General features: G+C 34.2%; 2 protein-coding genes across 2 annotated transcripts; both read right to left on the bottom strand.

Moving 5' to 3' along the window:
• Nucleotides 1-38,199: 38,199 nt before the first annotated feature.
• Nucleotides 38,200-58,163, bottom strand: LOC106799231 (calcium and calcium/calmodulin-dependent serine/threonine-protein kinase-like). Its single transcript, XM_014777408.1, has 5 exons — nucleotides 57,948-58,163; nucleotides 40,844-40,930; nucleotides 40,626-40,721; nucleotides 40,208-40,295; nucleotides 38,200-38,330 (listed from the first exon to the last, which is right to left on the bottom strand). The coding sequence occupies exons 1-5, from the start codon at nucleotides 58,161-58,163 to the stop codon at nucleotides 38,200-38,202; spliced, it is 618 nt and encodes a 205-aa protein (XP_014632894.1).
• LOC100780159 (squamosa promoter-binding-like protein 7) lies at nucleotides 57,854-61,950 on the bottom strand. The gene is made up of 3 exons (XM_003530122.5): nucleotides 61,063-61,950; nucleotides 60,293-60,411; nucleotides 57,854-58,940 (listed from the first exon to the last, which is right to left on the bottom strand). Exons 1-3 carry the CDS (start codon nucleotides 61,662-61,664, stop codon nucleotides 58,633-58,635), a joined length of 1,029 nt encoding a protein of 342 aa, XP_003530170.1. The 5' UTR covers nucleotides 61,665-61,950; the 3' UTR covers nucleotides 57,854-58,632.
• Nucleotides 61,951-72,089: the final 10,139 nt, after the last annotated feature.

Here is a 72,089-nt window from a genome sequence, read left to right as displayed (position 1 = left end):
AAGGTTAGTGTTTCCCTCAGCGCACAAGTGTCTCAACTAAAAGTGCTTTTAATCCAACAACTGAAAATAATATTCCCAACTTTGCACTTAATCTCAGTTAATGTAATCATACACACATATTGTGGATCACTAAGACTTTTTAGGCTTGTAACGTGGTCGGGCTAACAAGGAAATCATGGTTTTTCTTTGGATTCAAAGTTAGGTTCTAAGAGAGCACATACCCAAATTTTCCTGATAACCATTGGCTAATATTTCACAGCCCCAACGTCTATGCTTTCTACCATTAACAACACACAAAATTTTTTGGCCCTTAGTTGTTTTCATCTCTTTATTTGAAATACACTTTTTTTCTTTTTTTTTCTTTTGAACTAACAATGGCACTATAACAACTAATCACATGCTACAATTTACCTTTTGTTATGTGCTATTATTAATGTCTGTCGCAACCTACCCTTCGGTGGGAGGGCGACGCGAGACTCGCGGGATGCGTGTTCCACGAAAGGAATACGCGCGGAGTCGCCACCAACGTTTATTTGAGGAAAACGTCGAAAAAACCGGAAAAGACGCGATCTACGAACTTTTAAGTGAAAGGTTCGGGAGTTGTATTTACGCACGGGGAAGGTATTAGCACCCCACACGTCCGTCCCAAGGGACGGCAGCCTTTAATCGAATGTGCAAACATGACTTTGATTTTTATGTTCCCTTTTATGTTCTTATATCCTTTATACCCTTTTTATATTTTTCCTTTTTTGAGGTCGACAAGGGTGTTTCCCTTTGCTCCTACGTATTCCTCAATTTGGGATGAGAAAATCAGACCTACGTAGTTCTTTCGGAACAAAGTGTTTTGTTAAGTTGTTTTTGTCTTTTTTGCAAAATATGTTTTTATTGAACAAAAGGTCATTTAAGGTGTTGAACCATTAAACGGTCTTTTGATTTTGAAAGGGGAGAAACGTTAAGGCGTTGGACCATTAACGATCTCTTGTTTTTGAAAGGAGAGAAACGTTAAGGCATTTGGACCATTAACGATCTCTTGTTTTTTGAAAGAAGAGAAACGTTAAGGCATTGGACCATTAACGATCTCTTGGGGTGGTCGACAAAAGCGGGGCTTTTGCTCCTACGTATCCTTAATGAGGAACTCAGACCTACGTAGTTCTTTCTTATCAAGCGATTCTTTACTTAAGTGGTGATCATTTTAAGGCGTTGGACCTTAAAAATGATCCATTTTACTTAGTGAGAAATTGAAATGACAAACTTCAAAAGCCTATTTTTATGGACGAGCTTGACTAGGCGAATTGATTTTAGCCTTTAGTTTCACTTTAGTTATTAATTAATTCGATTAAGAATGAGAAATCCCAAAGAGAAAACGTCCGATTGATTTTCCGCTTTATTTTACTAAAAGATGTCTTTTTGATTATTATATTATTTTTTACCTTTTTTTGATTTCCAACGTGGTTACGGCACGACCGAACGGTCGGAATTTATTTTAACCGAAGTTAATGGATAATACAATTCAAACGTTCGGTGGAAATTTATTTTATTTTTAAGTTAAGCGAGAAATGACTTAAGTAAAATGGCTTAAGCACGTCAACAGGGGGTATAAAAAGTAAACAAAACGAGAATAAAAATGCACGAAACACAATGTGGACCACTACGGGTACATAGAATGAATCGAAAAGCTTGGTTCGAGGTACTTACCCGTTGAAGATCGAAGAACGATGAAGAACGAATGAAGAACGTCGAAGAACGGTTGAAAGCTTTGCGAGATTCCTCACGGAAAACGTTACGGAAACGTTTCGGAAGCGCCTCGGCTTAGATTTTCTTCACGGAAGCAATTTTTCCAAGCAAATTCGAAAGAGAGAGAAGTGCCTAAGGGGCTGGACCCCTTCCTTCTTCACTTCCTCCCCTATTTATAGCAAAATAGGGGAGGTGGTTGCCGCCCAGCTCGCCCAGGCGAGCTCAGCTCGCCCAGGCGAGCAGGGTTGCTTCCTCCAGAAGCAACCGCCTTCTGGAGGAATCTTCTGGAGGGCCCAAATGGGCCTGGGTGCTATTTGCACCCCCATTTTTACTAAGTACACCCCCCTCTGCTATTTTTTGGTGATTCTTTTTTCGTAAAGTTACGGAAACTTACGAATTTCGTAACGATACTTGTTTTCTTTCCGTAATGTTACGGAACCTTGCGGATTACATAATCATCCCCTTTTTGACTTACGGAATGTTACGGAACCTCACTTAATTATGCAACGATGCTTCCATTTGATTTCCGGTGTGTCACGGAAACTTACGGATTGTGCATCAATATTTTTTTGGTTTTTCGGCATGTCCTGGAATTTCACAAATTGCCTAATGATGGGTGCCAAGCACCTCACGAGGACCAAAGAATGGTCGCACGTCATCGAGCAAAGGTCCCCGGACGAAATTAGGGTATGACAGTTGCCCCTCTTTACTTGTCTTTTATTGGAGATAAAAGGAAAGTAAAGATAAGACACTAATTTCGTTCCTCTCGATTTGGCGAGAGTCGCGGGGGACCATAAAATCTCCACATGCAAATGACTTGTTGTTCCCAAAATTTCACAAATTGCCTAATGATGGGTGCCAAGCACCTCACAAGGACCAAAGAATGGTCGCATGTCATCAAGCAAAGGTCCCCGAAAATCAGTGTATGACACTAATTTCGCTCTTCTCGGTTGACGAAAGTCGCGGGTGACCATGACTTGTCGTCCCTAGAATTTCACAAATTGCCTAATGATGGATGCCAAGCATCTCACAAGGACCAAAGAATGGTCACATGTCATCAAGCAAAGGTCCCCGAAAATCAGTGTATGACACTAATTCCGCTCCTCTCGGCTGACGAGAGTCGCGGGTGACCATGAAATTTCCGCATGTAAATGACTTGTTGTTCCCGGAGGAACAAAAGGTGCAGAAGACTATGTCAGTCTCTGCATGCTATCAAGCGTTCTGTCTTACAGATAGCAAAAGAATGTTTATACGGATAACCACTCGGGTATTTCCGCGTATCATCGGGCCCGCCGCCTCTGGATGATACAAGGGTGCAGAATGACCAAACTTGGTCTCTGCTTGTCATCGGGCCCGCCGCCTCTGGATGACAAAAGGGTGCGAATAACCGTAAGGTATCTCCGCGTATCATCGGGCCCGCCGCCTCTGGATGATACAAGGGTGCGAATAACCGTAAGGTATCTCCGCGTATCATGGGTGCAGAATGACCAAACTTGGTCTCTGCTTGTCATCGGGCCCGCCGCCTCTGGATGACAAAAAGGTGCGGATAACCGTAAGGTATCTCCGCGTATCATGGGTGCAGAATGACCAAACTTGGTCTCTGCTTGTCATCGGGCCCGCCGCCTCTGGATGACAAAAAGGTGCGGATAACCGTAAGGTATCTCCGCGTATCATGGGTGCAGAATGACCAAACTTGGTCTCTGCTTGTCATCGGGCCCGCCGCCTCTGGATGACAAAAAGGGGCGGATAACCGTAAGGTATCTCCGCGTATCATGGGTGCAGAATGACCAAACTTGGTCTCTGCTTGTCATCGGGCCCGCCGCCTCTGGATGACAAAAGGGTGCGAATAACCATAAGGTATCTCCGCGTATCATGGGTGCAGAATGACCAAACTTGGTCTCTGCTTGTCATCGGGCCCGCCGCCTCTGGATGACAAAAAGGTGCGGATAACCGTAAGGTATCTCCGCGTGCTACCAGCTCTTGAGTCATGGCAACAAAAGGCGGTGTGGTCGACAAAAGCGAGGCTCTTGCTCCTACGTATCCTCCCATGAGGAATTCAGACCTACGTAGTTCTGGATAACTTGTGAGACTGGAAAAAGTCTCGGTGTTTTCTCCACTAAAATGCAAACATGCTTTAGCAAAGAGACAAATATTCCAACTGATTTAGAGCAGCATATGCTTTTTTGAGTGAAAAACAATGCGTCTACCGGGAAAGGAGAGTCTGCTGATGAAATCTCCTATAACCATAAATGAGATTTTGGATGTTAGCATTTCGTTTCTAAATGACCATTTAGAGGAAACACCGGGTTCGACAAAAATAGAAGAAATCCACTCAAAGTGTATCAATCTCGCACAGGTAAGTGTTTCATCCTAATTCCGAACCATAGATATGTCATGACTTGACTTTGCAAATTATTTCCTATCAAATCAAAAATTACATGCGTGATCATGGATCAATAGGGCTTCCCTTGGGAATGGGTTCTTTTGGTGGTTTCTTCTTTTGGCTTTTGTGTGTTTTTGGCTTTTGATTTTCCTGGCTTTTTCTTTTTCTGTTTTTTTTTTGTTTAGTGCGGGGCGAGAAAAAAAAAAAGGTCGCTAGCGCACGGGATTTTGGTTGGTAATTAAAGGGAGAAGACCATTTTAGGTCGTGGTTTCCTTTCCTTCCTTTTTTGTTCATTTGGTGACAATTCTGTATTGTTCAGATATTGTCCGGTCCAAAGACCTCTCTGCACATTTCTTCTATTTTCTTTCGATCCTTGATCAGGAGCTTTCTTTCCTTCTTTTTTTTTTTCTTTCTCCCATTCTTTGATTGGGAATTTTCTTTCTTTTCTTTTTGCTTTCTCCCATTCTTTGATTGGGAATTTCCTTTCTTTTCTTTTTTTGCTTTCTCTTTGATTGGAAATTTTCCTTCTCTTCCTTTTTGCTTCCGAGGGTAAGGATTATGGTGAGTCAGGATTTTGGCTCAAGGTTTGTAGAATGGCTAGACATGATACATGTCGGGGTTTGGTTTGGCTCAAGGATAAAAGGGATGCCTCACATTATTTCCATGACACAAATGCAAAAATGATGATTTGGAAACTTTATGCAAAACTGGTCATGCATGCACCTATGCGGACACTCAAGTGTCAAATTTTTATGGTCATGTGATGCTAGGGCTCAGGATTCATTTCCTCTATTTTAATCAACCCAATGTTTCCAAAATATGTTCTTTTATCAATTTGTGCATTCATCCGAGTCCATTTCGGGCGTCCGGGGAAAACTTCACAGCATTCACCCTTCAGGTGTATACCCATTTTTTCAAAAACTAGTTATGATCGGTGAATTTTTTTCAAAGAAAAGTTGGAAATCATCTCTTTTCAAAAGCATGTCGGTTTTTAGCTAGACAACTTATTTTTCTTTTTTTTCTCCTTCTTTTTTTTATCATTATCATTTGTTTATTTCTTTTTCTTGTTTGTTTGTTTTTTTTTTTTTTTTTTTTTTTTTCATGAGGTATTTTGCTACCTAAACATGTGCATATTTTTGTGAGGTATTTTTGCTATATACATGCATATCCAAGGTATCTTGCCACCTAAACATACATATATGTTTTGTGAGGTATTTTTTTGCTACATACACGCACATCTAAGGTATCTTTCTACCTAAACATACATATATATATTTTGTGAAGTATTTTTTTGTTTACATACACGCATATCTAAGGTATCTCTCTACCTAAACATACATATATATATTTTGTGAAGTATTTTTTGTTTACATACATGCATATCTAAGGTATCTCTCTACCTAAACATACATACATATATTTTGTGAAGTATTTTTTGTTTACATACATGCATATCTAAGGTATTTTCACTACCTAAACATACATATATATATTTTGTGAGGTATGACTACCTTCCGAGCTTGCGCTTGTTTTATTTAAATCCCCAGGATCATGAGCAACTAGGTGCGTCCTACTATAAAAAGTGATCAAATAACAAGCATAGATTCAAAAGGTACTAGGTTGCCTCCTAGTAGCGCTTCTTTAACGTCTTTAGCTGGACGCCTTATGACTTGTTGGTCACGGACCTAGTACTTCGCTTACCTTTGGCTTTGGACTTGGTCGCCTACTGGTCGGCCATGTGTCGTAGGCAACACTCTAACCTTTTTATGGACGAGCTGAGGTGAACTTTAGAGGTGGTGGCGGTGTGTCTATTGCCCGCTACCGGCCATCCCAATGCTGCTGTGGTGTTTCGCCCTGCGCCTGCCTGGGGACGCAGTACTTCTTGATGAAAGCTCGATCAGTAGGGGGCATGATGCCCTTGCTGGAGGTGACAGGTACTCCGTAGAACTGACAGAGACCCGTAATTAGAGCTTGACAACTCCAAGACCCTGTTGGACTTCTTCGGGTCCACTGGGTGTCTTGCAGGCGCGATCCCTGCAAACAATAGATGAAATCAGAAATCAGTTGAGCGATGTGCATACTTACCTATGATGACGTGACCTTGCCGGGGGGGTACGGGCACCCTGTAGGACTGATAGAGGCCCGCAACCAGAGCTGGAAACCCCAGGACCCTGTTGGACTTCTTCAGGTCCACTGGGTGTCTTTGTGGGTGCGATCCCTGCAAACAATAGATGGCATCAGAAATCAGTTGAACCATACGCATACTTACCCATGTCGGGACGACACAGACCAACTGATACTTTTGCAGGGGGAGATTGGCATTGCGGTCGCTGGGCAGAATGTTGCTAAGTAGCAATGTCATCTATATCCGTGTAAGAGTGGTCATGTTGGTGCGCATGATCCACACTCGTCTCTTTGCAGTGGCCCGGGTGAAATCTTGCCCCGGTATGCATAATAGCTGTGTGATAGCCTCCCTCTCTGGTTGTGCTTGCACAGTTGGCCCTCCTCCAATATCAGGGGGTGGCCCAGGAACCGTTTAAAAGGAAACTACTGGTCCCTTAACCGGAAGTGCAAGTCTCGTTTAAGCATTTAAGGGCAGAGGACCTTAAATTCTTTTAAGGTGTGGATGTCGAGCACACTGAAAATGAGGACATGTAGTCCTCTAAAGGCGAGGGCGTGTAGCCCTCTGAAGTTCAGGACGTGTCGCCTTTCAAAGGCGAGGGAGTGTAGTCCTATGATGGTGAGGACGTGCAATCCTCTAAAGGTGAGGGCATGCCCCCCTTTGAAAATGGGGAACATGTAGTCCTCTGATTGCGAGGACGTGTAGTCCTCTAAAGGTGAGGACGTGTAGTCCTCTGAATGTGAGGGCGTGTAGCTCTACAAAGGTGAAAGTACATGACCCTTTGACGGCGAGGACGTGTAGTCCTCTGAAGTTGAAGGTACATGACCCTTTGAAGGCGAGGACGTGTAGTCCTCTGAAGGTGAAGGTAACTAGTACCCAAGGTGAGGGCGTGTAGCCCTCTCAAGGCGAGGACTTATAGTCCTCTGGAGGTGAGGGCGTGCAGCCCTCTGGTGGTGAGGATGTGTAGTCCTCTCAAGGCGAGGACGTGTAGTCCTCTGACGGTGAGGGTAACTAGTACCCAAGGTGAGGGCGTGTAGCCCTCTCAAGGCGAGGACATGTAGTCCTCTGGAGGTAAGGGCGTGCAGCCCTCTGATGGTGAGGACGTGTAGTCCTCTCAAGGCGAGGACGTGTAGTCCTCTGACGGTGAGGGTAACTAGTACCCAAGGTGAGGGCGTGTAGCCCTCTCAAGGCGAGGACTTATAGTCCTCTGGAGGTGAGGGCGTGCAGCCCTCTGCTGGCAAGGACGTGTAGTCCTTTCAAGGTGAGGGCGTGTAGTCCTCTCAACGGTGAGGGTAACTAGTACCCAAGGTGAGGGCGTGTAGCCCTCTCAAGGCGAGGACATGTAGTCCTCTGGAGGTGAGGGCGTGCAGCCCTCTGATGGTGAGGACGTGTAGTCCTCTCAAGGTGAGGGCGTGTAGCCCTCTCAAGGCGAGGACATGTAGTCCTCTAGAGGTGAGGGCGTGCAGCCCTCTGATGGTGAGGACGTGTAGTCCTCTCAAGGTGAGGGCGTGTAGCCCTCTCAAGGCGAGGACATGTAGTCCTCTAGAGGTGAGGGCGTGCAGCCCTCTGATGATGAGGACGTGTAGTCCTCTCAAGGTGAGGGCGTGCAGCCCTCCGACGGCGAGGACGTGTAGTCCTCTCACTGGTGAGGGTAACTGGTACCCAAGGTGAGGGCGTGCAGCCCTCTCAAGGCGAGGAGGTGTAGTCCTCTGGAGGTGAGGGCGTGCAGCCCTCTGCTGGCGAGGACGTGTAGTCCTTCCAAGGTGAGGGCGTGTAGCCCTCTGACGGTGAGGGTAACTAGTACCCAAGGTGAGGACGTGTAGCCCTCTCAAGGCGAGGACATGTAGTCCTCTAGAGGTGAGGGCGTGCAACCCTCTGATGGTGAGGACGTGTAGTCCTCTCAAGGCGAGGACGTGTAGTCCTCTCAACGGTGAGGGTAACTAGTACCCAAGGTGAGGGCGTGTAGCCCTCTCAAGGCGAGGACGTGTAGTCCTCTGGAGGTGAGGGCGTGCAGCCCTCTGCTGGCGAGGACGTGTAGTCCTTCCAAGGTGAGGGCGTGTAGCCCTCTGACGGTGAGGGTAACTAGTACCCAAGGTCCACCCTTATGAGAAAGCAAGAGATCGACTCATCGAGAGGGCCGGTCATCCCAAATCCACAAGATTTGGACATTAGATGTAGGAAATCTATGCAGTTTAACATGATTTTTAGGGATGCAGATGCATGCAACCTTTGTCGTGAAATTTGGTAAATGCGGACTTCATTTGAAACAATGCAATGTAATGGAAAGTTGTACAATGTTCATGACATTCTTTCCCTATTCTGTGATTTTGATTTTGATTTAATTTTTTTGGAAAACACAGATTGACTGTCCTTTTGAAAGAGGTGATAATTCATGCAACCTCATCCTATCTTTTTGCAAATCTCTCCGGGAACTCCCTCAGAGTGTATGTTCTGTTTGATTTAGTCACTTGACCATTTTGGAGTGACGGGAATGGAGTCGTTTGATAATTAATCAATCTATTGAAATCCTAGGGTTTGTCCCCCTTTTTTTTGTTAAAAACCTCGATGGGTGAGAACTTTTGATCGGCCCCTATGTTCACTTGAGGCTCATGCACGGTGCCCCTCATTGCCCCAGTGTAAGGCTTTGAGGTATCAATCGTTGCCTTTCGTCATGACCTTGTAGGAGGGAACCTATTGGGTGAGAACTTCTAATCTGCCCCTAGGTTCGCTTGAAGTTTTCGCATGGTGCCTTTCATTGCCCCAGTGTAGGGCTTAGAGGTACCAATTGTTGTCTTGTTTTCACGACCTCGTAGTGAGGAAGAATGAAAGAAGCAGTTGATTCTTGCAAAAAAGAATTTTCCAAGGACGAGAAATAGTTGAAGGATTTTTTTTTTTAGTTGATGGATTAAGTCAAATGACTCCTATGTAGAAGCAACATGTTTTGACGTTTTGATGATGCCAAAGGATCAAGTGCTTCCAAGTTTTATTCAAGACAAGAATCCAAGAAAATCAAGATATATGATCAAGTTGATCTCTAGAATCTTAGGAAGAAGTTTCCAAATTGAAGAAGCAAAAGGTTTGACCAAGGAATTCTATCCTTTCAAATTGAGATTTGCTCTCTGGTAATCGATTACTAGCAGTTTGAAAATGTTTTAATTCAAATTTTTAAAACCTGTAATCGATTACATAAGTCTTGTAATTGATTACCAGAGGGGATTTTCAGAAAATAATTTCCAAGAGGCCTATCTATTCAAATGTTTTATGAATGGCCATTCAAATGTTTTAAAGAGAGTTTTCATTGCCCAAACAGTTTTATCCTCTCGAAAGATCAAGAGTTTTTCTGAACTGAAATGTCTTATCCTCTCAAAAAGATTCCTTGGTCAACCACTTGATTATTCAATAAGGAATTTTTGATTGATCTTCTTTTTACAATCTACCTCTTTTACGAGAGACCTCTTCTTCTCTTCTTCTTATTTCTGAAAAGGGATTAAGAGACCGTGGGTCTCTTGTTGTAGAGGATTCCTGAACACAAGGGAAGGGTTATCCCTGTGTGCATTCGAAAAGAGAGAGTGAAAGTTTAATTGGGGAATAATCTTTGCATCTTAATTCAACCCCCCTTTTTCTTAAGGTAACTGAGGCCATTTGTCCAACATCCTATTCTTGATAACTCACTTCTCTCTAAAAAGACAAAATGAGGTCACATGAATGTCTATATTGAAAACACAGTCAATCAAATGCCTTTTTATTTTTTATTTTGAAACTTATTTTTTATTTTGAAACTTATTTGTTTTGAACTTTGCTCGTTGTTTCACAGCACCCCCACCAACGTGCAAGATGAGTAATCTCTGATTGAACGGTCTTGGAAGTCAACACTCAGGAGCGCAGGTTGCTTGAGCAAACAGACCAATGGCTTACACCCACATTCCGGTGAAAGTTGAATAAGCAAACATGCGTTTGTGAGAGGATGAGGGACAAAGATATCAACTTTATCCATTTCATTTAACATTGTAGCTGTGGTTTACAATAATGGCATAAACTTGGAAACCCTGATGAGTCATTAGGGACACCTAACAACAGCTTTCAAAATTGCCCCATGTGTGGCATTTCTTGTCAATGTCAGGATTTACACGCAATTCTCCTCAAATTTCAGCCAGCCCGTATCAATTAGACTTCACACTTTATGCTTCGGGGTCATACAATGCTCAATGGAATGCCGTAGGGCTCCTCCACGATAAGCACACGTTGCGTTCGAGTCGTATCCTCAGAAAAGTGGAGGTTGATGAACCTTGGCTAGGGGTTATGGCTACCATTGAATTATTGAGTGGATATGGGATCAAGTTTAGCATATGACAACGGAATTTGGGGTGAACCCTACAGGCTTTTTGCTGCAAAATTCCTTTTTGTTGGTGTTTTTTTGGTTTGTGCTAAAGGTGGTCTTCGTCATTGGAAGTGCGGTAGACAGGCTTTGTGGTTGATTTAAGGATGGCCTTTGTGGATAACTGGGTGGTGGGTAAGGAGAAAGTTTGTTATTGGCTGAGTAAAGATATTGTTGGGTTGGTGGGAAACTTGGCCGTACAGGAATGGCAGTCACAGCATGGGTTTCTCCCTCATCCTCACCCACTTTATTTGCCCCAGTTTTCTCAGTCGTCCTAGTAGGATGATCAAATTTGCCTTTTTTCAGACCCACATCGATCCTTTCACTGGCAAAGACCAAATCCTCAAAGCTTTGAAGGTGTGTAGCCCACCTTTTTCCATAGTAGAATACTGGTAATGTGTCTACTATCATTGTCATCGTTTTTTCGTCATTTAAGGTGCCACTTTGAGCTGCCAGGTTCTCCACCTTTGGGTGTATTCTTTGAAAGATTTGTGCCCCCCCTTTTGCACATGTTCTGTAGTTGCATCCTATCCGAAGACATTATACTGACACTGCCTAACGAAGGCCACCACTAGGTCCTTCCAAGAATGGACTCGGGAAGGTTCCAAGTTAGTGTACCAAGTAACAGCTACCCAGTAAGACTTTCTTGGAATGAATGTATCAGTAATTCCTTATCTTTTGCGCATGCCCCCATCTTCCGATAATACATCTTTAGATGGTTCTTGGGGCAAGTAGTCCCCTTGTACTTGTCAAAGTCCAGCACCTTGAACTTGGGAGGGGTGATGATATTGGGTTCTAGGAACAACTCTTTTGGGTTAGCAAAGGCATAATCTTCACCTCCTTCAATGGCCCTGAGCCTTTCCTCTAAATGATCCAACTTTCCCTTTTCGGCCATAGCAGGAGGGGCTCTTCCCACCGCAAAATGCAATGGTTGTAGTTGCGGGCGAAACTGAGGGCCCTCCAAAGTGTTTTCAAAGGGTATACCACCAACTGCTTCCCCTTCAGTGGCATATCCGAGCCAAGGCTCGAAGTCAGCTAGATTGTGGTGGGGAATTTCATGTGTCTCCCCCATGGTTTGAGAGATATGTGCCTGATCAGATTGAGGTTATTGGTTCTCAATGAGTATCGGAGTGGAGTTATTGAGATTTTCATTGAGAGTGTACGCCACGTTGGGTGGTGTATAGTTGAGAGGCAAGCCATATGACGGGAAGGCGTGCTTGTTTTGAATTTGCACATCATGGGGGCCGCCCGTACTTCCTAAATCTTTGCCTACCATATTTGAGGTTGGATGATTCATTTGCTTGAGGCCGGATGGGGACATCGGGTTCACCTTAGCGACAGCGCTAATAGCGGCAACTATAACCGCATTGGCTTCCATTATCTTCTTCATGCTCATCATGGCCTTCATCATTGTGGCCATTTGCTCTTTTATGGCCTCCATTTTCGGCCTTCATCTTCTCTTGCACCTCCTCTGCTTCACCCATTACTCTAGCTCTAGCACGAGTTCGGTAAGGGCGCCGTAAAGCGTGTCCTTTTCTTTTTGATAAGTTCATTTTATTTTATTTTATTTTTCAAGGAAAGAATGCAATGAGCAATGCAACCAATGAAAAACATGGATGTATGCGAATGATGTACAGTCGAAGTATTGGGAATTTTTACGCAGGATATGGGGTTGAATCAATTTAGATTTTCAACATGGTCCATGACATCTTTGTCAAGGTGAAACTGGAAGTAACAAGGACATCTACAATCCTAAATATGTTTGGCAGTAGACGAAGCAGTGATGTGACTCAATTCATCTTTTGCCCCAATTTTGCAGGACGGTTACTTCCATATTTCAACTTGACTTGATGAACCTTTTTGTAAAAGCATGAGCTTGGTTCAACCCTATAATCCAAGGAATGGCAATTCTGATTGCCAATACTTCGACAACATCTCATAGGGATGAATGACTCGGGCATACTTTAAGCTTATGCACGGAAAATGTAATTATGAAATTGAGATGCCCGAAGAAACACCATTTCCTAGTTAACCATGCATTAGGTACCATGTTCAATTATTTTTTAAAGTGAAACGGGTTTATGATCCCAACATGGTTGGCTCGTGGTGCCTAACACATGAAACTAAGAATGTAGTGTGAAGTTTCACGCTTCCCCCTTTTTTGTTTTTGTTTTGTAGAGGAAAACGCAAGGATGAGCAAACATGAAAACAAATGGTATGCAATTTTGCAGATCAAAAAGTTTGTTGAACGCATACGCATGATGATGCCATGACTCATGCAAAATGTGAGGCTGGAATATGATAACGGACAAATGCAGGATATGTCCATTATGATGTTATGAAGAGATGCTTATGCGATGCATGATATGAATGCATTTTACGGACACGAGAACCCGGAAAATTATCTCTTCTTACTTGCGCATTTGGGGGCGCAGTGCCCCATGTGTACAATTAAGAAGGTGATATGGACCTTCCGGCTTCCCGTGACAAAGGACGAGACCAACATACAATGCATGCTAGAGATAAAATGTAGGAGTGATTTGATTTGCACAAGCTTTTTGGAGTAGAAACATGGGACCAACTCATTTTATTTCAAAAAAGAAGTCGTATCCAGTCAAGGTCTGAGAGACCATACAAGTTTCCTAACGATTTCTAATTATGTGGGCCATTAAGTCTATCATATGCTGGCAATAGCCGAGAAGCCCATGAATCTCTTCGGGGGTGGAGTAGGTGTCTGCCATCGCCTTGGCCTTGGCTAACAAGCGGGGAAGTTCTTGACTCCCGTTCAAGGTAAGAGCAAACCGGTCCATCCATATGGTTGCCTCTTGGTGTAAAGAGTCGATCACCCTTCCTCTAGCCTCTTTTTCCGCATATACTTGAGCATACTCATCCGCGATTCTATGCTCGTGGGCCGTGGCTAGACCTAACTCTTCTTGGTACTTGGCGATGATAGCTAACATGTTGGTCTCCGTCTCGCATAAACGCTGAGACAAGCTTCTTTTGGACCTTGAACAAGCAATTAACTCCTCTTTCAGAACCATGCTATGTGCCCGCGACTGGTCTCTTTCTTCCCTTCGCAACTTGAGTTCACTATTGCTACCCCATAGAGCTCCGCGAAATTTGTTCCGGCCATACTCTTCCTTGCGAGCCCTCTTGGTTTCTTGTTCAAGGGCTCTTGCGGTAATTGCATTCTCTTCCCGTAACCCGGCACACTCCTTCCGAACGTGTGTAGCGGCCAACTTGAACTTCTCCTTGGCAAGTTTTGCCTTTCCTAACTCGCTTTTGAGAGTTTGGACTTCTTCGTCCTCTTCCGGTGCTTCAAAACTCTCTTCGCTGACGACTTTTAACTTGGCGAGCCAATCTAAACCTCGTATATGAGCTTTCAGCCATTCGTGGTACCCACCAATGATGCCATTACGAATACCTCTAAGCTCTTGATCTTTCCTTAACGGGGTTTCCCATGCCTTATGGATTCTTTGTATAGTCTTGGAATTTTGTGCGCCGAGATCCCTCACAAGGAAAGGAGACATGCTTTCTTCCGTCGGTGCTCCCCTCATGGGGTACCCTAGTTGTCTTATAGCGAGCGCGGGATTGTAGTTAATACAACCCCTCGTTCCTACCAGCGGAATGTTTGGGTATCTTCCACATGAGAAAAGGACTCCTTCTTTTCCTTCCTTCCATCGGGGGAACCAACTGATCGTTCTACCTCCTATCCTGGCCAAGAGCTGGTCCCAATCTATTCTCCTCTTTTCAGTACACGAGCGATGGCTCAGGAGCGGACATGGATGTCTTGCGTCTTGTTGGAACAAGTGCGAAACCAACCAAACACAGAGGGCGGGTAAGCAACAGATGATCCGTGCGCTACTCTTTTCGCACCTTCGGTCAAATGTGTCAAATAGATCTGCCAAGACAGCTACCACCGGACTTTCCTTGCTATGGTGGTAGGCAAGGAAAGCGTCGATTGCTGCTAGGTCTACCAAACCATCCACGTTTGGAAAGAGGACGACCCCAAAAATTAGCAAAGATAACACATCCATAAACGGGACCCAGTCTCCTTGATTGGCCATACCCCTCGCCTTGTCTTCTAGGTACTTCTGTGGTAGGCCCGCTATGCCGTTCCGAGTCTGTTTTATGCGGTCCAAACCTCTTGCTGAATCCTTGACCACAGTTGCAATTCTTCTCAAAGAGGGGAGACACCCGGAGGAAAGATATGGTTTTCTTCCCCTGAGAGGACATCCTAGAATTTCCTCAAATTCTTCAATGGTTGGTACTAATTGGAAGTCCCCGAATGTGAAGCATCTCAAAGGCTGGTCGTAGTATTGGGTAAGTGATGCAATGGCTTCTATGGACACCTCTGCTATGGTCAACTCTAAGATCTTTCCGTAAGTCTTGCGGAAGGCTTGCATTTGGAGGGGTTCCATCAACCGCCCTAATTCCTTGATGCTGGTGGTATCTAGGCTTTTGACCTTGACTTGGTAGAACCTCTTGCCGGTTTGATTTGTTCCCATGCTTACTAAAGTGAGACAAAAGCTGGTGCAAATCAAAACTCCGATATCTCATGGGTGGGATGGATGAATGCATGATGGAATGCATATGACACAGATGCAATCTAGGAATGCGGGGGTCCGGGGAATTTGTCCCCTTCTTAGATACGACGTCTAGGGGTAGCAAAATGCCCCAACGCACGTTTTTAAGAAGGCGACACGGACCCTCCGTTGGTTTGTTTACAGTAGGGATCAAGAAGAACCCATATGCAATGCCTATGCAAAAGACACAATGCGGGAATGTACACAGTATGACAATATTTACCGAACATAAGCAAAAGGGTATATGATACTCATGCATGGCAGTGTGAAAAATGGCACGCAGCGTGTTTGCTCCGTGCCCCTATTTAAGGGACCTATAAGGGAGAGAACTAACTAGGCTTTTAGCAATAAACCCCAAGGTAGTTATATCTCTCTTGATGGTTTCTAGAGGTATCATCCCCTTTGAAGAACATATTGCAGCAGTAGGGACTACTAGCAACAATAAGTTTTCAAAGAGAAAAGCTCTAGATGAGGGTTCACTGTAATCAAGCAAGTCGGAGACCTAGCATGATCACAGATTCACCTCCACTCCTTATGTTCCCATGAACCCGGGTATAGGGCCCTTTTTCACTCACAGTGTGTGCAAATAGTGTTAGTGTTTGTGTGCATCAAATGAATAAATATTTACCTCATGCATACATTCTAAAACACACTAAAAGCAACAAATAGTTTATATACACAAGAACATAATGAAAGGAAACCAACAAAGGGGTAAGTCACGGTAAAACATTGCACAAAATTAAATGGCCTAACTCTCAAAAAACAGTCCCCAGTGGAGTCGCCAACTGTCGCAACCTACCCTTCGGTGGGAGGGCGACGCGAGACTCGCGGGATGCGTGTTCCACGAAAGGAATACGCGCGGAGTCGCCACCAACGTTTATTTGAGGAAAACGTCGGAAAAACCGGAAAAGACGCGATCTACGAACTTTTAAGTGAAAGGTTCGGGAGTTGTATTTACGCACGGGGAAGGTATTAGCACCCCACACGTCCGTCCCAAGGGACGGCAGCCTTTAATCGAATGTGCAAACATGACTTTGATTTTTATGTTCCCTTTTATGTTCTTATATCCTTTATACCCTTTTTATATTTTTCCTTTTTTGAGGTCGACAAGGGTGTTTCCCTTTGCTCCTACGTATTCCTCAATTTGGGATGAGAAAATCAGACCTACGTAGTTCTTTCGGAACAAAGTGTTTTGTTAAGTTGTTTTTGTCTTTTTTGCAAAATATGTTTTTATTGAACAAAAGGTCATTTAAGGTGTTGAACCATTAAACGGTCTTTTGATTTTGAAAGGGGAGAAACGTTAAGGCGTTGGACCATTAACGATCTCTTGTTTTTGAAAGGAGAGAAACGTTAAGGCATTTGGACCATTAACGATCTCTTGTTTTTTGAAAGAAGAGAAACGTTAAGGCATTGGACCATTAACGATCTCTTGGGGTGGTCGACAAAAGCGGGGCTTTTGCTCCTACGTATCCTTAATGAGGAACTCAGACCTACGTAGTTCTTTCTTATCAAGCGATTCTTTACTTAAGTGGTGATCATTTTAAGGCGTTGGACCTTAAAAATGATCCATTTTACTTAGTGAGAAATTGAAATGACAAACTTCAAAAGCCTATTTTTATGGACGAGCTTGACTAGGCGAATTGATTTTAGCCTTTAGTTTCACTTTAGTTATTAATTAATTCGATTAAGAATGAGAAATCCCAAAGAGAAAACGTCCGATTGATTTTCCGTTTTATTTTACTAAAAGATGTCTTTTTGATTATTATATTATTTTTTACCTTTTTTTGATTTCCAACGTGGTTACGGCACGACCGAACGGTCGGAATTTATTTTAACCGAAGTTAATGGATAATACAATTCAAACGTTCGGTGGAAATTTATTTTATTTTTAAGTTAAGCGAGAAATGACTTAAGTAAAATGGCTTAAGCACGTCAACAGGGGGTATAAAAAGTAAACAAAACGAGAATAAAAATGCACGAAACACAATGTGGACCACTACGGGTACATAGAATGAATCGAAAAGCTTGGTTCGAGGTACTTACCCGTTGAAGATCGAAGAACGATGAAGAACGAATGAAGAACGTCGAAGAACGGTTGAAAGCTTTGCGAGATTCCTCACGGAAAACGTTACGGAAACGTTTCGGAAGCGCCTCGGCTTAGATTTTCTTCACGGAAACAATTTTTCCAAGCAAATTCGAAAGAGAGAGAAGTGCCTAAGGGGCTGGACCCTTTCCTTCTTGCTTTCCTCCCCTATGTGGTTGCCGCCCAGCTCGCCCAGGCGAGCTCAGCTCGCCCAGGCGAGCAGGGTTGCTTCCTCCAGAAGCAACCGCCTTCTGGAGGAATCTTCTGGAGGGCCCAAATGGGCCTGGGTGCTATTTGCACCCCCATTTTTACTAAGTACACCCCCCTCTGCTATTTTTTGGTGATTCTTTTTTCGTAAAGTTACGGAAACTTACGAATTTCGTAACGATACTTGTTTTCTTTCCGTAATGTTACGGAACCTTGCGGATTACATAATCATCCCCTTTTTGACTTACGGAATGTTACGGAACCTCACTTAATTATGCAACGATGCTTCCATTTGATTTCCGGTGTGTCACGGAAACTTACGGATTGTGCATCAATATTTTTTTGGTTTTTCGGCATGTCCTGGAATTTCACAAATTGCCTAATGATGGGTGCCAAGCACCTCACGAGGACCAAAGAATGGTCGCACGTCATCGAGCAAAGGTCCCCGGACGAAATTAGGGTATGACAATGTCCATGCAACAAAAATCACCCAAGAATCCTCCCCCAAATTAGGGGCAAATTTTTCTTAACCCATAAGTGTTCTCCTACAACCTAAGATAGGGTAGTTATTCAATATCACTTTCATTCGGCTTGGGTTTCAATGGCAATTTATTCACATTAGGCTCAACAGGGTGCAATGGATGTATTAATTCATGATAGGGTGGCTATCTGGCTAAGTGGCTGAAACAATTTAATACAAACAAGGCCTTGATCATTTCCACATTCTGTATATACTCAAATAATCTAAGAATCATGCAAAATCAGAAAGTTTAAAGACAGTCGTTCTTTCACAATCAAAGGTTCGCACAACTCACCAGACATTTATGAAGTACTTAGCTTACCATACCATGATTTCCATTCAGACATGCTAACATCTTCACTCTTGTGCTTTCGATTCATACTTCATCACTCACAATAACGCCTGCTCACACAAGAATCAGAATTTTCTCAATCAGTACACAGTATATCTCATTCATCAATTCATCTAGAACAAGTCCTGGCCAATTAATGATTTCCTAAGTCTCTATCATGCAATTTTTTATTCAATTAATGAAATTAAACTACTGAAATTAACTGCTAAAATTAAAATAAAGAAAAAGAAAAATTAAAGAAAAGAAATATAAAGAAAAAATCCTGGTCATAATGGCCTCAATCTTGTGTGAGACCTAGATCCTAAGCTCTATGAGCATCACTGATATTCGCAACATAATCATCATCAGTATTGACATCTACGACGTCATCATTAGCAACACCAGAGGTGTCACTCCCCTAACAGAAGGAAGTTGGACTCCTAGCCAAGCATCCTGGGCTAGGAATACCTCTAGTGTCATCACCGGCTGCTGGAGAGAGAGATGGTGGAGGCTCTGCATCTATAGGTACTGGCCATGGTAAAGGTTATGCAACATAGGAAGGAGTTTCTCTGGCAGAGAAAAAGGCATAAAGGTCTAGCTGGTAGGTGGAGGAGAGACGTCTAGAGGAGGGACCGCTAGTGGAGGAGCTGCTGGAATGTCTGGAGTGGCTCGGGTCTTGCCTGTTTTGGCCCTAAGAAGACACTAGAAGAGTCTGCAAGATTCACAACTAGCTTGGTTTCATCTTCTTATAGAAACATAGAATTTAGGTGCCCCCAACAAGATTATTTTTTTGCTCAATTTCCTCCACCTTAAAACAAGTCTTGCTATTACTAGGGTGCTTTATCGCCTCAAACAAGTTGAAGGTGGCTTTCTAGTCCTCCACATTCATCTCCAAGTTTCCATTACCCATGTCTGCAACACACTTTGTAGTCAGCATGAATGGATGACCTACAATCAAGGGGATCTCAACATCTTCTTCAATTTCCATGATTACAAAGTCCACCGGAAAAGTGAGTTGGTGGATTTTGACCAAGACATCTTCAACTATCCTGAATGGTCTTGTGATGGAACGATCTGCTAGCTGGAGTGTCATCCTCGTAGGAGCTATCTTCAAATTTCTAATTCGTTAGCACATGAACAGGGGCATCAAGTTGATGCTTGCTCCTAGGTCAATGAGAGCCTTCCCTATGGACACATCCCCAATAGAGCATGGGATGGTCACATTTCCTGGATCTTTGAGCTTATGTGGTAGCTTCCTCTGGATCACTGCACTGCAATTGCCCTTTACCACTATGATCTTATTGTTGATATATTTCCCTTTCTTTGTGCAAAAGTTCTTCAGGAATTTGGTATATGAAGGCGTCTACTATAAAGTATCGCTCATTGTCATTCTTGGATGGCACCAAGGGATATGGAACATTCTTCACTAGGACTGAGGGTCTCTCCTTTCCAGCCTTCCGAACTAACTGGCTATTGGTCTTGGTCTTAGTGGTTGAGACCTCATCAGCACTCTCCTTACTCTTATCCTTTTCTCCTTCTTCTCTCTTTTTCTTTTCTCCTTCCTCATTACTCAGATCCTACTCAATTCTCTTTTCTTTCTTAGCACTTTCCCTCCTAGTGAAAATTACCTTGCATTCCTCTTTGGGATTCATCTCAATATTGATCCCAAAGGTTCCAAATGGGTCTTTCAGTCATTTGCTTAGCTAATTGGCCCATTTGTACCTCAAGATTCCTGATTGTTGAATCAATACTCTTTTGGTGTCACAAGGTAGTTTGCATGAACTACGCCATCACTTCTTCCAACCTAGTGGTTTTCTCATATAGGCTAGGATATTGGCTGGGAGGCTAATGAGATGAACCTCCTTGGTTGAAATTATTCCCAGGATGGAATCTCTAACCTTGGCCCTGAGAGAAATTTCCTCTCTGATTGAATCTTGGTGGTCCTCCTTGATGGAATCCTGGTGGACCTCCTTGATGGAATCCTTAATGATTCTGACTGCCCATGTAGTTAACTTTGTTAGCTGCGTCATCTTGGACCATGCATGAGCCTAACTCGTGAGTACCACCACAGATGTTGCATCTCCCAATATGAATGACTGAAGATGGAGAAGGTTGCACTACATGCAACTGTTGAGGGAGATTACTCAGAGTTGCTGTGAGGGTCTCTAAGGTCTTGGCCAAGAGCTTATTTTGAGCTAGTATAGCATCTTAAGAAGTGAGCTCAAGAAGGATTTTCTTTGTAGGTGTGTAGGCTCAATCATGAAGAATGGCGTGATCGCTGGCTGCCATATTCTTTATCAACTCCATGGCTTCTTCTGGAGTCTTCAGCTTGATCTTCCCACCAACGGAGGCATCTAGGAGCTGCTTGGAATAGTGTCATAAGCCATCAATGAAGATGTTGAACTGGACTAGCTCGTTGAACCCATGTGTAAGAGTCTTTTAGAGCAACCCATGGAAGTGATCTAGTGCTTCACTCAGTGATTCGTCAGGGTGTTGGTGGAAGGATGAGATTTCCACCTTCCCCTCAGCTGTTTTGGACTCCGGGAAGTACTTTTTTAGGAACTTCTCCACCACCTTTTCCCATGTCCATAGGCTATTCCCTTTAAATGAGTGAAGCCCTCTTTTTGGTTCACCGACCAAGGAGAAAGAGAATAGGTTGAGGCAGATGACATCTTCTGGAACTCTTGAAATCTTCACCGTGTTATAGATCTCGATGTATGTGGCAAGGTGTGCATACGATCTTCACTCAGTAGGCCATGGAATAGATTCCCCTGGATCAACTGGATGAAGGAATGTGGATATATGATGTTGGCCACTTGAACATCCAGTCTAGCTATGCTGGTGAAGTACTGAGGTGTAGCAAAGCTAGAGAAATCCCCCAACGTCATCCTCTTTGGACGATCTTTCGCCATGATGCATTCTTCAGAGAAAGGATGTGGGTTGGTCACATGAGAGAGAGATGATGATTCAAATGAAGGTCATCTCTCTCCTTGATTACCTTATAACTTTTGTTGCTCTCTCCTTCTTCTTGTAGCGTTATTCCTTTTGGTTGTTGTTCGATCTCTAGTTTCAAGGGAACAAGATTTTCCCCTGTAGATATACCTCACATACAAGAAGAAGAAAAAACTACCGTGCAGGTTATCACATAATTAATTTTTTTTTATTAATTTAAAAAAGAATAAAAGACGAGAACAAAGAAAAAATGAAAATAGTTTTTTTTTGAAAAATTAAATAAAAAATTAAAAGATAAAAATTAAAGAATAAAGAATGATTTCTCTCAAATTGGGATTTGTAAGAACCAAATATGAAAACCAAAGTCCCCGACAACGTCATCAAAAACTTGTTAACTTATTGGCAAGTGTACCAATTTACCACAAGTAGTAAAGACTAAAATGGAAGTTCAAGTATCAAATCCACAGGGACTTTGGTTGTACTTAAGTGATACAAGCCCAATTATTAAGTAATGAGAAGAAGTAGAAGAAGAAAAGATAAGGAATTAGGAGTGTGAAATTTGGAATAAGGCAAAGAAAAAGATAACATGAAAAAATAAATAATAATTTAAATGCAAAAGGATGAAATCAGAATGTGATAATGTTGGGGCCTAGCATGTCAAAACTACATATAATGCAATGTAAAAGATTTTCTCTATCTAATGAAATTCATGTTTGCACCCACATCTACTGAATTACTCTATCTTTGGTTTCCCGCACGAAGAGCCTAGTTTATCTATCTTTTTCCCCCAAATTTCTTTGTAGAGATATATATAACAAATCACATTAAGATAAGAGATGCAAAAATTCTTGGGCAAAACAAATGTCAATCTATTTATAGCAATGAATTTATTTAGATACCCTTCCCAAGTTCTTTAGAAAATAACTATTTTTCAATGCATTATCCTCTAAACATTATATGGATGATCATGCCATAACAACAGAAAAGCACAGAGAAGAGTAATAGAAACAGAATTGCATTAAATAGATAATGGGAAAGAATTACATTACAAAATTTTGGTCTCTAGGCTCCCAACAAAAGGGGTTTAGCCTCTCATAGTCATGCGAGGCTTTACACTTCAGGGGCTAATATGGATGGAAGAAGAGGCTGGATGACTAGAAGAAAGAAAGAGGGGAATGGCTAAAGAAGAGGGGTTTCCCTTAAGGGATAGGCTTAGACTCTCTGAGACTTGGTGTGTTTTTCCCTTATGCTTCCTCTTCTTTACATGGGCTCCACGTAGCTTACTTTTCATGCTCACTTTATGCTTAACGGCGGCTTTCGCACCAAGCGGGCTTTTGGGCTTTGTTGTGGGCTTTCTTCGAGCTAAGCGAGCTATTCAATTCTTCCAACTTTTCTTTAAGGCTTTTTCTTCAGTTTTTGCATCAATTTTTCCTCTAAAGCACTTGAAATCTTCTTCTTTTGACGTCTTCTAATAAAAAATTGCAAAGATGTTGATTTCTTCATTATTTCATTCAAAACAATAGTAAAGTGAAGAAATTACAATCATTATTAGCCAAAATTGATTATCAAATGAACTCAGATTTCGAAGTTGTCACCTTTGTTGGACAAGTGACCTCAATAACTTTAGAGAGGGGTGAATTAAGTTTCAAAAGTTTTCCACTAACGAATTTTAACCCCCTTTTAAATGATATATGATAGGCTCAGAATGAAGAAGAAGAAGAAGCAATTAATTTAATAATGTTCTTTTAACTATATAAGACAAAGTAAACTGCAATGAAATAACTGAGATAAGGGAAGAGAGAAATGTAAACTGAATTTATATTGGTTCGACCACTTTCTATGCCTACATCTAGTCCTTAAGCAACCCACTTGAGATTTTCCACTATCTCTGTAAATCCTTTACAGTCTTTGAACACGCCTTGGCATCGCTTACCCTTGTGTTCAATATTCTCACAATCCAAGAGACAAACAATTTCTTGATTACAACTGAGATTATGAGATGAATAGAAAGATTTCTCTCCTTTAGAGTAGATGATACAAATTGAAGATCTTAGAAGAATTCTCAATAAATTTGCAAGTGTTTGGCCAATAGTTGTTTAGAGAGTATTTGACAATTAAGTTCTCTTTGAACATCTCTTTTTTTTTCTTTTCGAAGTCAGACACACATATATATAGGCCCATTGTGCCTTTTCAAAATGGTTTAAAGAGATATGTCTTTTCAAAAAGCTTTTCTGAAATTTTCTCACTAGTAATCGATTACAGGATTCTGGTAATCGATTACACAGTTATATTTATGAAGAGTCATGACTTTTCAAAGGTTTTTCTGAAATCTCTTCACTGGTACTCAATTATAGGATTCTGGTAATCGATTACACAGATCAAAATTCAAACAGTTTTGTGCCGTCAGTCAAAAATATCTTCACAAACTCTCTGGTAATTGATTGCACAGTCTGGTAATCGATTACCAGTTCAAAAATATCATTTTGAACTGATTTAGCATTTGATAAAAGAGTGTTTGATACTAAAGATGTTGAGGCCAAACTAAAGCAATCAAATTGAGATTCTTTAAACAAACTTATTGAGTTCTTATCTTAGATTTACTTGATCTTGTTCACTTTGCCTTGAATTAATCTTGAAGCAATCTCTGTTTGCTTAGCCTTGAATGTTTCTTGAAGCAATCTTGTTTGATTATACTTTGGCATCATCAAAACCTTGTATTTATAAATTTACATTCTCCCCCTTTTTGATGATGACAACCATTATCAAATAAATTCTTTTTGGCATCATCAAAACCTGGATGATTCACATTCTCCCCATTTTTTATGATGACAACCATTATCAAGTAAATTCTTTTTGGCATCATCAAAACCTGCATGATTCACAACCTTTCTTCGTGAGGAGGTCCTTCAAAAACTTAGTATACATAAGCATCTATTGTAAGGCCTCTCCAAAAGGAATGGTGATCTCCAACTTCTTGAATATGTCAAGAAAATGAGCAAAATATCGCTCATTCTCTTTCTTTGATGGCACTAAGGGATACGAGGCTTCTTTCACTAGGACTGATAGTGCCTCCTTTCTGACCTCCCTAGCTAACTGACTCTTGGTCACAGAGATTAAGACCTCATCACCACTCTTCTTACACTCATTTGTTTCTTTTTCATTTTTCTCATTTTTTTCATTTTTTCCATTCTCATATTTTTTTCTCTTTATTTTCAGCCTCTTCTTTTCTTTTTTTTTTTTATCATCTCCTTCCTTATCACTTACATCCTCCACTTCTCCCTCAGCTCTCTTTTCTTTTTCAATGCCCTCTTTCCTCTTGTTCCTTGTGAGGACCGCCTTACAATCCTCTTTGGGGTTCTTCTCAGTATTGGCCACAAAGTTCCCTGTGGATTTTTCAGCCAATTGCTTGGCTAATGGGCCCACCAGTACCTCCAGATTCTTGATGGCCGACTCTATGCTCTTATGATTTAACATTAAGACTAACATAAACTGAGTAAAGGTGTCTTCCAGCTTGGTGGTTCTCTCATACAAATTAGGTCCCTTATTAGGAGGCCAATTAGACGAACCTTTTTCATCCTTGTTGAAGTTATTTCTGGGGTGGGATCTCCAACCATGACCTTGATTTTGAGAGAAATTTCCTCCCTGATGGTACCCTGAATTCCTCCCTTGGTGAAACCCTTGGCGATTTGGATTAGCCATATAATTGACCTCTTTAGATGCATCTTCTTGAGCCATGCACATGCCTAACTCATGGGTTCCACCACACATGTTGCATCCCCCAACTTGCATCATAGAAGATGAAGCAGGTTGCATAACATGCAACTATTGAGGGAGCTTGTTCAAGTCTCTGTGAGGGTTTCAATCTTTTTGGCTAAGAGCTTGCTTTGAGCTAACAATGCATCTTGAGACATAAGCTCAAGAAGACTCTTCTTCGTAGGTGTGTAAGCTCTATCAGGAAGAATGACATGGTCACTTGCTGCCATATTCTCTATTAGCTCCATAGCTTCATCAGGGGGATTCAATTTAATCTTACCACCGGTGGAAGCATCAAGAAGCTGCTTGGAATGGGGTCGTAAGCCATCAATGAATATGTTCAACTGGATAGGCTCACTGAACCCATGAGTAGGAGTTCTTCTAAGTAGACCACGAAAGTGGTCTAGAGCTTCACTTAATTATTCATCAAGGAATTGGTGAAATGATGAAATTTCAGCCTTCCACTCAGCTGTCTTGGACTCCGAAAAGTACTTCTTGAAGGAATTCTCAACCACCTCTTCCGAAGTTCACAAACTATTTCCCTTGAATGAGTGAAGCGATCTCTTTGCTTCACCAGCTAAGGAAAAAGAAAACAAATTGAGGCGGATGGCATCTCTCGAAACACCTGTTATCTTCACCGTATTGCATATCTCTATGTATGTAGCAAGATAAGAATACGAGTCCTCATTCAGTAGACCATGGAAAAGATTTCCTTGAATCAATTGAATGAGAGAGTGGGGATATGAAATATTGGCCGCTTGAACTTTCGATCGTGCTATGCTGGTGAAATATTGTGGTGTTAAGGAGCTAGAATAATCCTCCAGAGTCAACCTCGAAGGCCGATCTTATGCCATTATAGGTTCTTCAAAAATGTGTTACGGATTGGACACCATCGATTCCTCAAAGACCACAGGAAAGGTTGAGGATGAGGCTCTTCTATCCCCTTGATTTGCCCGCCCCTCTTATTGCTCTCTTCTTCTTGCAGCTTTGTTTCTCCTACAAGTGGCTTCAATCTCCAGATTCAATGGAACAAGGTCATCCTCTAAACTTTTACCTCACATACAAGAAGGAAAACAACTATAGAACAGGTTAACAAGGTTAAAGAATCAATTACAAAATAGAATTAAATTAAAGAATTAAAAAAAGAATAATTACTTTAAAATTGGAATATGCAAACTACCAAGTACAAAGGACAAAGTCCCCGGCAACGGTGCCAAAAACTTGTTAACTCATTGGAAAGTGTATCAATTCATCCAAGTAGTATCTTAAAACAGAAGTCCGAGTGTCAAGTCCACAGAGAGTTTTACTGTACTCCGAATTTATGTATATCCAATTTTCAAGCAATTAATGAATTGATTCAAGTATTTGTAACGGGTGACATTAAATGTAAATTTGACATAAAATTAAACTAATAAGCTAGCATGTGCAAGGTCAAGAAAAACAAACACTCAAAGCAGTGATGTGACGGTCGATGCAGAATTACAGGTATGTTAGGGGCTTAGCCTACCAAAACTACTCTTGATGAAACGTTAATGATTTTTTTCTATCCAATACTATTTCAATTATCACCTACATCTACTCATATATTTTAGTCATGATTCCTCACACGAAGTAGCCTAATCTACCTAATTTTTCCCCTAATCCCTTAAGAGATAAACTAGATAAATTGAATTATAAATATAGATGCATAAAATAGGCTAAATAACACCATTTTATCCCTAAAGATGAATTATTTAGATGTTCTTTCCAATTCTTAAGAGATAAATATTTCTCAATGCCTAAACCTTATAACATAACACGAGCATGGATGATCAAGGCACAAACATGAAAATAAGCACAGAAAAGAGACAATGAAATTGAAATAACATTAAATAGATAATAATAATCATTACATCAAGAGTGTTTGGTTGTTAAGCTCTCACCAGTGGTTTAGCATCTCATTGTCATGAGAGGCTTACAAATACAACAAAGGATGAAGATGGTGGTAGGAAATGGAAGAAAATGGAGAGGAAATGGGTGATCCTCCCTCTAATGGACGTGCCCTAGCTTCTTGTTCTGTGGGAAGGACTGAATGACTCCTTCCCTATCTTTTTCCCCTCTTAAAACGTAGCATAATCGTGTTTTTATTGTTAATTGATATATTATAAAAAATTTAAAAATTGGATAATCGGAAGTTTTAAAAATAGTTTATTGTTAATTGGTATATTTATAATTTTTGTAGCCCTTAGGTCAATCACTCAATTTTATAATAACCGTCAGATTGAATTTAATATTTCTAAATTATTGACATTAATGTAATTTATTATATAATTTTGATGATTAAATATTAATTTTTATTACTTTATGTTAGGTAGCAATATTTTATTTATGATACAATTTTATTTTACATTAATAATTAAGGATAAAAATTAAATGATAATTTATTATATATATAGATATTAATTTTTTTTTCAAAATCATAATAATATTTTAAATTTTATTAATATAATAATTAAAATTAAATTAATAATAATGCACTATTAGTTGTTTTCTTCCCATTAATTAATTCTCCAATGAAAATATATTTAATTTTTATTATGTGATTTTATTAAAATACTAAATATAATAATAAAATTGAATATTATATTAATAATTATTCTAAAATTTATTATTTTCTTAAAAAATAATTACTTCAAAATATATTTTATGAAAAATAATAACTGAAAGTACGAATTTTAAAAAGATGTAGGTAAATGTAAATAATTCATAAAATTTATCTAATAACTAAATAACTAAGGATATATATATATATATATATATATATATATATATATATATATATATATATATATATATATATATATATATATATATATATATATATATATATATATATTAAAATAAATTTTGTGAACAATTTAGATTTATTTATAGATATTTGGATTATTTTGAAGTGATATTTAAAATAAATTAATATAAAATTATATGTATATATATATATATATATATATATATATATATATATATATTCATTTTATCTTTATTTTTTATAGAAAATTGCATAAACTACATTAATAATAATAATTACATATTTTTATAACCATAAATTAATAACAAAAGCAATAATCAGAGTTATTTTAAATTATTATATAAAAATTCAATTTTAACATTATATGTTTTTAATTTTATAAATTCATAATTTAATAATAATAATAATAATAATACTTTTTTATTTTTATAAATTCAGAGCATGAAATATTAAATATTCATTACATTTAATAAATATAAAATAGTTGTAAAGTATGCAATGATAATATAATTACTATTATTAATAATATTTTCCTTCTGAATTTAATGGAAAAATGTTAAAAAATAAAAAACTAACATGTAATAATATAGAAAAAAGAGAATCTTTATTGACGTGCCTCAGTGTTCGAGTAGTCAAATGTGTCCCGTTAACAAAAGTTAATACCCTTTAATTATTAAATTAATTATAATGAAATCAATATAAAAAATAATAATAAATTTATTTGATTGTAATTACAATCATTTTAAATAATGGAAAAGACTACTAAAAAGAATATAAATGATACTCATATTATATCTTTAAAGTTAAAAAAATATTATTATCTACATAAGAAAGACTATAAAAAGAATAACATGTTTTATAAAAAATATAAAAGATAAACAACACATAAATATAATATTTTTATAGTCAAATTCCAAATAAAATACTACATGAAAATAATTACCTAATATTTTTTTCTATGGGTTAAACAACCCAACAACACAAGATATCGTCCAACAACACTGAAGAAGGCACAAACTAAGAATGAGAAAAGAAAATGGCAATTCTCAACCCAAGGTTCAAATTAAGATTGGCAAAAAAAATTATCTAATATACATACAAAAATTTACAATTAAAAAAATTTCAAGGGAACCACATGTACAAATAGAGAATTATAATACTAGTCTGATTAACATATTCATATCTAATTCATTTCCCATGTTTATGTGTTGTACAATGTTTCTTTAAGAGTGCTTTATGTGTTCAAGTTTAACTTTAATGTTATTAAGTTATTGAGATCTAATGTTACAATGTTAGTATGATTAATTTAGTCAGGTTGAAATATCATAAATTTCAGTTGAATTTTCTGTTGACAATCATATGTTTGTCGTGCTGACATAGTTACATGAACAAATTGTGTTTATTTTGGTGAAAAATTATACATAATTGGATCTGACAAACATAATGGTAAAAAACTTTTGTGTTTAAAAACATATAGTGTTGAATAAAAGGTTTATTGCCTATTGAGTCAGAGTGTTAAAGTAGTATTCTTTGCCGTGGAGTGCATATTACAAAATTATGAATGGTACAATTGTTTCCTTTGTTTTATTTGCAAGAATTTAAAGCATATTTTAATTGACTAGATCATTCTTGAAACTGACAAAATTGCCTTGCTTCCTCTTGATAAGATCCTACCCCTTCCTAGACATATGCAACATATGTAGTCCACCTATACAAGTTACAACCAATCAATCAATAAATGACTAAGGTTTAGAAGTTGCTAGCTTAATTCTAATTTCATGTATATCAAATATCTCATTCACAGATATTTTATATATGATGAACATATAACGCGAAGCATGCATTTGTAGAAAACCTATCAATTAAGGTCTTAAACATAATTGTCATATTTTCGTAGTTAACTGTGATTTATTATTTTTATCGTATCATGAATTGTGTCCTGCCTATAAATCATATATATGTGATTGCAATTAATAACATAATCAAATTTAAAGCATGGGATAAGCATGATATTGTCTAACATATTTGTTATAGCTAATTGATGGAAACATAAATCTAACAAGGCATATTGCACTATGCCTTGCCCAACCTTCTTTCTTGGCCTGCTCTTCATTTTATACTAATTTTACTAAGCCCTAAATTAAATAGTGAACTTTTCTTCTAGCATTTGTATTTATATATAATCCATCTTAATGTTAAATCTTTAGAAAACAAGGAAAATATATTTCTTTCGTTCTTTAGGTCTTTTATTTAATGTCAATGAGATAAGTCTCATAATGATAATAGATTCAACCTATGAAACTTCCACATGTATGTTATTGATATCAATTAGATGTTACCAAGTATTGGGGATGTAAAATGTGTTGTATGGTTTTGCAAAGTGTCAGTTGTAATGCATTCTATAGTTGTGTCCTCTCTACCTTCAAAATTTCCACAAACTTAATGTTTGTACAAGTGTTATGTTAAGATGTCCCACATTGTGTAGGAATATGGCTAAAGTAAATGGTCTTAAGGCTTGTTTAGTCCTCCCCTCTTGAGCTAAGTTATTGAAATTCACAAATTGTTTTGCAGGAGCTGCAAATAGAACAATGAAATTTTGGGATTTGGAAACCTTTGAAATGATTGGATATGATAAATGTGAGGTATCTAAACTTTGTGAATCTTTCTTATTCTTCTTGAAAGGAAATAATTATATTGATTTATGCCATAATTTGTGGTTGCATATGTATCAATTCTCCCTCTTTCATAAAATCTCTAGACATGTTTTATACTACTACTAAGTACTAACTTCCATGGTAACTCTTTGTCAACTTGTATGTTGAATCATCATTCCTGACACTTCTTTCCAATTTGTGATGACATTGTTGTTAGTTGTAGATAAGTTTTTGGTGAAAATTTATTAATGTAATTATGGACAAGAACATGTCTCCATTTTGTGCATTTGTCAGGGTTAAATTTTTATTTTTGTAACCTACAAATTGTAGTGTGTCTTGTCTTCATTATAAGCTTATATATTCTTAAAATGATCTGGTATTCTATATAGTACAATATACGTATCAAACTTGTTGCTTTTGAAGCATACCTAATTGTCCACAATGCCAAACACGAGCACAAGTATGGCACACACACATATTGTTTCATAAATAATAACTATGTTGCTTTTAATTTATATTACTTATAGTTCTTCATAGAATCTAAATCCACTTTTAGATCATCTAGTGGTGAAACATCGCTATTAGAATCAAGCTATCTCTAAACTTTATTATGCTCATATTCTGAGCATCCAATGTCTATGCGCAAATAAGTTGTTTCTCAAAGTCCTTTCTAAGATACTCTACTTTGATTCTTTGGTGTTGCACTTCATCTTGCATTTCCCATAACTCATGTAGTTCTAGAGCAAATTCGTGCGCGGACTCTAGCACCGCTATCTATGAAATTCTACTCATTATGTGATTCCAATCATCTTGCCATCAGTTGTGTCTTCAAGTTCATTAGGAAGGCACCTTATGAGCCACTCATAGAAATTATTGACATGAGATTTTCGAGTCTTAACCCAATTGTTGAATTGATTGCACCAATTGAAAAACTCCTTTTCAACTTGTACAATTGCCTTACGACCTTCTTCTCATTGCAGACCCATGTTAATCTTTAGAGACTAATTTTTACTCTCCATGATAACTCCAAATTGTTTCTAGTGGCATTTCAGCATGGATTTCCACATTCTTATGAATCCAATAATCAATGCTGCATGTTGAGGCTGCAATCGGTTATTCCTCAATTTATGTATTCTTCCTATTATAGTTTCAATAGTTATGATGAAAATATTGATTTTTTTTTTGCAACTTCCTTATTGATGCCCTAGTAGCATCAATTATACTTGATTTAGCTCCTAGATTATCTAATGTTTTCAGTCTCTTGAATTTTATCTCATAAATAGCTTGTAACTTGTCTTCATCTTCAATTATACAATTTTTTCTTCCATGCATAAAGTTTCTCCAATGTGGACAAACGGTTTTCTAGGTTTGTCTTGAAGTTTTTCCCATGTTCCCCACAATATGCTTGTTTCCATTGAATATTTAATCATGGTATACTTATATATTGTAAAATTTGCTTCAATGATATATTGAAAAATTTGAATTCTACTAATATAGTTATTGTTTAACTGATATTTATGTCTCTAATTTGAAAGGTAATTAGTTGTTCATTAAATCAATTAAAAGCAACAAGTGGCCATGAAACAAACAAAACAAATGCAGGGTGATAATGATGCTAACTCTAAAAAGGTATGTAATTAATGTTGTTAATGTGTTTCACTTAAGGATTTTATTATAATTTATTGTCATTTGATGATTGTAACAATGGTTTTTTTTAGATCCGCATAAGACATGTGGGTATACCAAAGAATTGGGTTCACACGAATAGCAATTTGACCCCTGCTCAAAGGAAATGAATAAAGAGACTAATGTGGAGCCAGGGGATGTTTCAAATAAGAAGGATGACATGTGCCCTACTAATGTGGAGCATGAACATGCTGAGCAAAGGGATGTTCCAAATGAAAAAGATGACATGGAGTGTACAACAAACTTGAATATCCATGCTAGTGATAATAATGTGAGACGATTGCCAATGATGATAAACAACAATTTTGCCAGTAAAGACAACCAAATGACAAAATTATGGGACTACTACACCAAATACAAACGATTTAATAAGGACCAGTAAGAGTATGCTTCTTATTTCCAAACCTCATTTCTTGAACAATACTTAGTCATTGCCGAGGATGCTTGCTAATGAGTCAACAAGTTTTTTGGTGCCATTGTCAAGGCCTTATTGGCAAGCATACCAAGTCGTTAAGTAGTATTTGATAAATAAGAGTTATCATTTCCACAAAGACTTGCACAATACTTAGCAAATATCACTAATTTTTACTACCTAAACAGACAAATAAACAATGATGATTTGAACACAGCATTCAACCATAAAGATGAACCAGAACAAAGCTATAAGTTACAATATTTTTGGGATTTTTGATAAACACACAATAAAATGATATAAAATTCAAATGATGAAGGTTGTCGGGATTAGATTTCACCGAATCAAACTCTCTTTACACTAAAACATGATACTCAACTTGTAATCCAATGATAATACCAATCTCAGTTCAAAGACAGTATTCTAATCCTAATTTCTTAGGTGAAAAGACCTAAGTTTCTCCATTAAATGTCAATCCCTTGCACATTTAACAAAGAGACTTGTTTTAAGTTTAGTGACAAAAATAACCATTAACCCTTATCTTATTCTTATCTCTGAGATTTAATGGGCATTTTACCATACTTTAAGATAAATAAGGTATTTTCCAATAACAATATCATCTAAAAAGCAAGCTACTGGTGGCCAATACATAATAAGCATGAAGCATAGAAGTAAAAAGTTAACATTGAAGAACAAAATAAATATATAGCACTATTTCAAAAGAAATACAAGAGAGCATAAGGTTCGAATACAATATAACCCTAACAATGGAGGGTTTAGCTACCCATATCCATGAATAGAAAGCAAGAAAGATGGAAGAACAACAAAAGAAAAAAGTTAGAGAAGAAGAACTTTAGTAAAGGAGCTATTCTTACAAAGTGACAAACGTTCCCTAAAAAATGATCGTGAAAATCTATTTATATAGTCTCAAAAACCTACACTTAAGTGAGGGTTTGTTTAAGCCAAAAATTTCAAGCTTAAACATATAGTACGTTTGTGTAGTTCTATCTGAATTTAGCTTAAGCCAAAAGCTATTTGGCTATAGTTGATTTTTCCTTGTAGTTTTTTTTTTCATCTTCTCCAAAAAGGAATTTCAATTTGGGCCCTCCAATACTAAATTATGCATATTTGAGCTGTAATTTCCACTTCAAGCTTTCACTGAACCTTGCTCCAATAATGCAATTCAATCCATTTCAAATTCCTACAAAATAATCCATCAATAAGCATATGAGATATAGCAAAATGACAAGTTAAAGAGAACAAACTACAAATTAAAAGTTTACATAAAAAGGGCATAAACAAAGTCCTAAATAAGAAAAAAGATGAGATAATTGCCTAAATCCACATGTCTCAATTAAGTATTTTTGGCAATAATCAACTCCCCCAAACTTGAACTTTTCTTGTCCTTAAGCAAAAGTAACAAACTCACACTTTGACATAGGTTGAGATCCATCCTATCCTAACATATCCAACTCATGCATTTTTCAAAACCAAGATCATAAAAAAGGAATGGGACAAGGACTTAATCACTCACAATGATGTCTTCCTTAGGAGACCACAACAAAAATCCACAAGCTTTGAATTCAAGGAGAACAACAAGTGAGTAAGTGACAAATTGAACCTGTGATCAATGGTGAAATATGTGTATTTAGATGTGTATATTGATTTGTGAGCTATGAACTGTGCAATCACACAACTGTAAGACCCTTTAAGGGCGATGAGTTTTTGTGCGATGAGTATTGTGATGGGATCCACTGTGGAGACCCGACGAGTTTAATCACAAGCATGACGAGATAAAATCATTGTGAGAACAATTGAGAAATCGTGTGTATTGCATAGTTCATAGGTAAAGTGTATATGATTCATGAGGTGTGATAACATGCTACTTTGAGATTATACCATTGTGATTGACATCAAATATATGTGATAAATTGAGTATGTATTGACTCGTAATATATATGTGCATTGAGATATTGTGACGAGTTAATGCTAAGTCTCTTTAAGGGCGACGAGTTAATACTAAGACCCTTTAAGGGCGGCGAGTTAATGCACGACAAGTATTGTGATGGGAACTACTGTGGGGACCCGACAAGTTTAATCACAAGCATGACGAGATAAAACTATTTTGATAACAATTGAGGAGACATGTGTTTTGTACAGTTCATAGATATAGTCTATGTGCTAAAATATTTTCTGGGTTGGACCTGAATCAGGAGGGAGAGGCCCTGATGGACTCTTCAGAGTGTAGGCCTTCGGGGTAAATACACCCGGTTTGAGTGCTCCTTTAAGTCTGTGTTGATCCAACATGGTTGGAGCATTCTCGCAAAATAGCATGACCCTGACTAGTCTGCGTATGATTTTACCTAGTGAGAGTGACCTAACTTACTAGTGTGTGGTTTGTCTTGTCATGTACTCCTAGGCGCCCGACGAGGTTTTTCACTGACATGGTACCACGTTGCATATAGGATTGAGTCTTAGTGTATATGTTGCATAATGCTTGTGTATTGATCGATATTTATTGACTTGGTGATATTGCATTTTGATTCGTGAGTACGTGAATGTTGTGAAAATGAATGAGATGTGTTGTGTTGTGATATGATGTTGGGCAACAAAGTGGTGAAATGACGTGAGCTATGTTTGAGTAAGTTTTATTTGTTTATATGATATTTATACCTACATGTTGTCTTGTTTCCCTCCATTAGTTAGGAATGTGTTAACTCACTCCCCGTATGCTATCTGTGTTTGGATTTTGTAATGATCTCGAACTTTGTGTTCGTGGGAGCAGATGATTAGGTGGATGACTATGAAGAACCTCATGCTAAAGGACATGACAACACAATACTCTGATAGGATGTGACATTGGGATATAAGTTTCTATATTAATTGCATGAAGTCTTGGACGGTCTTGTTTTGAGCCGAGATGATTTATTATCTTTGGACAAATTTTATTATGATGTTAGAAAAGTGAACGTGAGTCTTTTACCCTTTTGAAAGGCTTGTATTTAAATGAATTTTAAGAATTTTTAATTAATTCTGATTTTTTTATTCCTTTTATTATTAGTATATATATGTATGGGGTAGAGGGTGTCACAATTAAAATCAAGAACTAGTTATCAACACAAAATCAAAAAGCACATAAAACAGCAAAAGAGGCTAAAACTAAATAAACACAAAAAACACAAATCAAAAGGGAAGAGTGGACAATTGGGTTGCCTCCCAATTAGCCATTGTTTAACGTCACAAGTGTAACGTACCGAAGACCTCAAGGGTCATTGAGAAGCACAATGGTCGTAAGTTCTTCAACTTCACCACCCAAATATAGCTTGAGCCTTTTGCCATTAACCACCCAATTAGGTTCTTCAAGTTCCACAACTCCATAAGGTTTAGCATTTTGTATTGTGAAGTGTTTGGAAAATTTGGATTTGAGTTTCTTAGCAATTGAGTTGTAGAATCTGAAAGACTTATATACATGCAACCTCATTCTACTTAGATCCAAGAACTTCAATCTCCTTTTCTTCACTTTTGACAAAGAATTGCTCATGACAACTTGTTTTTGAACATCCTCTTTGAAGGAGACACACTTAAGACTAGGAGAAAGCATAGAAAGCTCATTCTTGACTTTCTCTATCTTGTTCTCCACCTTCATTTCTTTCATATTTACCTTATGTGGAGGAATCTCTTTCAAACCATCAAGACTTGACAGGCATTGTTCAATCTCATTTTCTTCTTCATTATTGAGATCTTCAAATGCGTCAATAAGAACCTTCTCAAGAGGAGAAGAGTTATGCAATTGCTTCTTAGTGTCCACAATAACTTCATCAAGCACATCCACCCGAGAACAAGGTTCTTCATCTTTTAGTTGATTCAAAGATTCAAACACATTGAATGTGATCTCTTCATCACACACCCCTAGCTTTATTTGGCCATCATGAACATTAACCAAAATCCTAGCTATATTCATGAAGGCTCTTCCCAAAATAAGTGGCACCTCTAAGTCTTCCTTCATGTCCATCACTACAAAATCGGCAGGGAAAATGAATTTATCCACTTTGACAAGAACACCATGTGGATGCTTAATGGAATAGTTCGCCAATTAGAGATTCATCTAGGTGGGCTTAACAACAAGATCACCATTCTTTGCCAAGTAAGAGCAAGGCATAACATTAATGCTAGCTCCAAGGTCAAGTAAATATCTCCCCGCCTTGAGATCTCCAATAGTTATTGGAATGGTGAAGCTGCCTGGATCTTAGAGTTTTGGTGGCAAATCCTTTAGGAAAAAGGCATCGGGCCAACAATTGAATTGTATCTTGCTCAATGAATATCTTCTTTGTGACAATCTCTTTTACAAATTTGGCAAAGGTGGGCATTTGCTTTAAAGCTTCCAAAAAAAGAACATTGACTTGCAATCTTTTGAAAATCTCTAGAAACATTGCCTATCGCCTTTCTTTGTCCATCATTGTAGGAGTATGTGGACATGGAAGATCCTTGACGGGAGGATTAGCTACAACCTTCTTATTTTCTCTAGCTAATCGATTCTTTGTTTTCACCTTTCCACCATCCTTCACTACCTCATTATCACTTTCTTTATTTTTCTTCTTTCTCACACTCAATTTTTTTACTATCCTCACTCTTTTAATCACTTTCTTCCTCAATCTCACCTTCCTCGTCATCTTTAACTTCCTCAACTATAACCTCTTGCTCATTTTTCTCTCTATTTAAGTCACCTACCAATGTACCCCTCCTTGTAGTGATGAAATTACAATGCTCCTTTGGGTTGGTTTGTGTATTGGCCGAAAATACTACATTTTTAAGTTCAACCACATCCTTAGCAACTTGTCCCAGTTGTATCTCTAGTTTCTTGATAGAAGCATCTATATTGTTTTGGCTAGTGATAAAGATTTGCACGAATTGATTGAGACTATCCTCCAACTTAGAATTACAATCTTGATGAAAAGGTTGGTATTATTGGCCTTGTTGAGCTTGATTACCATAAGGTGATAGTCTATTGGAGGAATCGACATCTTGCTTCCAACCATGGTTTTTGTTGTTCCTCCAACCTTGATTAAAAGCATTGTTGTAGGGAGGATTGCCATAATTTCCTTGTCAATTTTGACTTCCCATCTAATTCATTTTTTTCTTGGGAACCACCTAGCATGAAGCATTGATCACTTGGGTGACCACCTCTACAAAGAGCACAACTTAAAACCTATTGAGCACCGGATTGAGTAGCTTGCACATTTTGGAGTTAAGTAATTTTTGAAATTTGCTCGGTGAGTGCATCAAGTTGTTGAAAAGGTAGCTTGTTTTAGGCCAAGATGGCATCATGACAATTTAACTCAAGGACTCCTGTCTTTTTGTGCAGGAGTGGGAGTTCTATCATGATGAACCTCATAGTCTTTGAAGCATTAAGCATAAGCTTAGTTTGAAGTCTTAACCTCGCTAAGAAAGTGTTAATTTGACCATCATTAGGCTATGAGCTAGACATTGTCTTAATAGACTATTAAATCACTCCCAAGCTTTACAGAGTGGCTCATCAACTCCTTGAGTGAAAGTAGCAATAGCCATCTTCCTTTAATTGATCTTGGATTAAGGGAAAAATCTATAAAAGAATTTTTAACAAAGTTCATCCCATGTCAAAGGAATGTTGGGAGGAATAACTTGGTACCAATGCTCAACCTTGTCAGCAAGTGAAAATAGGAAAAGACTAATACGAATGAAATCATCATTCACTTGATGAATCTTCACTGCATTCAAATACGCACAAAGGTAGTTAGGTGAGCATAAGGATCTTCATTATCAAAGCCATGAAATTAGTTTTGTTGAACCAATTGAATGAGAGATGCCCTCATTTCCACATTTTGAGCCATCACATCCAACGTAGCAATGGTGTTAAAGTGTAGGGGCTAGTGTTGACCAAGTAGTCATGTAGAGTTCATCTTGGTGGTTGATGTCCTGGCTCTTCTTCCACCATGGTGTGTTCTTCCTCCTGAATAGATGGTAGAGGAAGATTTGGTGAAATAGGTGAATTAGGCTCTTGTCTAGCTAGCATCTCTAGTGTTTTGGTCTTCCTTGTCAAACTGTTGTTTCTCCTAGTTGTCCTCTCAACTTCCGAGTCAACACACAAAGGACCAGTTGAGCTCATAGTTTGCATAAACAAGAAAGAAAACACACTAGGTTATCACAAGGCCACACAAATAGAAAAATAAATCCATAGAATGAAAGAATGAAGCCTAAATAACTAGAAAAATGTGAAATTCCCTAGTATTGAGACACAACTCCCCATCAACGATGCCAAAAAATGTGTTGACTCATTGACAAGTGTACCAAGTCGTCAAGTAGTATTCTAAATATGAGTTATCGTTCCTACGAAGACTTGCACAATACTTAGTAAATATTAAAAAAATTTACTACATAAACTAACAAATAAACAATGATGATTTAAACATAGCATCCAACCATAAAGATGAAGCAAAACAAAGCTACAAGTTATAATATTTTTGGAATTTTTTATAAACACACAATAAAATGATATGCAATTCAAACGACGAAGGTTGTTGGTGTTAGATTTCACCTAACCAAACTTTCTTTACACTAAAACATGATTATCAACTTGTAATCCAATGTTAATACCATTCACAGTTCAAAGACGATATTCTAATCCATAACTCCTTAGGTGAAAAGACCTAAGTTCCTTCATTAAATGTCAATCCCTTGCACATTTAACAAAGAAGCTAACTTTAAGCTCAATGACCCAAAGATAACTGCTAACCCTCATCCTATTGCTAGCTCTGAGATTTAATGGGCATTTTACCATAATACAAGATAAATAAAATATTTTCCAATAGCAATCTCATCTAAAAATCAAGCTACAAGTAGCCAATTCATAACAAGCATGAAGCATAGAAGTAAAAAAAAAACTAACATTGAAGAACCAAATGAATATATAACACTATTTCAAAAGAAATACATGAGAGCATAAGGTTCATATACAATCTAACCCCAACAAGAAAGGGTTTAGCTACCCATATCCATGAATAGCATCCAAAATCAAGAATGATGGAAGAACAATGGAAGAAGAAAGTTGGAGAAGAAGAACTTTAGTAAAGGAGTTGCTTTTACAAAGTGACAAACATCCCCTAAAAAATGAGCGTGAAAATCTATTTATATAGTCCCAAAATTTTGCACTTAAGTGAGGGTCTGCTTAAGCCAAAAATTTCTAGCTTAAACAGATAGTACAATTATGCACTTCTGTCTAAATTCAGCTTAAGCCAAAAGCTATTTGGCTAAAGCTAATTTTTCTTTTGCAGCTTTTTTCATCTTCTCCAAAAAGAAACTTCAATTTGGGTCCTCCAATTCCAACTTAAGCACATTTAAGCTGTACTTTCCACTTCAAGTTTCCAGTAAACCTTGCTCTAATAATGCAATACAATCCATTTCAAATTCCTACAAAATAATCCATCAATAAGCATATGTGGTCTAGCAAAATGACAAGTTAAAGAGAACAAACTACAAATTAAAAATTTACATTAAAAAGTGCAATAACAAAGTCTTAAATAAGAGAAAAGATGAGATAATTGCCTAAATCCACATGTCTCAATTAAGTATTTTTGGCAATTATCACCTACATATGCTATTCCCAATCCCATAATTGCACCAATCTTGATTGTGGCATCTTCTTTATCTATGTAGTCCCTTAGGACTACCATTTCCTAAAACGTTATCAAATAAGGTCCAATACATAAACTAAAAAATACATGCTAATATGCCATGTTGAGCAAAGGGAAGAATAAATGAAACTAACTGGATAAGAGTCATTCTTGATACTACAATTAACAATTCCAACTCCCCATAATGCACCAGCAATAACGTGGTTATCATTACTATAGAAGTGCTTGTCAAGTTATGCTTGTCCAGAGTCAACATCCCAAAGTAAAATCATACGTTGTTATAATACATAAGATAATATATGTATTACAAATGAAATTTATATATATGGTCCATAAATAAGAGAAATCAAGATTTAGTGAGAAAATTCATACTAGACTTGTTGCAGCACTAGTCTTCCCATGTTCCATGTTTTTGAAAACCCAATTTCCTAAAGAATCACTAGATGATGTAATAGTCATTAACTTATCCTACACAACAATAATGGAAATGAAGGACAAACAGAAGAGATTAATAAGCCAAAATCACAACAAATAAAATATACACAATCTTGAAATGAGATACAGTGTACCTAACCAAAGCCATCATTTACAAAAGCGTTAACAAAAGAGGCATCAAGGTTTTGCCTAGTTGATTCAACCCTTGCACCAGCACTTATGCAACCATCAAGCAAGTGCGCCTAAGAAAAACCAAGCAAAGTAAAAACATAAGGTTCAAAGCAAATCAACAAAAGCTTATTCAAATTGCAGTCAATTAGGCTATATGATCTTTAGTTAAGGTCATCATTTCATCTGCCCTTCCACTTTAACTTCCACTTCTTGAGTTGACCCAGCCTAACTAAAGGTCATTCAAGACCTCAAGCCAAATCTCGTCTGCGAGGTTCGTGTGTCAAGCAAGTTTTCAAAGAGGACATTTTATTATTTATAACTAAAAAGTACAGTTTGGTTGGATCTATTTTGAAATAAACAACTCACACAAACTCCCTGTCCACAAAAAAAAAAAAAAAAAACCAATACACCTAACACTGCACTAGGATTTATTGGATTTGTTGCTAAAATATCGATATTAAACCTAAAACTTTGGGCCACACTTGAGATAGAAAAATTTCAGCCTACACATACTTCTCACAACAGGTTGCACAAAGATGTGTAATTAGTAATACATTTGCAAGTAATATAAAACAAAACATTACAAGAAGCATCCTCTTTGTAAACCCAGAAACATTGCAAGTTACCGTTGCTGCTTTAGAAAGGTTCCTTATCAAATAATTGGAGTCAAACCCTAACTAACCTAAATTTAAGTTCCAACATGGAAAAAACAACAACTATAGAACAACAAAAGTTGATTTCCAAAAAATAAAATAATGGTATTTTACATTAATTATGACCAGCACATACATATACTTTCTTTGAATTATAATATAAGGCTATGTTGTGGAGAGGCACCAAATTTGACCAAGCTAATCCAACATATCATAAAATTATTGTTCCATATGAATTACCAAAAGATGTTTTAATTTATGAAATATTATCCACAAATGTATGAGTCAATTTTGAAAAAAGTCAGCTAAAAAAATTGAAATAAAGAAATTTTGTAGTATAACATTAAAGGCTTGTTAGTTTTTGCTTTCTTTGAAAATGAAAAAATAGTTCATTTAGTTTAAGATATGATTAATCATGTAGCCTTTGAAACAAAACCTCAAAACGGTAGTATTAGCATTTTTCGTGGAAGTTAAAAATAATAGCTCCTGAAAAAAAATGTAGTACAAAATCTTTTTCAACTGAAATAAATAGACGATAAATTCAACAAATGAATAACAAATCTTAATCAATTCTTCCACAATCACATACAATAGTAACAATACCCATAAAATTTCTTATAAATGATAAGCCACTAACACAAATAGGGGATTCCATGATTGTTATTTAGGGCCTTCCATGACGGTTTTTAATCATCGTGAAATCCAAAGTCGTAGAAAATCGTCCGCTTTCCACAATGATTTAAAAATCATCACAAAAAATGCAATTGCAACATCGGTTTTCCTAAAAACTATCACATAAAATGTAATTTTAACATTGATTTCCCAAAAAATCATTATAGAAAGTCCCTATTCTACGACAGTTTTATAGAAAACTAATGTTAAAATTGCATTTTTTATTATGGTTTTTAGGAACCAATGTATATTTGAATTTTTTTTGTAAGATTCATTTTGTATATGTAATTAAATATAAAAAACAAGCCTAGACAATCCAAACCAAAACAAATATAAAAAATAGACCTATTCACTCCAAACCAAATCATAAATATTTATAAGTAATACCAATAAATATCTTGTAAATCACGTACAATACAAAACATTGTCAAATATTGGCCATGCATTATTTTTAAATTCCAAAAAGTATTTTGCCCATTACTTGCTAATTGTTGTAATCTTCTCCAATTCCAATTATATTTCATCACTAAACCACCACAACATATAATAAACACATAGTAACCACACTCATAGCCTCCGGTTTGATATGACTTTAAATTAAATATGAAATATAGTTAAATCTCATAATTACAAAGTTACAAAATGTCATCAATCAAATTAAAACATTGATTAAAAGACTTACCTTTACGTCAATCCGGTGAGTTGCAAGTAAAGGTTTACTCTGGGAGGGATTACCATGGAATCTCTTCAATTCCTTCATAACACTGGTTAAAAGAAACATGCATGTATATTACAAGATCAAAAGATTTATGTGTATTCATACTGAGAATAAAGTAAAAGTGTTACAAATTGAAACTTAACTTATTAATTGTGACTCTAATGTGAATTTCAGGCTTCTTACCCAAGGAACAAAACCATACAACAACATCATTCCTAGGATAGATAACAAGGAGTTGCCAATGACCCCTACATTAGAGAATAATAATTAGTGATAATTCAACAACATTAATTAAATGCTCTAGTTAACTTTTACTTACTGATTCAAGTAAGCTCCTAGGTAGATCTCACCTTGTGATTCCTTTAGCCATGTTTGAATGTAAAGTTGACATTCATCATGTCTACCCATATATTGCCTTCAAGTTGACCAAATCTAACACTGCTAACAACCGTGTGAAGTTTGTGCACCCCAGATACAAAGGTTTCTTCAAATCACTCTGTAACTTATGATACAAAGATGCATGTGTTTGTCGAAAAGACTTTTGTCCAAGATTGTGTATCATGTTCTCTATATGATCTTCAATGTCTACATCAACATGCTCAATGTGGGACACCGAAGACATGTCGTGCAATTCACCATGCCATATCCATTTGGTATAACTCAAAATGATCCCCTCTCAGATGAGATGTGACCTTATATTGTTCACTATGTGTCATCTCCTATTCCCACATGTAACACATGGACAAAAATATTTTCCACTCATAACCTCTTCATTTCATTCAGGAAATTCCAAGCATTGTTAAACCCCATTCTCATACTTGACACTGTGCTTGATGCTTTCATCCAATTTCGATCCATTTTTCCTCTGCTATCATACTCACAAGGTTGTCCCATATGCATGAAGATCTTATTTTTTTCTTAAAAGGTGTGCCTCTATCTCATCCAAGAAGACATTGTTTTACACTTGATTCATATATAAACATTAAGTCTCTTTGTTAAATTTGAAAAAATGTTGGCAGCACTTCACATTGATTTCCAACTACACGAAATGATAATGGTGACATGAATTCCACCACAAACAAATATGCACTCGGAGAACAATTGAAATTCCATCAAATTTAACAAAAGAGACTTAATCTTCATCTAAAAATCAAGTATAGAAGAATGACTCTTCCCAAACTGTCCAAATGGATAACTCAAGATTGAACACAATAATTAATCCAAGATATCTGTATCAATCCTTGTATTCAATCTCAAACAGAAAACTAAGATTCACTCATAATGTACATAACTTTAATATAAAACATTAGTCGTTAAACAAGTTATAAAGCATTACCAAGTTATAAAACAACACACCATATATATATATATATATATATATATGGACATAATAAAAAGAAAAAGAAGAAACTTAGCTCAATAAAAGATGAAAGAGCTGCAAGACTAGATGACAATGATGAGGGGACAAACATTGAGTAATGTAATTTAAAATGCAGGAAGACCCATATCCTCTTTAATGCATCATTTACTACAACAAAATGTCATGACAGAAATTTATATTCCCTTCCATAACTTATAAGTAGAGCACCAATAGAAAGCCACATAAAACTATATATCACTTACCACTCCAACCAAATATACTATATAACTGCAAAATCTGCATAGCATCACAATATTGCCCTCCTAATCTCTCCAAAATTGCTCCAAATTCAATGGAAACATTGCATTCGGAAACACCAAAAATTGTCATCCAAACAAAAGTGAGTGCATTATGATGCAAAGACAAATGTTAGAATTACAAATTTATTTATTCTCTTAAAGAAACCAGCTCATTAGCAACAAGCAGTTGAGCCATGATGTGATAAATAGTATTAAATATATAAAACAGGGACTTAATAGACTCTAGATGTGTGCAACGACAAATTTGGTCAATCTCTCAACTATAAATAAATACTTTTAAATTTCAACCTTAACTACTTCGTGATCGACAAACTTAATGTTCCATACTTCAAAGATGAAAAAAATTGAAATAATAAAGCTCTTTCATTTGAAAATCCCTAGATGAATTAAGTTAAGATGCTCCAGGAATCCAAGTTCACACTTTTGAAAACATAACCATTGGCCTGCCTCAAGGAAAGGTTAAAAGGTTTTAAATCACTTGCATGTTATGATAATTTGAAAACAATAGAAAAAATGAAAGAGAATAAACTTATAAGCCAAATAATAAAAGTCCAATAGAAATAATAAGTTGTTAATTTCAATAAGCTCTCCTAAATAATATATAAGCCAAATACATAATAACAACATCTAGGTATTGGACAAGTTTAAAAAGGGAGCTTTGTTCCTAGTCATTGCCGAATTTGGCTTGTCAAGTTGTTACGAGCCAAGTTGAGTATAAAGAGCGAGCTTGCATTGCACATTGCTGAAGAAATGTTCCTAGTCAGCTCATTATTTGAGACTAAAAGGTATTCAATTCCACTAGGAGATCTCCTTGCAACTTGTTGAAACTGAGGTCAATATAAAAGATGTTCTTCTAGGAGTGCAAGAGCTTCTCATGAAACCATTATGGAATGCTTCCACGAATGTTGTTATGAGAAAGATCTAGTATAATATTTGGAAGCAATATTTCATATCCATGAAATGTAAATCTACATAGAATAATTAAAGCTAAGAGTAATATTCCTCATGTTCAAAGCCAAAATACACTTTCAAATCCAATTTGTGCAAAGTAAACTCTTGTTAGAAGCACACGTCTAACCCACCATCTTCAGCATGAAGTTCTAGTAATCGCAATCTCTACATATTTGGTACAGTTGCATTCCATTGTTCTTGGTCAAGAGACAAACAGTAATCCACTCTAAATCATAAATGACCATTTAGCCATGAATTTGTAGCATGTACTAATATGGAAGACCTATGTTAGAAATTTGTGGCATGCCCAAGTAGTCACAAACCTCCCTGCAACCCACCAAACCTGAAATAAACACATATTCAACAATATATACTAGCAAGCAAATTGCTCCCTAGTTCCTACAACATCTTAATACAAAGCATTGGTTGTACTTGCCAATCAAAGAAAGAGAATGATGTTGCAGGAAATTTTTGCAGAAAAAAATACCATCAATGTGGAATTGTTCCATTTAACATGTTATTAGACAAATATAGAAACTGTAAAGTTCATTCATTTCGCTTGGAATTGGGCCAACTAATTTATTATCTGATAAATATAAAATAGAAAGTTGAGTTAGATTAAACAGTGATGACAGAATCAGCCTTTGAAAATTGCAACCTAGAAGAGCCAAGTTGTATTTGGAAGTTATATTTTGAAGATTGGGTAAACAAAGGATATTAGTTGGCAAATTCCCTTGTAGTTTGGTGTCTAAGAGCCTATGGGAGACCAAAGAGGAAGACAAATTGGTTAGCAACGACAAAGAGCTCTCTCTAATAGAAGGCATGTCCACACCACTTAAGCAAAGCAATTCACAGATATATTAACATCCATGTTGAAGATGTTGGTTGGGTTAAAGAATTCGGGTTTTAATTGGAAGGACCTCATCATTATGAAATAACAGAAGAATACAACATGAATTGATTGAATTCTAAGTGCATATGTGCTATAACAAAGGGAAATTAAGATGAAGGTTGAGGTATAAATAAATTGGATGGTTTTCGTATGATATCAGTCTATTAACTCATCAACTGAATTTTTTTATGGTGGCCTATGAGCTTTCCATAAATTGAAATGACATGTCAATTTGAAAAACATTGACCTCTCTTGGATTTGATCAATCAAACCTAATCATACACTCATACTACTTAACATTCAAAGGTGGATTTTATTTACAAATTTCTTTTTCATTTGTTTTTGCTTAAATTAAGGTATTTTTTCCTCTTCACTTAATTAAGTTTGATGGGAAATCTAATGAATTACCTACAATTGGTGCTTTAGACACCTGTAGAATTACAGATTTCTCAATGACTGATTGTCAAAATATATTTTATTTCATATCAATGTTATTGTTTTTAATAGTAGCATATTTACCTTTGTGTATCACACTTCAAGGCAATTTGAAGTCTATTGAATATTTGGGCAACATATATGTTATTTTCAGAATTTTAGAATCATACCTTTGTTTAGTGAAATTTAACTCATGTTTGATGGAGGAATTTATAGAACACCCAAATCTTAAAATTCTTGTCCAAAATTCGAGTGTAAAGGTTTTGAAGGTCAAATTCCCTAAATTAGTTATAACACAAATTCCTTTGGTGAAACAACTTTATCTAAACTCTACAAACAAGTCGAATTCTGAAGGTCAAAATAACGAAGTAAGGTCGTCAAGTGTTATGGAATTCAATCAAAGATCACACAAACAAAGCTATCTATCCTAGACTAACTACATTCATAGTACTAAATATGACAAGCATCCTCTTATCTCATTGTTCCTAGCATAAACATGAGCCAAACAAAATTTGAATGGTGATCAAGCATCCAAAATCCAAAAAAAAAAACATCCAAAAGCATTAAGAATAGCAATTGAAACTCAACCAAGGCAAATTGTTCATAGCATAACTCAATTAAATTAAGTTAAAATATCATCAGTGCCAAATTAAATAGCTTAGTAGACAGGTGTTTAACTAAAGATGAATAAAACCTTAAAAACAAAGAAAAGAGAAAGTAAGAGAAAAAATTCCATGAGATGGTGATAGTGCTATGGTGGAAACTGCCAGGTATTCAGAATGCTACTTCCTAATTGTGCATCTAGTGTTTTGTGATTTCAATGCATTATGCTATGTATCCAAAGAGTAATCCATACTTTGTGAAACCAGCCTCACGCAGTGCCCTCTAGTCTAAGACCCAAGAGACATAAGCCTTCGCTCAAGTCCCATGAATGAACTCTCAACTTGGTCAAGCCAACATTTTGCAAGCAACATCCCAACCCAACTAAGTCTCAGAGTTGTTCCATCAGCTTGATGCCCTCACTTGAGTTACAAGCTAGCATAACTCAGCTCAACATTCTATTAGCATTTTCAGAGGGTTATAAAGCATATTTTGAAAAGACATAAATCTAATCCTTTATGTAATTACCACTAGCTTTCAGACATTGTAATTGTAATTGTAATCTTAAACAAACAAATGCAAAGACATATCAATCTCATGAATTAAATGACAATATTGGCAATGCACTTGTTTTCCTGTCTAAGCTAAAGAGTTAAACCTACATTGTTGATACTGATAGAACTCATGCCAACCATGGATAGGAACAAAATTAAGATAACTTACAGAGAAAGATATTTTGAAAGAAAGGAATGGAAGAAGTTTTGATTAGCATAGATTGAATTAGCTTACATAAGTTTGTTATTACAATTGGTTATATAGTTAGTTACTAGAATAACTAACTTACAACTAACTAACATAACTCTAGTTACATTATGATCAAGTTGAATTAACCATGATCAAGTCTATATCTATGCTAAGAACCCCCCCCCCCCCTCAAGCTAGGAATAGATGTCGGACATTCCTAGCTTGGAATGTAAAAATTGAAAAGCACCCGGCATGAAAGCCTTGGTGTAGATATCTACAAGCTAGTTTGCAGAGGAAACAAGAAGTAATTTCACAATTCCATCAAGCATCTTCTCGTGAATTATGTGAAAATCAATCTCGATGTGTTTTGTTCTCATGAAAAACAGGATTGGAAGCTATATGAAGAGTATATTTGTTATCACAATACAAAATAACAGGGTGCTGAAAATTGATATTGAACTCTTCTAGCAAAAAGGTATGCCATTGTAGCTCATAGATGGCATTTGCTAATGCTCTATACTCAAAATTCTGAAGAACTTCTGGACACATTAGCTTGTTTCCTTTGACTTCCATGAGATAAATGAACTACCAAGATATATGGCATAACCAATGATAGACCTTCTAGTGTCAATGCAGCTAGCCCAATCTGAATCACTAAGACCTTTTAAGTGGATGCTACTATTAGAAAAAAGGAAATTCCCTACACTTGGAGACCCTTTGATGTATCTAGGGATTCTAGATGCAGCTTCTTGATGAGCTGAGGTAGGTTCAGCCACAAGCTGACTCAAATTTTGAACAACATATGTAATGTCTGGTCTTGTGTTAGTCAAATAAATTAATCTTCCAATTAATCTCTTGTAAGAAGACCTAAATGTTGGTGCAGCCTGGTGGTATAATTAGAAGGAGTAGACACTAGCTTAAAACTAAGCATGTCAGTGTCATTGGGAATGTCCAAAGCATAGTTTCTATGACACAGATTGATGCCAGTAGGTGTTCTAGCTACTTCAAAACCTATAAAGAACTTCAAATCACCTAAGTCCTTTATTTTGAAAGCATTGTCTAATAGATGTGTAATACTTTGAATCTCAGCCAAATCATTGCTTGACAATACAATTTCATCCATATAGACTAGTAAAGCAGTAATGGAATTGGATCTATGCTTGAGAAACAAAGAATAATCAGATGCACACTGTTTGTAGCCATGTGAAATAAAAAATGAAGACAATCAGGCATACCATTGCCTACTTGCTTGTTTCAGGCCATACAAAGACCTTTGAAGTTTACAAACTTGTCCTAGCTTGTCTGACTACATACCTTGAGGAAGAACCGTACATACTTCTTCATTCAAATCACCATGTAAGAAGGCATTATTCACATCCAACTACTTTAGATGCCATTGAATGATAGCAACTAAAGCTAGTAAAAGTCTGACTGTGGTTAACTTGGCCACTGGAGAAAAGGTATCTAAATAGTCCTAATCTTCTACTTGAATGTAACCACAGGCTACTAGCCTTGCCTTATATCTCTCTATGGATCCATCAGACCTGTGTTTGATCTTGTATACCCACTTACATCCAATGGCAGCCTTGTGTTATGAAAGATCAATAAGAATCTATTTGTTATTGCGCTCCAATGTCTTAATCTCAATATTCATGGCTTCAATCCAATTAGGATCTTTAGAGGCTTCACTATATGACTTAGGCTCAACTTGTTGTGTGACAAATAGGATAGCATTGTGATAAGAAGGAGGCAGTCTGCTATAGGAAAGTATAGAACTGAGAGGGTATAGGCTAGTATCTGTAGAGTGACTGGCAAAAATTGATGATGGATATGCGATGTGAAAGTCTTTATATTTTCTTGGCTTGTGTATCTATCTCATGGATCTTCTAGGTGTCTAAATGGATTTTTGAGAAGTAGAAGGATCGGGATTAGTGACATTGGGTTCAACAACAGTATGATTAGTTGGTGGTTCTGAAGGAGGATCATCAAGATGATAAATGGTATCATTTAAAAAGGAAGTTGGCACTAGCAAGACAGTGATAGAATCAAGTTTATCTTGAGCATTGAATGGGAAGCAATCTTTATAGAAAACAACATTTCTGGAAACAAAATAGCCCTGGTTTTAAGGTCAAGAGTGATATATCCTTTGGTGTTTGGCTTGAAACCCAGAAAAATAGAAGTATCAGCTCTTGGATCAAGTTTCTTTCCACTGGAAATTAGAGTACTGGAGAAGCATAAACAACCAAATACTCTTAAAGAAGCAATATCATAAGAAGTTCCATAAATTTTTTCATGGGGAGTTTTATTACCAAGAAAAAGGAGTTGGTATGCAATTTAAAAGAACAAAAAAGTGAATTAGAGCACATGACCAAAAAATAGAGGGCAAACTATATTGAAACAATAAGGATCGAGCAACATTTAATAAATATTGGTGTTTTCTCTCAACAATCCCATTTTTTTGGGGAGTTTCAACACATGAAGTAAGATGTATAATGCCATATTCATCATATAATTGTCTCATAATGAATTTTGAGTCATTATCTAATCTAATCATTTTCACTTTTGTATCAAATTGTCTCTCAACAGTAACAACAAAGTTCTTTAAATGAGATTGTGTTTCAGCTTTTGAATGCATAAGAAAAATCCTAACAAACCTTGAATGATCATCTACTATAGTAAGGAAATGTTCATGACCATGTAAAGAAGTCAAATTGCAAGAACCCCAAATATCAACATGTATGAGAGCAAAAGGGCAGGAACAATAAGAATCTTTGCCAAGAAATAACAACTTTTTTTGTTTTGAATGATGGCGAGTATCACATATAAATTGTTTATTAGCTGTAAGAAGAGGGTATGATTGCTTTAACAATAACAACCTTTCAAAAGATGGGTGGCCTAGTCTAAAATGCCACAAGTCTATAGGCACTTTATTACATGAAAGAGCTAAAATAGTAGAAAAAACAAAAGTTGTAATAGAACTGGAATTATAATCCTTGTGAGGCTTAAGAGGAAGCATCTTGAGCTTATAAAAACCTTCCACCATATCAATTGTACCAATCCTCTGCAGGTTTTGCATATACTGAATAAAATACTTATTATTCATGAAAGTTAGCTTGCAAGGTAAAGAAGATAACAACTTAGATATTGAAATCAAATTGAACTGAAAGCTAAGTATGTATAGAACATCCTCAAGGTATAGTGACTGAGAGAATCGAACCGTGTCTGCATGTGTTATTATGATTGAGTGACCAATAGGGAGTTTAACAATTACAGGATTTATTTTCTTGCAGAAAGAAAATAGATGAAAGGAAGTTGTGACATGATCTGTGGCACCCGAATCTAGGATCCATTCACTTGGACTTGTCTTGCTTATACTACAAGTAATTGATAAAACATTACCTATGTGTGCATTATTGGAACCAATGATAGTACCAATTTGATTCACGTGTGAAATGTTGTGAATTAAGCTTTGTTGTCACAGCAGTGCCATTAAAGCCTTGTATTGTTGAGAAGTCAACTTAATATTAATACCTTGTACATCCTGATTCTATTCTAGAGCAAAACTATCACCGTCTTCTTTCACATCATTTGCATTGTTGATGGTTGAACCTTGAGGCTTATGATACTTTTGTCCAGGAGGATATCCATGTTTTTTATAACACTCATCAGCAGTGTGGTTAGTTTAACCACAGTGTGTGCAAATATTGCTTCCTCTTCCACCAGAATTCCCTCTACCAAAGTAGAGTTTTAAGGGAAACCATTCTTCCTATAACATTTGTCAGTTGATTGATTGTCTTTGCCACAGTAAGTACATGAGTAACCTAAGTTTGATGAGGTTGTACTTGTTTCATTAACCAAGCTAGTGTTTCCTATCACATCATTATTGTTAATTTTCCTTTCTTGTTGAACTGCATATGAGAAAACCTTAGCTATGCTAGGTAATGGATCCATCATCAATACATTGGATCTAACATTTCTAAATTGATTATTTAAACCCCTAATAAATTGCATAACACAATCCTTTTTCTTCCTCTCCATAACACTAATAAGAGTATCACATGTACATTTTGGATCACATGTACAAATTGGATCAAGTCGATAGCTTTCCAATTCATCCCAAATTATGTATAATCTTGTAAAATAGTCAACTATAGTTTTGTCACCTTGTCTAATAGAGGCCATGTCTTGTTTCAATTCAAAGATTCTCAAAAGATCTCTTTGTGAGTATCTCAATTTTAGATTTTTCCATATATCACATGCATCATCCATCCAAAGTATGCTTCGTTTGACAGAAGGTGAAATTGAGTGGGCAAGCCAAGAAACCACCATGTTATTACACCTCTTCTAGGGTGTGAAGTGCATGATTTGATGCATATCCTTGAATTGAACCATCGACAAACTCAACTTTATTCTTCACACTCAATGCAGTAAGCATTGAACGACTCCACAAATTGTAATTCGATGAATCAAGCACTGGAGAAACAAGTGCAGTTGCAGGATTTTCTCCGAGATGAAGATAGTAGGGGCTATGTATGTTTAGTGATTGATCTTGTTGTGGTTGTTCACCACTCATGATAAGAATGTAATGAGAGGAAGAAATTGAACAAACGAAAGAGGAAACAAGAACAATGAGTCATGCAATAGAGCTCTTCACACCATAATAGAACTAATGCTAACAATAGATAGGAACAAACATAAGATAACTTGCAGAAAAAGATAGAGAGAAAAAAAGGAATGGAAGAAGCTTTGATTAGCATAGATTGAATTAGTTTACATGAGTTTGTTATTACAATTGGTTATATAGTTAGTTACAAGAATAACTAACTTACAACTAACTAAGCTAACTCTAGTTATAATGATCAAGTTGAATTAACCATGATCAAGCCTATATTTATGCTAAGAGATACATTCCTTGAATCCCCCAGCGATTATAACAGATAATGTCAACTTTGTTTGTAATTATAGTGATCTTAGTTAGATACAATGTAGCTTTTTAGATAAGAAGACAAATTAAACATATAGAATGTCCAAGATGCAACCAAAATAAATATGAATTACCTCACTCAAAATGAAACCCCATGAGCACCCCAAATGAACCTTGTGAGCACGAGTTCCAAAAACCCATAACTTACAGAAACAAACAAAAATCGCCATTAACAAAGGAAGATAGGAAGAACATGGAGTGAGGGAAAATGCACCCCAAATAGTGAAGCAAAGTGAAGCGACGGCGATGACAAGGGCGAGAACATGCGACAGTGACAACGAGAACACATGATGGCAAGGGCGAGGGTGAGGAAGAGCACAGTTCAAAGTAAGATGAACGCAAGAATGATGAAGATGAATGCATAATTGGTTGAAGAGAACTCTCCAACCTTTTTAAAAGAACCATCATTGAATGCACTGACATAGTTTTTAAAGAACCACATTTTCATTAACAATGATATTTTAGGAGATTTTTATGTCTTAAAATTTTTGTATCTAGGTTTTCAACGTTTACTACAAAAGGTAAGTCTATAAAGTGAAAGTGCTTGAAAGAGTATGAGTAACTTTAGCATTGAAGAGATGAAACAACATATTATTCTTCTCTATTTCTTTTCTCTTATTTATTTTTCTTTGGTGTTGTATTGTAGATTAACGTTTTCAGATTAAAAAAAATTATAAGGATTTGAACTACATGAAAATGAGAGGCTAGACCAAAGTACAGGGTAAAGGAAAAAAGGATTTTGTTAGAGGTAATAAAAGGTTGACATTCTTGTATTCTTCCCTCAACTTGCTTATAGATATTATTTCCTAAGAGACAAGTTGTCATACTAGAGAAATGAAAGTTGATATATATAATTCTTCGGCAACATTTATAAGTAAGAGAAAGAAAGAATGGATGCTGAATGTGGCACCGGAAAGAGAAAGAAAGAGTTCCTTCTGTTTTTTTTTCTTTTTTCATAAGTAATTTTTTTCATAATCACTCACATTTTGTTCTAAAATGTTGTACAGTTTTCTTCTCGTGTTTTTTTTTTTTATCTTTCTCTATTTTTCTTTCTCTTTTTTTGTTTGTTTTTTCCTATTGTTTTTCCTCTGGTCTTTGGTTACATGTGATGGGAATAAAAGGGTAATACAGCTCCGAAAAGAGAAATTTATAAAAGTATAATCTTGATGCATGATTTATTATAAAATTTTACATTATCTTACAAAAATGGCCAAGAAGCTTTTTGTTTAGGCACTTAAAAAAATATTAAAATTAAAATGCATTTTTTTGTTTATTTTCTTATGAGATTAAGCAGGGAAACCTATGAAAATATAGGCTAGATGCATGATTTATTATAAGATTTTATATTATATTAAAAATTTGGGCAAGAAGCTTTTTCATCAAGTATTTAAATTGTTTTGACATTAAAAAAAATTATTATTGCAATTACAATTTTATAAATTTATAAAAACATATGATTGATGCATGATTTATTATAATTTTAAGATAAACTAATTATTACAAGAAATATTATTTAAGTGCATATTATTTAAAAATTTAAATATATTTTAATTTTATGTATATATATATATATATGTATATATTCAAAAATTAAAATTTATTTATATTTTATTAAATTGTATACATAACAATGGTTAAAATAATGCCCGTGCATAACAGGTACATAAACTAGTTTATGACATATACTACATCATGTAGTCTGTTTAAAACATTATTATACATATATTGAAATTTAAAAAAGAGAGAAATATAATAAAATATATCTATTATTTAACATAAAATTTTAAAAAATTTCCCTTTATTACATGACATATATAGCATATATTACATCATATAACATTATCTGTTTAAAATAACCAAATAATTTAATTGTATTAATAGAAACCTGAAATTAAGTTAAGGATATATTAGAAAATTTGGATAGTAAAAAATTTATGTTTAATCAATTTTAAAATCATTATATTATTTGGTGAATTAAATATCACAAATATCTTATATATAAATACGATATTTTTCATATTTAATAATCATATTTGATTTGCATTAATTTTTTAATTAAATTAATTTCGAGATAATAATAATAATAATAATAATAATAATAATAATAATAATAATAATAATAATTATTATTATTATTATTATTATTATTATTATTATTATTATTAGTATTATTATGCTTGTAAAGATAATTTCGATTAAGAGTTTAGCAAATAATGTCATATTTATATATGAATTTGCATTTATATTTAAATGGATTGACTAAAAATTTTGTAGAGTTTCAAGTCAAAAAATAAGGTACATACATATTATGAATTAGATTTTTATCACTAAAGTTTAAGTGGTTTAAATGCAAAGTGTAATATTGCATTTATTATATGAAGATTATTTGAATAAATGTATTGGAAGTTATTTTTATTTCAACTTTCAAGATAACTTATTTATTATAGTTGATGGTAATTTCCACTATAAATAGATAACAGAATTAATGGAGAAACAATACACATGTAGAGAGAGTGTGTGAGAAGAGAGATTGTGAAATAAAGTCATTTTGTTGGGGGTGTTGATTACCCAATAATTTTTATTTGTGGGGGTGTTGATTACCCAATAAATTTGAATGAATAAAATCATTAAAATGTTTATTTCAAAGGGTGGAATTATTACTCCAACAATATTAATGTTATATATAAATTGTAATCAGAAAATCTGTATTAAATGGAGCCAAAATTAATTCGAAATTAAGTTTTTCAAATAAATTATATATATAATTTATTTTTTATACAAACAGTTGCATTTATTAACGATTCTGCAAATAGGAATTAAGTTAAAACATAAAATTCAAACATAATTTTAACGATCCCGTAAAATATTTTTTTATGTAATATAAAGAATTATAACCTTTCAAAATTAAATTTTAAAACATTGTCCGTTAATAATTTATTTATTATTATATTATGCATATATTAGTTATAAATTTATATAATAATTTTTCAGTAATTAATGTATAAAATTAGAGAAATATTAGTAGCACTCTTACACTATTCTTTAAGACTCTCCCTATGATTAAGCCGTAAAAAATGTGATTTTATAACAGCCTTTTTTTTTTTCATAAGTTGTTATTTTTTTAGCTTCTAAGATAAGCATGGGAACATCCGAGGTATTACTTTTTTGAGGGTGGGCATAAATAATTATTATAAGTTTTTTAAACACATTATTCAATTAAAAAATACTTTTTTCTTTCAAAAGAATACCTAAATCATGTAAACGGCAATCCTAAGAAAAAGCAGACTGCTCACTTTCATGTCCAATGCTAGGCCTCACATCAAAGTTCAAAAGTATAGACCATGCAGTGTTTGACATGCTCAAGCTTCTCATTCATCTCCCAAGATGGTCCATCGAAGAGTTTGTTAGATTGAAGACAAAGGAAGTATTGTCAATCTGTTTCTTAGATTGAAGAGTTTGTTATTGGCAAGTATTGACTTAACTAATGAAAAACATTATTTTCCTTCTGTGTTCTATAAATGACTGACAACATAATGAAAAAAATACAAGATTATTAGATTATATACTAGCCAAGATGCTTATGACTCATGCTTGTTATTTTAGAGCTACACTGTTATAAAAATCAACATATCCAAGCTAAGATAACACTGAACCACCCTAGCTTACACAAAATAGATTAGTTTCATAAAGGAAGCCACAAATCAAGCTCAAAAGCTTAACATGTCAGAATTGTAACCATAGCAGTGAAGATAAATACTATTTCTGCCAAATTACAAGAAGATAAATACTTCAATTTTTTACCCTCTTGCGCTCTACATTCATTTTATAGAAGATAAAAGAAAGAAAGAATAGGAAACATAATAAATATTTTTTTTCTTTCTTTTTTTCTTTTTTTACAAATATAATAAAAGGGAAGTAATAGTATTGTTATTTTCCTGAAATGAAAATATTTATTATGTTTAGTATCATGATTGGATTGAAAGTAATTTTCTTGAAAAGAGTATGTAACTTCTTGAATAAAACTTTCCTTCCTTCCTCAAGGCACCCTTTAGACTTCAACATCAAATTCCAATTTTTTTCCCAGTTTCAATACAGGGTTAAACTATTAAAGAATGCAGTAAGAAATGCTTTTCCCAGTTTCAATACAGGGTTAAACTATTAAAGAATGCAGTAAGAAATGCTTTTCCCAGTTTCAATACAGGGTTAAACTATTAAAGAATGCAGTAAGATTCTTTGAAAAAAAGGCATTGTAACCAGTGTGATCCAGGAGTTTGGCTCTTAATTGAGAAATGCTTTTCATAATGTAGAAATAGAGTGGTGTCAGCATTCGGTATAATGCAACGCTTTTGTTCTGGTGTTTCAAACTCCAGTTCTTACTATTTATATAGGCTGGAAACATTTTATTACTTAGGTAATATTGATACAGAAAACAAATCACTGCTAAGTGGACCACTTTTAATATCATGTATCTATTGCATGTTTGAAAAGTTCTGTATCGGGGGAAATAATTTCCAGATAAGCTGCCAAAAAATTTCTTCGCCTCAAAAATAAGCTTATACAAAAACAAAGTAAGATCAAACTTCATGGTGAAAGAAATTTCCCAGTTAAAATGCATCCATGGACATTGCTTTCAGAATTCATAAGAACATTTTCACACAGTTTAGATGTGATTTCTCAATCACCAAATGAGATTTTCATTAAATATTGTTTTTTTTAGAAATTTATTGATTTCCTCTTGGTATGAATTATTAGATCATACCAATAGGGAATCACCCATGGTGTGGCAATCGTGGATCACAGTCACGATCTGGCAATAAAGGTTGGCAGCGACACACTCGGAGTAGTAGCCCTTGACAATGATCCGGTCGAAGAACTCGCCAATGCCGCATAACTCCATGATGAGGTTGACGGAGTGGCAGTCCTCGTAAGTGCCCTTGAGCTCCATGATGTTACAGTGGCCGGTGAGGTGGTGCATGATCTACACCTCTCGTCGAGCATCCTCCAAGTTGTCATGGAGGACGAGTTTGCACGTGAGTCACAATAGAGCGCTACAGCCCAGTTCGCATCCTTCCAAGCAGAGAGAGTTGAGGGAGAGACATGTCATGCGCATCCTTAAAAATCTCACTCACTTCTAAGATGATTTTTGCAAAACCATCATAGAATGTCAATCTTTTAAATAAAACTATTTTAGTTAAAAATCTTATAAAATAGTCACCACCTTACAATATTAAGACGGTTTTTGAAAAGCATCGTGGGATGCACATTGTAAAAGATTATATTTTTAGGTGCATTATTTTTATTTTTTTAATTGGTAGAAATTAAAAATATTGTCAGAAGGTTTTTACAATAACTTACATACTAGTTAATCAATTTAGCTCGTGTAAAGTGCATCAAATATATTTGGGGTCACCTCCAATCAAGTTCAATTCGGAAGAGAACCATTATTATTGTGTCTGTGGAAACATATGTTGTGGAAAATAATTGGACTCAGGTTGTTGTTGTTGTTGTAAGTCCTCAAAGTCTTCTTCTTCCACTGCAGCATCCGCATCATGGTGGGGCGCCACAACAAGATGAGGCCAAACTCGATCATAAACAAGTTGTTGTTGTTGTCTAGTCATTAGGGCAGCACGATTTTCTGCTATCAATTCACGCAATGCTGCACTGCATCTTGTGGAGAAATCCGCATGATGAGATAGCCAATTATGATGATCCCTACTTCCACTCCCAGATGACAGAAGAGAGAGAGCACACCCTGCAGTGCTCATAGCCATAGGGAAGAAAAGAAATAATTCAATCAAATCAAACCTCTCCAACCATCACATTATGGACATTATTCATTTAGGAACATCGCGTGTTCAAGATGCATTAGTCAAGTTAGCCACATGTCAAATCAACAAAGCCAATTTTCATTTGTTGAGTGATGCTACTTTATTGTATATAGTTAGCAAAACCACTAAAGATTGCTTAGGGTCTTTTTGGAAAGCTTCTTTAAAAATATTTTTAGAAGAAAAAAATAAAATAAAATTCTTTATAAACTAAAATAAATTCTCCATATTATATATATAGCTTTTGCTTCAATTCTCATTTTTTGGGATGTATAATGTTTATGTATTCAGTATTCATCCTGAAGAATGCTATTAAAAAAATATTCCTATATCACAATTGGGCAAATTATACAAGTAGTAACTACTTATAAACATTTTCCTATTAGCTCTAATCATAACCGTATGAAATTGTATATAATTATGCGCAGTTAAAGGCAGTAATTGAGTACATTAATTTCTTAGTTCGTTCATTCTAAAATAGAATCTGTGGTAGCATAGATTTCACTTCTTTAAAATACACAGATATATCTTTGCCTACATATTTGAAGATTTTTTATTCAGCTGCTTAATGATCATAAAATATTAAAATGATAAAATTAGAAATGAACTCATCGGGTCACCATGTGCATACTCACTTCGTACTCTCAACTATTTACAGCTAGAATTCTATCTGGTAATATACATAAACTAGAAAAAGTGTCCGTGCATGATGTTGCGCGAGAAAAGAAAAACATTTTCCAACAATCTAAAACATTAATTCATGACTTGGGGATAAAAACAACAACAACAATACTTAGCAACATTTCGAGCGAGAAAAACTATCACCATGGTCCACATATGTGACATTCTATATGAATTTTTTTAATATAGATAAGTGGTAATATTTCAGCAGAGCATTTTTCTTTTCCTTTCTTTTTTTGAACTGAATGTATTGACTTCTAGGCTTTACTTTGGCACTGGTTGTGCTTTAGTTTAGCTTTTTAATAGTAAATTAATTTATTTTATCTATAAAAAAAAGATATAAAAAATGATAAACTTTACTATAGTTATTTCTGTATTTTTTTTCTATCTCTTAAGTCCTAATTAACATCACCGTATTATGTTCACAAGTAGTAATAGAAAAATCTGCATGTTTCTTCTTTTCAATTCAAATGGTGAAAGTTTGAAATTCATAATATTCTAACGAAGCCTTTTATAAAACAATACACAGATTGCAAACTACTCTAGAAATTAAGATTTAGATGAAATGTGAATTAATTGACCAATATATTGTGTTTACCTTGTCTAGAATTCCTAGTAACAGAAAGGTGAGAGCTCTTTCTTCTTCGCTCGTTATGGCCCGCCAATCTCCTCCTACAACTCCTCTTTGAATCATCAAACTCTGACACCACATGAAACCTATTTCCAAACCCAATTGCCATATAATTATCTCTCAAGTCTCAACAAATTAGGCACACATATAACCAATCCAGAAAATGCAAGGTATACATATTTAACTTTTGTAACAGTAACAAAGATTAAAAACTTATTTCTTTTGTCAACATTAATGATCTTGCAGCGATTTCAAACAATTAAAAGCAAAAAAAAAAAAATCACACATTCATAATATTATTTTTTTAAAAAACCAAATGAATTTTATTAGACTCAAACTGATTAACCTTAGCACAATATATGCCAACATTGGCAAACATGGAGCAAATTACATCATTCTCGAATACTTTTATAATATAATTTTAACAATATAAATATTATTTTTTAATAACATTTTTTAATTGCTTAAAAGAAGGTTAATACTTAATAGTTTAATTATATTTTTTATTTGCACTATTTTAATTATACAATTTTAGTTAATCTATTAATTCAATATTTAATAAAAAATTAAATACTAAGTTAACAAAAAAAATTAAATAATTAAAATAATGTAGATTTAATTGTAAAAAAATGAAAGCATAAAATTCATAAAATAAAGAAAATACTTAAATTAAAAGTATAATCATTAAACATAGTAAATAAACTAAAAATAAAAGGAAAAGATAATGATAGAGTGACCTGCTACACTGCTGACAGAATCTCTGCTCCAACCCTAACACCACTGCTTTGGGTGCCTTGGAATGCATATCGCAAACTCTGTGCCTCCTGTGGTACTCCTTCGCGTTCACCAGCGCCACGTGGCATCCCTCCACCTGACATCGAGGAACCATCGCAAACGGCGCCGTTTTCCCACCACCAGCCGCTCCTCCTCCTCTATAATACCCCCTCCCTCTCTTATCGTTACCCGCAAAAACATAACCCGCACCACCACCACTGCACACGTGTCGGTTCCCCAAAGGGGTAGCATTGTTAACATCACCGTTAGTTGTAACATCCTCAAAGTAATGTCTTTTACCAAGATGCAAGCACGTGAGGTGAGGGTCAGCCTGCACGTGACACCCTTCACCGCCGTATAGTTGCTGGTGGTGGTGGCTGTGACTTCCGCCGGCGTAGCCTTCCGCCGCCGTGGTGGAGGTGTGTAGTGTATTACTATTAGTAGTAGTAGCATCCCATGATGAATACCAAACATTGACAATGTTGTTGTTATTGTTAGGAGTGTTTTCGTTTTCCTCTTTGGTGTGGGTGTTAAGGCTGAACATGTTGTTCTCTCCAAAGTCCATGTTTTTCTCTTAGAAGCAAATATGGTAGGTAGTTGTGGCTACAGAGAGATTTCAGAGAAGCTTACTAATAATGGAGTATGTGAGCATAGGAATGAAGTTGAATAAAGTAAAGAGGGAAATGGGTGTTTCTTTTTGGTTGGGGTAAAAGAGGAAAGAGAGTCAGAAGGATTTTTGTAGGTTGCTTGATTTGTATGTTGTGTTCTGCTCCAATGGGGTCAAGGTTAAGGCTGCAAAGCAACCAGTCAGTAAAAGAAGAGTACTCAATTAATGTGTGTGAGAGAGCGACAGAGAGAGAAGACAATAAGAGACTACTACTATTATATGTGACTATCTATTTGTTCATAGGATATTGTATCTATCCTAAAGTAGTTGGTTTTCAGTGTTGTTGTAATTAATTTCTTTAAGTAGGTTTAAGTTTTATGAAGAAAAAAAATGGATGAAAAGAAAAAAATTTAAAATCACTTAAATTTTTAGATAGAAATTAGTTTAACAAATTTTAATAAATATTTCATATTAATATAATAATTAAAAAATTCTCATTTAGAATGTTTTATTTTAAGCATAAGTTATGATATTTTAATTTCTTTGGAAATACTAATAAGTGTCTAATTTAAACCGAAAGCTTTTACTAAGAAGTGACATTAATATATATTTATTGTAATTTCCAATACATTCTTAATTAATCTATATTGCAAGACATTAATGTATAAAATTAAAGAAACCATAAATGTTATTTTAAAATGGAAAATATTAATCAATATCCTAATAGCATTCATTTAAGAACTTAAATTAAAAATATTTTCATTAGAAGATAAAAAATTATGTTGTTCATTTTTTTAAGCTTTCTTACAATTAATAAAATAAATATTTTTATTTTTATTTTTTTAATCAATATTCAAAATTATTATACAAACAATTTTTTAGTTTTAAAAATTATTGGTATATTCGAAGAGTTTTACATGAAAATTAAAACTAATCTCGTTAAATATACAAGATTCATTTTTTAAAAGTTTAATAAAAATTAATTTTGACTTGTTCAAATAATTGAAATGGGGAGAAGTGTGTGAATATATAGAAATGGATATATTAGTCACACGAGGTTTCTTTAACAATCATCCTTATTTTTTGAGACAAGTAATAGTGATTTGATAATAATCAGGGATGGATTTAGAAGTTTATTAAAGGGGTTGCATTATTTTACTTCTTTTATAATTTATTTAAATATCCAACTTTTAATAAATATTTTAAAAAAATATTTACTATTTTTATACAAAATTAAAATTAACTTTTATTTTAAATGATAATAATTTTAACTGTTATAATAACAATAAATACACAATTAATTTATATAATTTTATATTATTTATCAACTTAATCATTGTCATAATAACAACAAACACAATAAATTTTACTCTATGTAACTTTAATCATCATTATTTTATATCATATAAAATTAATTTTACATAATTTTACACTAATTAACTTATGAGTCAGGGTAACCACTGGGCTTTTGTAATTCCCTAGGTATGGAACTTGTTAATTCTTGTACCAAGTTTGTTATATTAATCTTATTTGCCTACGCAACATAAAAAATAACAATTTATATATTTTAATTAAGTGATTAAAAATCTTAAATATTTAATAAATAATATATGTTAGGAGAAGAATATTTATCTTACATACACTCATAATTTTTATGAAAGATTAATCATTACTTCGATTTAGTAAATAGGTTCACAGTTTCAAAAGGTTGGATTGAATGAGTTGGGACATAAATAGGTTTCATTTAGTAAGCATCCGTGACGTGTAATATATAGTTAAACTTATTTAATTTCAAACTAAAAGTAAACAAATAAAAAAGAAAATATAAATTAAATATAAAAAAAAATATTTTTTTATTTTTCTTTATATGGGGTGGCTCATTAATAATTGATTAAATTTCTCAATACGATAAATATATTAATCAAACACAGGTCATGCAACTAATAGAAAGACCTAAACTAAATACTAAATATATAGTATTTAATGTAAACAAACCAGATATTTGAACACATATATCAATCTATTCAAACACTAATAATGAAAAATATAGGCCTTATATATATATATATATATATATAAGGTAAAGTCCGCATGCCTACTTACGACTAGCAAACTTATCAAACTCAACGTTTACTAGGGCCACATTGAATTAATTGAAAAGGTCTACGTTTAAATAATAAAATATGTTAGTAAAACATTAATTCTTTAATATGTATTTAGAAACAAACTCTTATTAGTAGTTCTAGCTAGTTGAAAGTTATAGAAAATTGTAAAAAAAATGAGTTTCAGATTTATTAAAGAATTCGATTAGTAATAAATTTATATTTTTTTGTAAATTTTAATTATTAATTAAATTATATATTAAAATGAGTGTTAAAAATGTGTTAATAACATCATCTTTAAATAAATCACAAATTATTGAGTTCATGACTCGCACAATTACAAATTACACAGGCTATATATTCACATGTCATGAGTGGTTGATATTCCAATTTCCAACCTCTAATAAGTGCCTCGATCGTGTACAACCTCTAACTGCGAGTTACGACCCGTGAAAATGAATAGGGTTGTGTTATGCATACATATGCCTCCATGTGAGAAAGAAATAACGCTAACAAGAGAGCCGTCAAACATGTGAAAATGAATAGGGTTGTTATCATTCCTTTGAGAGCCTTCAAACAATAGTCCACATGCCACCTACAAGGGAGAGATAATTATGAAGGTTGGGGTCTGAATACATTACCTCATAAGACTAGGGTTTTAATGAAAGACAAACACATTAATATATAATAAAAACAAAAACTAGAAAGATTGGAAAATAAAAAAAGAAGGGTAAGGGGTACATTGATTTGATTATCCTTTTCTCGTGGCATCTTGGAATCAATGAACGAGACATTGGTAATTGCAGCAAAAATATAAATATGTGCTCACTACTGAAATTTGAAAACTTAAAATGGATTTTCTTTATCGGTTGTAATGAAAATCAGTGTGAAAAATGACTTTGGGATCGGTTCTTAACACGAATGATTTAGAAAATCTTGTTTGAAATTTTAAATATTGGAAAATACATCAACATTTAACATTAATTATACGAATAAAAAATTTAAAAAGTATTTTTAGATTGATACTTTGTACAATTGATCTGAAAAATGTTATCAATAATTTCAAAAGTTATAAAGACGTCCACATTCTATATCAATTGTCCAACTACCAATCTTCATTCTTCCAAATACTTTTTACATTAATTCTTAATACAACCAATGTATAAATTATTTTTAAAACAATCTTAAGACAATTTGTCAAAAAAAAAAAAATCTTATGACAATTGGTGTAGAATGTTCATCATAATATCGTCAATATGCGATATCTCACGTACTGCGTACACCAATTTTCAAGAAACCAATATAAAATAGGAAGTGAAAAGCATTTCTAGCCGTGTGTATCTTTCTGGTTTCAACACTAACCTTAAAATTTATAAAGTTATTTCTAAAAGAAAGAAAAATTTAAAACCTGAAAACCTTTTGCACTTCATTTCCATGTTTTTTATTTCATACGCCAACCATTAAATATATAAAGTTAATAGAGTGTTGTCACCCGTGTCTTGCATGTTTTTTTCTAAATATTTTTATAATATATATTTTAAATTTTCTAGTAAGAATTATTTATAATTTTTACTTATTTATTTTGACCATCTAATTATTAGTTATTATTGTCTATTATTAATGGTTTTTATATATATAGTCTACTTAAAAAATACAATGAGATAAACAATAATTAATTATATGTTAAGTAGGTTATTAATTTATATAATTATTGAAAAATAATATTACAAACAATCCAAACTTAGAGTTATTGGCTATAATAAAAAATCAAAATAAATTATTTATAAAATAAAATTTTTAATTATGTATTTTTAAATTCAAACTTAAATTCATGTGATGTGTGTCATTTAATTATAACATAAATGTTGATTTCTGAAAAATGATATAAAACATTTAAAAAATTTAACATATAAGAATTTTTAAACTTTTAAATTAGGAATTATAAACTAAAATTAATATTTTTGTTCTAGATATCAATAATGTATCATAAATATAAAAAAATTTAAGTTATTAATTATTATTGTGTAATACAAGTAGTTAGTTGAAGATTCATTAATTATTATATCTTAAAAATTATGAAAATAATAACATAAGAATTAAATTTATCTTCACCCAATAAAATATTCATATTTTATCTTAATTTGAATATGTTGTAATTTGGGATCAAAATATATTAATGTTATTAATTAATCCGAGTTAAAATATATATTATTCCTAATTATTTTAAATTAATTAAATTAAATATTTAAAAATAAATGATTGAGTATTTTATGTTGAATATTTTTATTTTATATTTAAAATATTTTGTTACTTATTGAATTACAATAAGTTGGAAGATATCCGTAGTCTCTAACCCAAGAAAAAAAATATAAACAATTATTTTACCACACTTAATAAAATTATGTATCTTTTCAAAAAAATAGAATTATGGATTTTAACATATAAATCAATGAAATCAAAATTAAATAGTTTGTTAATTTATTATGTAAATAAAAGATATTTCTATTTATTTCTAAATTTTAAAATTTCTTTTATCCATATCAACTTTTTTTACTCAATTAACTTATCAACTTATTTAATTATGAATAGGTATAGTTACCCCAAATTAATTATCTTTGAAGATATATCCATTTGTCATATTTTATTTCTTTGATCGCTTTTTATTCTCCAACTCTATTTGAATTAAAAATAGAAATATTAGTGATTGTGAAATTATGTTTAACTAGAAGATACTATAAAGATTAATTTTTTATATATTTTGAATGTCATAATTGTATTAAAATATTTTGCATGCAAAAATAACTATGCATAAGTTATTATGTGTGCAAATAAGTGTGAGGTTAACATATGCAAAAAATAGTAGAGGACACCAAAGAGGATACTATTGAGCATTGACAAGGATATTTATTCAAAAGACTAAAATACAATTTTAATTTTCAATTTTTCTCAATCTATAATTTTAGTTCCTCCATTTTAAAATAGAGGCATTTGGTTCTTTTATTTTAATTTTTTTTATTTTAATTATTTATTTCAAAATAGAAACATTTAGTCCTTTTATTTAATTAATTATAATGTAACAAATAAAAGAAATAAATGAAGATAAGACTGAAGATTGAACCAAAATTAATTTTTTTAAAAAATATGAGAATTAAAATTATAAATTTTCTAAAAGAGAAGGCCCAAATATCTTTATTTTGAAATATTGGAACTGAAATGATGGATTTTAAATAAAAAAAATAGAGGAATCAAAGATTTATATTTTAGCATGAAAAGACCAAAAATTGCGTATTGAACAGAATCAAAATTACTATTCAAACCTACATATAAAATATTTTTAGGAATTTCATATTCATTAATGACAATTAATTATTTTTATTACTTGATAAACAATTAGTTTAAAAACAATAATAATAATAATGAATAAGTATGCAGTAAAAAAATATTATGTATAATTATCATAAATAATTGTTAATCACTTTAATTATCATAATTATAAAAAAAATTGATTGCAATCAATTATTATAATTATATTACAATTATTATATAATTTAAAATGATTTTTCTTTTGAAAAATCAAATAAATTTATTACTTAAATCTCTTAAAAATGACATGTGTAAACATTCTTATTAAAAAACATTTTCTTATGTATTATTATAGATAAAGCCAAAATAAAGTTTCTAAAAATTACATGGATTATATGTTTCAATTTTCTGAGTTCATACACCAACCTTAAAATATATGAAGTGATTTCTAAATTAAATCTCTAAAAACCTTACGCGTAATATATGTCTAAATTCACATGTATGTCAGATACTTACATATAATCGTCCTAGATAAATCAATATTTAAAAAACTAGTTGTACTTTTTTTTTTTTACAGAAATAGTTGTACTTCAATAATTAATAATACATTCAACTTGGAAGGAAACAAAAAATCTGTTAAACGTTTAATTTGAAAACTTCTCATACATATAAGGATATGGTAATTTTTTTTACTGCAACGATATGATCAAATGAAACATCGCTAGATATCAAATATAGGAAAATCACATCTCTAATAATTTTTTATTAACACCAATAAATTTCACCAATTTGAATTATGTAAAATTATCGTAATAATTATTCATGATTTTTTTTAATGTAACTTAGACACTTATGGAAAAATACTCAAATAGTAATTACGTACATTTTTAAAAATAAATCATTTTCCATAAACTAAATTAAGAAATAAAAAATTAATTAATTTTTTAAATTATATAAAATTTTATAAACTAATATTCTTTGTGAGAACTTCAAACTTTTAACTTATTAGTTGATAAAATTTAATTTTAATAAAAAAATTATTGAAAATTTGATTTTTCTTAACTGCAAGTCTCTCTCTCTCTAGTTAGCAAAAATTCATTATTGTCTTCACAACATTTTTTTTTTTTGCTGGGCCTTTAATTTACGACAATAATTATAAGACATCAGCAAATACATTCTTTAAACAAAATTTATTATAGAAATGTTTCATGTTGAAATAAATTATTATTTTATTTTTATTTTTTAATCATTATGGTTGGAAGGATTTTTCCCATAAAATATTATAATTTTTCCATAAAAATTAGGATAAGGATACATAGAGTGACATTTCATTCAGAGCAAATACACAGACATCAAATCTCACCTTTTGTTTCTTAAATTTTCCTATTTTTATCCATTATTTGAGGTTATATCACACAGATTAAAAAAATAATTGATATATATTTTATAATTTTTATTTTCCTGTGTATTACTTTAAGAGAATATATCATATCATAATTTTTTTTACAAGATTATAATTAAAAAATAATAAGTAATATCATATTAGAATATTTTTTTTCTTAAAAGGTGTAAGATAAAAAATAAAAATATTTTCATTTTTTGTTATTCGTATCTCAAATAAAATACAATAATCATATTCACCGAACTACTTTCATCCTATTTCCTATCTAATTTTCTTTTTAACTCTCTTTTCTTTTCTGATTGCATCACTTATATTACTCCTCATTCTTTCATTTTTCTGTCTTGTCATCACCTACATACACCCGCAAAATGGGATGTATGTGTTCATTGAATAGATTCGACCTAATGAACTTAACAATTCAAACCAAATTAATTAGATCAGTTCAATTAAATGATTTTTTTATTTTAAATTTAAACTAAACCAATTATAATTGGTGTAATTACCAAATTTATCATTTTTAAACCTAATCCAACGCCTAATCAATTTTTTAATTTTTAAATTAATATATTTTAGGCTTTAGAGCTTAATTTTTTCAACTTTTGTCTTTTCTTTTTATTTTTTATTTTTTTATGATCTTATCTAGTGATTACTGTTTCCAAATGTTTTAATTTAGACATGTTTATTATTTTTTATTATATTTTAGGTAAAATATTAATGACATATGTAAAATAATAACTATAGAATAATAAATATTTTAAATGAAATAAATAATTAGTTTTTATGAAGTGAAAAATATTTTTATTTGTATTAACATAAAATCAAATATTTATATACAATAAACAAAAAGTGAAAATAAAACTAGAAAAATTATAATTTTTATTTTTGCTATCACAATTGATGATCCAAATCTAACTAAACTAACTTGATTTTAATCAAATCGGTTTGGTTGAAATTGACTAAAAAGAATTTCAAACAAATCCAATGAAGAATAGTTATTTTAGATTTGATTTTATCTTAAACTTAAACCAATTCAACATGTGAACAATTTTTTTTTGTGAACGACATGTAAACATCCTTGTGTATAATTCAGTGAATATATACTTCAAAATTTCAAAATATATTTGATCTGAACTTGAAAGGGGTTGCCCCAAGGCATCTATCCATTCTTCATTGAATGCACATGAGACGTTTGCAACAGGCTGTAGGGTTTGATGCAGTCTTTAATTAGAGCAACATATAGGCCACACACGTGTCGTAAGGGGGCTCTACCAGAAGATAACTCCACATAAATGGAGCTAAGATCCACTGAGATAGATGAATGAGTGTGACCATTCCTTACCATTACTGTGCAGGACTGACGTGTTTGGGTGTGGATCAATAACACGTTATAGGATCCACTTTTATATATGTTATCTTTTTGTCTACATTTTAAAAGAATATTGATCCATGAGTATATTATATGGATAGTAATTTGAAGGATAAATTATAAATTAGGTCTCTCTCTATATTTTTTTAATTTGATTCAATGAGATTATGAGATATAAGAAAATGTCAAATGGGTGAATGAAAGAGTACTTTAGTTTCAATTTTAAGAACAAATGAGATATTTACAATTATGCTAACTGTAGCGGTTAAAATACTATATAATATGGGAAAAAGTAATTGAGCATAGATTAAGAGTAGAAATAATAATTGTAGAGAATTAATTTGATTTTATGTCAGGAAGATCTATAACTGAAGTCATTTTATTTTTTTACATAAGTTGATGATAAAGTATAGAAGTAATTAAGGGAAGAGACTTATATATAATTTTTGTTGACTTGAAAAAAATTTAAGATCGTGTTCCTAGAGAAATGCTATAAAAGACTTTGCACAAACATTACTAAAAAAAGCTTTTGATAGCAATTGTAAGCTAAAGTGCTATTAGTAATGGTAGAATGCATTAAACAACACTTGTTATTAGAAGAGTTGTTATAACGTGTTGTTATATAAGCGATATGGCATATATCTAAGTCATACAAGAGTGTATCAAGAGGTAACTACTAGTGTTAAAGCTCTATGACATGAAACTAAGTATTTTCCTATTATAATGGAATTACATCAAGGTTCATCTTTAAGTTTTTACTTGTTTAATCTAGTCTTGGACGTATTTATCAAGGACATACAAAAGATTATTCATAATTATATTTTTTTTATGGGTGATATAGTCTTAATTGGGGAATCAAGGGAATCAATTAACTGAAAGCTTGAACTCTGGAGGTAGACTTTGAAATCAAAGAATTTTCGCTTAAGTAAGAGCAAGATAGAGTATATGTATTTCGATTTTAGCAAGACACAAGAGATTTCTAAGTTTAAATATTTGGAATCAATCATACAAGATGATGAAGAAATTAATGATGATGTCACACATAGAATATAAGCGGGATGACTTAAATGGAGAAAAACAGTAAGGTTTATCTGTGATCGCAAAATATCTACCAAACTCAAAAGTAATTTTTATTGTACAACTATACATCCAACTATACTATGTGGTATGAATGTTGGACATTAAAGATACAACATGAGAGAAAAGTAAGAATAACAAAGATGAGAATGTCAAAATAAATGTGTAGTCATATAAGAAAAGATAAAATACAAAATGATGTTATATAAGAGAAGATTTGTCTAACACCCATTAAAGAAAAGTTGACAAAAAATTGATTAAGATAGTTTTAACATATACAAAGAAGATCATGAAAGACATCACTTAGAAGAATAGATAATTTGATATTTAGCTTGAGAAAAAAAAAGAATAGGGTGACCAAAAAGACGTTCAACAAAATCATCAAAAGAAATCTCAGATTTAATAATATTTTTGAAAATTTCTTTTTAACTGTATCTAATGACATCATATGATCTAAGTCGTTCACCTCACCTATTACCTCTTGGATAAGACTTTGTTTTTTTTAAAAGGAGTGGATAAGGTTTTGTTGTTGTTGGTCTTTTTATTATTAAATTTTTTAATTATAATGTTGAGATGATAATATTGACTTTAATTGTAATGTTTGATTTTCTTTTAATATAAATGAAATATGCGTGCGAGAGGAGTAGAAAATAAAATGATCATATTAATTTATATGCATTTTACAAAATGTTACATGCAATTTCCTCTGTCTTCAAAAGATGAAGAGGAAAAAATATAAACAACAAAGTATATATATATATATATATATAACGAAAGTGTTTGATTAACGTAATTTTATTTGCAAAATGCCACCCCGTTTAATACATCTCACAGTCTCTAATCACTATCATTGTCCATACTCTATAGGCTTATCCACACTTTTTTGTCAGAAAAATAAAAAGGACTTGAGTGTGAACTGCAAATATAACAGTAATTAAATGAAGTGCAGAGTATATCGTTCATATGCAGTTTTATCCCCCCTATTCTTCTTTTCATAGTTTTATTTAATGCATAGTAAGGAGAAAGAAGTAACTGCGTTGTCATCAATTTGGGCTCTTCCCTTTATAGCATCATTGAGTGGCAGATTTCAACTTAATTGCCTCACCTTGATGCAGTTAAACAGGCAAGTCTCA

This window comes from Glycine max, chromosome 7, assembly GCF_000004515.6.
Source record: "Glycine max cultivar Williams 82 chromosome 7, Glycine_max_v4.0, whole genome shotgun sequence".
Lineage (NCBI taxonomy): Eukaryota > Viridiplantae > Streptophyta > Magnoliopsida > Fabales > Fabaceae > Glycine > Glycine max.
This window is presented reverse-complemented; position numbering and strand designations above follow the sequence as displayed.

Coding starts and splice junctions, on each gene's coding strand:
- LOC106799231 (XM_014777408.1), bottom strand. CDS start 58,163: ATGCACCACCTCACCGGCCACTGTAACATCATGGAGCTCAAGGGCACT. Junction 40,931..57,947: donor CCATGGGTGATTCCCTATTG/GTATGATCTAAT, acceptor GGTTTTTCTTAG/GCGCACTTGCTTGATGGTTG. Junction 40,722..40,843: donor CCTCTTTTGTTAACGCTTTT/GTAAATGATGGC, acceptor ATTGTTGTGTAG/GATAAGTTAATGACTATTAC.
- LOC100780159 (XM_003530122.5), bottom strand. CDS start 61,664: ATGGACTTTGGAGAGAACAACATGTTCAGCCTTAACACCCACACCAAA. Junction 60,412..61,062: donor TTCTGTCAGCAGTGTAGCAG/GTCACTCTATCA, acceptor GTTTGGAAATAG/GTTTCATGTGGTGTCAGAGT. Junction 58,941..60,292: donor TACTAGGAATTCTAGACAAG/GTAAACACAATA, acceptor TGAGCACTGCAG/GGTGTGCTCTCTCTCTTCTG.